At 45.0% G+C, this 72,089-nt stretch overlaps 3 protein-coding genes across 5 annotated transcripts in view; 1 reads left to right on the top strand and 2 right to left on the bottom strand.

The window, feature by feature from the left end:
* Positions 1 to 9,621: 9,621 nt before the first annotated feature.
* Positions 9,622 to 26,844, bottom strand: POLR2G (RNA polymerase II subunit G). Its single transcript, XM_040328989.1, has 8 exons — positions 26,714 to 26,844; positions 25,006 to 25,115; positions 23,431 to 23,590; positions 21,536 to 21,586; positions 15,579 to 15,644; positions 12,159 to 12,230; positions 11,306 to 11,339; positions 9,622 to 9,945 (listed from the first exon to the last, which is right to left on the bottom strand). Exons 1-8 carry the CDS (start codon positions 26,723 to 26,725, stop codon positions 9,932 to 9,934), a joined length of 519 nt encoding a protein of 172 aa, XP_040184923.1. The 5' UTR covers positions 26,726 to 26,844; the 3' UTR covers positions 9,622 to 9,931.
* Positions 26,845 to 26,892: 48 nt separating this feature from the next.
* On the top strand, positions 26,893 to 43,042 carry ZBTB3 (zinc finger and BTB domain containing 3). Of its 3 annotated transcripts, none has more exons than XM_040328986.1 (3): positions 26,893 to 27,128; positions 27,493 to 27,636; positions 40,494 to 43,042. In XM_040328986.1, the coding sequence occupies exon 3, from the start codon at positions 40,496 to 40,498 to the stop codon at positions 42,578 to 42,580; it is 2,085 nt and encodes a 694-aa protein (XP_040184920.1). In that variant the 5' UTR covers positions 26,893 to 27,128; positions 27,493 to 27,636; positions 40,494 to 40,495; the 3' UTR covers positions 42,581 to 43,042. The 3 variants fall into 3 exon arrangements, with proteins under 3 accessions (XP_040184920.1, XP_040184921.1, XP_040184922.1); XM_040328987.1 differs by lacking the exon at positions 26,893 to 27,128 and adding an exon at positions 27,135 to 27,302; XM_040328988.1 differs by lacking the exon at positions 26,893 to 27,128 and adding an exon at positions 27,135 to 27,298.
* Positions 43,043 to 69,301: 26,259 nt separating this feature from the next.
* Positions 69,302 to 72,089, bottom strand: part of LOC120917582 (microtubule-associated proteins 1A/1B light chain 3C-like) — a 13,118-nt gene continuing 10,330 nt past the window's right edge. The window contains exon 4 of the mRNA XM_040328990.1: positions 69,302 to 70,183. Within this exon, the coding sequence (XP_040184924.1) occupies positions 70,024 to 70,183 (160 nt within the window). The 3' untranslated portion in view covers positions 69,302 to 70,023. The remainder of the gene's footprint in view (positions 70,184 to 72,089) is intronic.

Genomic DNA, 72,089 nt, shown 5'->3' on the forward strand with positions numbered 1-72,089 from the left:
TCTAGTGCTATAATTATTGCTCTCGCTCTAACGATCGCGGCGATACCTCACTTGTGTCGTTTGAACACCGTTTTCATATGCGGGCGCTACTCGCGTATGCGTTCGCTTCTGCGCACAAGCTCGTCGGGACGGGGCGCTTTAAAAAAAAATTATCACTTTTATTCCTATTACAAGGAATGTAAACATCCCTTGTAATAGAAAAAAGGATGACAGGTCCTCTTAAATATTAGATCTGGGGTCAAAAAGACCTCAGATCTCATATTTAGACTAAAATTGAAACTGTCATTTTTTCAAATGACAAAAAAAAAAAGTTTTTCTTTAAGAGGCTGGGTGGGACTGACGTTTTGACGTCACTTCCGCCCAGCAGAGCTATGGGGAACGGGCGAAGGAGATTTTTCCTTCAGTCTCGTCCCCAGACAGCAGCCGAACGTTCCCGATCGCCTCTGGTAAGCGGCGGAGGGTGCGGGAGAGCGGCGGGAGGGGGGGCCCCTCTCCCGCCGCCGATAACGGCGAATCCGCCGCGGAGACCGCCGTTATCGTTAACAGAACCGCTGACACTAAAGATTGATACCTTGGTTGTGGCAGCAGCTGCTGCCGTTACCGAGATATACATCTTTAAAGTTATGCCGTATAAAGACGTACGGCGGTTTGGAAGTGGTTAAAAAAAGACAGAATTAACCACTTCATTACTGGGCACTTAGGCTCCATTCACATCTAGGCGGACGAAATCGCAGCGTTTTGTCCCGCGAATTGCGGCGGCAAATAGCGGCGTTTTGTACCGCGTTTTGCGGCGACAAAACGCCGCTATTGTCTGCCTAGATGTGCCCCTCTATGTAGATGGTCCCCGAACGCCGAAAGCCACCTGAAAAAAAGGTCCGGGACGAGATGCATGGTCCCGGACCATCATGTGAACCATCTCCATAGAGGGCAATGTGTTTCCAGCCCTCTGGCGGCAGCGGCGTCACATTACAGGCGACAAAACGCCTAGGTGTGAATGGGGACTAAAACCCCCTTCCTGCCCAAACCAATTTTCAGCTTTCAGCCCTGACGCATTTTGAATGACAATTGCGCGGTCATACAATGCTGTACCCAAATTATATATTTATAATTTTTTTCCCACAAATAGAGCTTTCTTTTGGTGGTGATTGATCACCTCTGCGGTTTTTATTTTTTGCGCTATATACAAAAAAAGACAGAACGTTTTGAAAAAAACACACAATTTTTTACTTTTTGTTATAATAATATCACAATTTATTTTTTTAACTATTTTTTTCCTCAGTTTAGGCCGATACGTATCCTTCTACATATTTTTTGTAAAAAAAAACGCAATAAGCGTATATTGATTGGTTTGCGCAAAACTTATAGCGCCTACAAAATAGGGGATAGATTTATGATTTATTTTTTACTAGTAATGGCGGCGATCTGCGTATTTTTTTTGTCAGTAATTGCGGCGGACATATCGGACACTTTTTAAAATATTTTGGGACCATTCACATTTACACAGCGAACAGTGATAAAAAGTGCATTGAATACTGTATAAATGTGACTGTCAGTGAAGGGGTTAACTCTAGGGGGCGAGGAAGGGGTTAAATGTGTAAACTGGGAGTGATTCTAACTGTATGGAGGGGACTGACTGGGGGAGGTGACCGATGCTGTGTCCCTATGTACAAGGGACACAGCATCGGTCTCCTCTCTCCCTGACAGGACGTGGAGCTCTGTGTTTACACACAGAGCTCCACGTCCCTGCTGTCACCGCCGATCGCGGGAACCTGGCGGACATCGCGGCCGCCATGCACGCGCATCGGCTTCTCAGCGATGCGCCGGGCACAGTGTTTCCCTGCTGCGCGCCCCCAGCGGCGCACGCAGGGAATGTAAATAGCAGGACGTCCACCCGGCACTTGAGAGCCACGCTGTGGACGTATTTCGTCTAAAGCGTGGGTCTCAAGTGGTTAAAAAAATAAATAAAAATGTTTTATATTTTGTTATAACATTTTCAAAACGGGTAATGTTTCTCCTTCATTGATGTACGCTGATGAGGCTGCACAGATGGGCACCGATAAGGCGGCACTGGTGGGCCCTGAGAGGCAGCATTGGTGGGCACTAAGAGGCAGCATTGGTGGGCACTGAGAGGCAGCATTGGTGGGCACTGAGAGGTGGCACTGAAGGGCATTGATAGGTGGCACTGGTGGGCACTGAGAATTGGCCCTAATAGGTGGCAGTGATGGGCACTGATAGGTGGCAGTAATGGACACTGATGGGTGGCAGTGATGGGCACTGATCAGCACTGGTAGGTGAGACTGATAGGCACCACTGCTAGGTGGCACTGATTGGCACCACTGGTGGACATTGATAGGTGGCAGTGATGGGCACTGATCGGTGGTACGGATTGGCACTGACAGGTGGCACTGGTGGGCGGTACTGGTGTGCACTAATGAGGCTAATGTGCCTCCTCCACTGGGAATCGATGTCCCTTGCACAGAAGCAATTGAGGTCCGCGCTGTAGCCGTCATTCGACTATAGCGCGGGCCCCTAGTGGTTAAAATCCATACTAGACCGAAGGGCCTGGTATGCTCTTGGAGGGGGAACCCATGCCGCTTTTTTAAAACGTTTGACGTGGAGTTCCCCCTAAAGAGTCATACCAGACATAGTGCCTGGTATTGTCGGGGATCAAAGTCGGATCCCTGTTCATAGATGTCGGAGTTTAAGTGGGATCCAAAGTAGTACGACTGTCGTGTCATACCAGTGTGAACCTGGCCCTAGTGTCATTTCTGTTCGCTGCTTCATTCCTCTGCTATCAGCATAAATCACTTGTGACAAGTGTTCCTGACACCAAGAGAAAAATGGTGACAGGGCAGGGACCTCCAGCTGATTGACAGCTTCAGCTCTGTTTGCTGTTTATGAGGGGGGGGGGGGTGAGTCTCTTCATTGTAAACACCTCTGTCAGTGTTAAATGGTTTGTCTCAATACTCTAAGGACCAATTCACACTATGTGCAGTGGCAGACGTTTAACCGCTTTGTAAAATGTCTGTCACCGCAGGGACTCACAGGAAACAATTGTTTCCTGTGTCCCATTTACACTGCGTTGTGTGCTGCATTTTATCTCAGCGCACTGGCCTGACATTGCAGTGAGTGAAGTGTACGTTTTGTACACTTCGAAAATAAAAAAGCTGGTACAAAACAAAAAAAATACAGAATCGTGCACCACACTGCCCCCTAGCCAGCCGATTGTAGTGTTGACTCGCTCTGGCTGCTTTACGATTTAGCATTGTACCTAAAATTAACACTTTTAATGGACAGCTTGGTCAGTTGATAGAAATTAAACAGATTTTCTGGCAGCCAGATCACCAGGTAAAGAATAAAAAAATAAATCATGCAGCCATCACATTTCAGGCCCCTTTCACACGATCCGATCTGCCTGTCTGTTTTTTAGGCGGGTCCGACCGGGCCACCCATTGACTTGTATGGGCAGGCGGATGTCAGCGGAGATGTGTCTTCTGACACCTGCCTGCCATCTAATCCAACAAGATCTGCTCAAAACAGATGGATGGCGATACGTTGGCCAGCCGTCCAGCGGACTGAATGAAAACAGGCGGGATGTCCGTTTTCATCTGATGTCCCCATAGAGAACAGCGGGGCTCTGACAGGTCCATCTCTGCACAGTGAGCAGACGGACCTGTCATCCGCCTGCTCAGCTGAGATAAGGGGTCTTAAAGCGGAGTTCCGGCCACAATTTCACTTTTTATATATAAATACCCCTGTAATACACAAGCTTAATGTATTCTAGTAAAGTTAGTCTGTAAACCAAGGTCCGTTTTGTTAGGTTGTTACAGCATTTAGACACTTTATAAAATAGAAATTGACTGGGGCCATCTTAAGTGTGGGCATCATGAAGCCAGACTGTATGACTTCCTGGATTTCAGCCTTGCAGACCTCGCACATGCTCAGTGCTGCACAAGCAGTGTCAGATCAGGTTTCAGCACCTGTGCTGTCCAAGTCACATGATTCTTTGAGACTGGGGAGTGCACAGACTCCTGAAAAGTTACACCCACTACATTCCCAGGAGTCTGTGCGGTGTAGGTTAGGTAGCATTAAGCACCTAGGTGCAGGAAGTGGGAAGATTAACTATTCTGCCTAGCAACAACACTTTGAAGGCATCTAAAAAAAATAAAAAATTTCGTAAAGGACTAATGAATTTTTTTTTAAACTACTGATGTAATGTTATATTTATGGGTGGAACTCCACTTTAAAGAGGAAATCCACCCACTTTTTCAACTAGATCTTAAAAGGAAAGACTACTCCTCCACCACGTGTTTTTTTGGCCATGGATTTTTTTTTTTTTTCCTTTCTCCTTCCTACCTTTATTGAAATACCTTGTGTACTTCCGCCCCAGCATCGCCGCGGCCCAGGGAGTCATTTCCTGCTGCTCCCCCGCTGCCTTCTGAGACCTGTGTGTGTGTCCCAGAAGATGACCGAGCCATTTAGGAAGCGCCGCGTGACTCGTGCATGTAAGAAACAGACAGTGAAGCCTGAAGGTTCCCTTAGTTAGAATGGCGGCTGCGATGGATGGATCGGCCTCGGGGAGGGCAGAGGTCAAGGGCTCCCTGGACAGATAACTGTCCTTATTAAAAGTCAGCAGCTACAGTGTTTGTAGCTGCTGACTTCTTTAAAAAAAAATTGCGGCTGGAACACCGCTTTATGGATTGGTAAAATGCAATATAATAAATTTGGGAGTTTGGGTTTTGATACAATTTAATACAACAGGAGACTATAACTGACTTCCGGCCAAAGAGATGGCTAACCAAGAGAAGGGCAGCAAGGTGCCCGATAACATTGAACCTTCTGTAACCACTGTGATCTTGTCTCAGCTATGGCCAACTGGCAGATTACAAAAAGCACTGTTTTCTGTATAGGAAAGGAAATGAGCCGTGCCTGGGGGAATATCATGACAACCTTGTCAACTATTCATGCCACAGCTCAACAGCAAATCTGAGACTGGCTCCATCACTTGCTAATATTGATCAAGCTGACACTAACTTTTAACACTGAAGTGACAGATCTCCTCCTTGATGGCCCCACATGGTTCCCAAGGTTGTAATGTTGCACAATGAAAACCTATGGCTTTATGTAACAGAAAGGCAGGCTTGATCTACCTGCCGCTGGCTTGTACACAATTTTTGGGCAGTTTTTAGACATTTTGTCAAGGCACCCCTGAAGAACCCAGAAGGCACCTTGGGGGATCTAGCCCATGCCATAGCCGTATTTAATAATGAATGCATTCATAGTCTTATTGCAAAATTTTCACCTGTTGGTCCTGCCAGTGATGTGCACTTCATGCAGCTTCCAATGATGGTGTGGCAACGATGCTGAACTGCTCCTGCATTCAAAGCACAGTTGCCACTCTCTTGTAGGATGTGCCTACTTTCACTACAGTGGGATTAATAAAATGTGGCAGAGGGTGTAACTCAGGGGTGCCCAACCAGTGGCCCGCGGAGCCTTTTGATGTGGCCGGCGACCTCCTGCTCTGGGATGGAATAAAATACTGTTATTAAAGGTAAGTTTATTACTAAAATCACACTGTATATTTGGGCATATCTGTTCTGCAGTGGTTACTGGGCTGCTTACAAACTGATCCACAAGTGCATAGAAGTGCACTTGTGGGTTACCTGCACTGAGCCATAGACTTCTATTACCTGCGAGTTTGGTGTGCTGAGAGTAGAGTGGGCTCTATAGAGCAAAGTGGGCTGCCATCCACCCGCTCTGCTCATTGTGGCCCGCGACCGGTTACCAAGACGCTTAAGTGGCCCTTGCTCTTCAAATGGTTGGGCACCTCTGGTGTAACTAATAGTATTGTCACTGCAGCTTGTTAATCAGTACCTGGCTACACCTAGTCTTAACTACTGCTTTCTGGTTGGCAGCACGGCATCTGGGGCTGGAACCCTCCCCACTGTGAGCTGCATTGTCTAAGAGGGTACGGGTTTGAGACACAAATGATGAAGGATTTGGCTCAGTAAGGAAAGGTAAAGAAAGCTTCTTTCTGAGGCATCATATAGTAACTGGATTTGGTACCTGTTAACCTAAAAAAAAAAAAAAAACCTTCTGCTTTTAGAATCACTTTATCATAATACATTCTATGCATTAAAAGGGATACTAAAAGGTTCCGTTTTTTTTTTTTACCTCCACTGTGCAGCTCGTTTTGCACAGAGTGGCCCCGTTCCTGGTCTACCCTTCATGGGAAGCTCTCTCCCAAGGGGGTTAGCTTGCGGGCGCGCTCCTTGATATAGCCGCCGACTGTATCACTCAGTCCCGCCCCACGTCATTGATTTAATTGACAGCAGTGGAAGCCAATGGCTGCGCGGCTATCAATCAACCAATGAATGAGCCGAGAAGTCAGCGCATTCATTACGCAGGACTTTTGAGGGGTCAGGTAAACTGGGAGACCCCTAATCCGCGGATGTTTTTTCACCTTAATGCATTAAATTGAAAAAACATGTACCTTTACAACCCCTTTAAGATGAAAAAAAAAAAATTTGGTGTGCAGCAGCCCCCCTAATACTTACCTGTGTCCTATCTCGATCCAAAAGTGCCTCAGCCTTCCGAGACTCTGCCTCCTGATTGGCTGAGACACAGCAGTGGTGCCATTGGCTCCCGCTGCTATCAAAGTCAGTTAGCCAATCAGGAGAGGGTGGGGGCAGGGCCAAACCACAGCTCTGTGTCTGAATGGACACTGGGAGCTGCGGCTCGACTCAGGTGTCCCCATAGCAAGCTGATTGTAGTTGGGGCATTTGACAGGAGGGAGGGGCCAAGAGAGCCAACGACAAGCCCAAGAAGAGGAGGATCTGGGCTGGTCTGTGCAAAACCACTCCACAGAGCAGGCAAGTATGACATTTATTTTCTGTTTAAAAAAAAACAACAAACACCACAAGACTTTAGTATCACTTTAAGCTGTCGTACAGGAGCCTTTAGATGTACAACAGGTGCTGTAAGCTGTTCAGAGCATATGGAATCCTGCTACAATACCTCCATTGTGATCTTTGAGGATAAATTACTTCACAGTGCCTGTAACCACCAAGGTCAGTGAGGGCTTGTTGAACAGCTCATTTTCTGGATAAAAGCATTCATTACTCAAAGGTCTCCCCACAGGTTCACTTTCAACTTCAGCTTGGGGAGCCCCCGATCCTCTCCCTCATTTTTGTTAATTTGTATTGATTTTCAACATTGTTACTCTGACCTGTCTGCATGACAAATTGGTCCCTTCATTTTGCCTTCCAACACACACATCATAGGCATACTTGAAATTACACCCCAAACACATTCTGCTACGCCTCTTGAGAATGTTGAGGTGCCCAAAATCCAAGGACCACCTTCAGGCATTCTATTAAGGTTAAATTACATATCTAATTTGGATGGTTACCTATTTGGAGGCCCTGGGCAGTAGAAACACCCACAAATGTAAATCACATTTCAGAGAGTAGACACCCTAAGAGGCAAAGTGAGACTTCTTGCTACTGCATTTTCCCCAAAAATTTAAGAAAATTAGATTTTTTTTTTTTTTCGTGTCAACACAAGGTTGTCAATATAATAAGATATTTCTCACATACAGCATGGGCATACTTAGAATTACAACCCATTACACATTGGGCCAGATTCATGAAGCACTTACACCGTTTTTTTGGTAGATGCACGGCGTAAGTGCAGATTTGCTCCGGCAGATCGCTGCGCCTTACCCAGAGAACCAGATTACGCCTCCAAATAGACTTCATCGCCTTGGTGTAACCTTTCCACGTTGGCGCAGATTTACGCTGGTCGGATCTGGCGCGGCCATGGTTTTTGTGTTTTAAATATGCAAATTAGGTTTTTTGGCCGATTCATCAACTTAAGCTTGACCGGCGCAGGCTACTCCCGGTGAGCGGAGCTGAAATTTCCGGTGCAAAGTTACACCTCATAAAAGCAGGGGTAACTTTGCACCAGACTTGCAGAGGTCAGCTGGAGAGCAGCAGCGTTACAAACGAACTGAGCAACAACACTTGCTGGACAACACATAGAGGCGGTCCCCATGTTGGGAGAGGCCCTCAATAATGACAGCCCTCTCCTCTGGGCTGAAATTGGTCATCCGCCCACGTGAGGATTCCTCATCAGCCATAACTGCCCCACCACAATGCAAACGACCTAGCTTAGAAAAAAAAAAAAAGCTTCAGTACATTTGCACCTGCAGGGCAGAAGTCTGGGCTGATTCATGGACTGGGCTTTGGTAGTGGGTCGGCGTAGCTCAGGGATCACGCCGGGGCGCAGTTCTGAGCACGTGCAGATTGGGGCATTTACCCCTGGATGTCACTGAGCATGTGCGGTCTAAGATGCGCCCCGGCGTGACCCCTGCGCCACGGTCGGCACTTCATTAGCATAGGGTGACTCCCAGTTGGCCTTACCCCGCCTTACGCCGTCTAAAATCCGCCCCGCTGGGGCATCGTAGACAAAAAAAAGTTTCTTGAATCACCTAACTGCCTCTCCGCGCTGGACCGGTGTAGTCTAAAAATGATGCACCACGCCTGTGCAAATCTGCACCATTGTTCATGAATCTGGCCCATTGTCTCCAGAGTATGGCCACACCACATGCACAAGACTCCTCTTTTGGACTGATTATATACTAGACATTGTATCTTGTGCGTAAAAAAGAATTTATATATATATATATATCAACCAGTTATGACAAAACCAATGTATTGTGAAGGTCACCTCTCAATTTATATATATATATATATATATATATATATATATATATATTTATTACACACACACACAATATATATATTTTAGTGTCAGGGAACAAAGCTTAGTGTCCCAGTTTCTAAAAGCCAAGCAAGCCTACAGGAACATGGCTTCCCCAAGGAATGCCATGTTCACTGGCCTGGTGCCTTGCAGGAACATAGTGTGATGTGAAGATGGGTGAGGCAAAAGATTGGGCCAGGTAGCAGGTAGAAAGTGATCAGTAAACAGGCCAGTGTTAGTACCAGGCAATAACAACACTGCACTGGCGTGGTGGTGATCAGGGACATCAAGTGGGTTGAAGGGATACCGGGTGGATGGCGGTCATTAGAGATGTTGACTGCCAGCACTGGTCTGGTGACATCATACTGCCGTTGCAGTGATCAGAGATAATGGCTGGCAGCACCAATATCAGAGCAACCATCCATTGTACATGATCACCGCCACTGCAGTACAATGTTACCATAGTGACACTGCAATTGCTCACTGGTGAAGTGGTGTCTAATTTTAGTAGTACTGCTACTTACATGGGGAGGGCAATATTTGCCACCTCTAAGACCACCAATGCCATAAATACATTAGGGGAAAAAAATAAATAATAATAATGGGATGTTGAGGTGTGCTACAAACCTATAAAATTTGAATGCTCTGCCTAACACAATGCAATGCATGAAAACATGCTGCAATTTTTCAACCATCTGGAAGTTGCACTTGAGGCTCTATAATTTTCAAGCTGACCATCTAAAAATGCACCAGTTTAAGCAAAGGGCAAAAGTAGGAGCCCAAATCGATTGGATTAAATCTACAGTGGAGATAATAAGCATCAGGAAATAAAAGCACACAGAAAGTATGAACTCTTTAGACTTCATGAAGTTTTTTTTAATAAAATAACTCTTTGAAAACAGAGCTCACGGTTTCAATTATTATCATCATCATGTCAGTTCACCAAGTTATATTGTACGAGTTTGAAATAACTATTCTTACTTTCAAATCTTATTGCTAAAATTAAAGAATCATGGCAAATAAATATCATTACAGGTTTGTGAATTGAGCCTTACGTGACGTAATACACCAAACTTTGCTACAGAGTGGCGACTGTCATATAGGGCAAAACATAATAAACACACATTTTACAAAAAACTGAGCTTCGTCTGACAGCAAGTGGACCACATCAGCTCACCAGACCTGCAGGAGGCACAAGAGAAAAATGGTTAATAGCATTTTTTAAGGTGCCCCAAGCTTTAAAGGAAACGTTTAGGGTACTTTCACACTGCCTAGCGCACGGCATTAGCAGTAAAGGCCAGTAGTTTTAGCGGCACTTTACCGCTTTTATAGCAGTGCTTTTTGGCCACTAGCGGCCAAAGAAAGGGTTAAAAGAGACATGTTGCGGCATTGCCGAAGTGCTTTGCAGGCACTCCCACACCACCCCAAAAAGGTGCTGCTTGCAGGACTACCCCTCCCCCCCCTCGTCTTGCAAGCACGCCACCTCACTATGAAAGCACTCTGGCTTTCACACTTGGGGGCATGAGAGGCGCTTTATAGGTGCTATTTTTAGGGCTAAAATGCCTGAAAAGTGCTACAGTGTGAAAGTAGCCCTACTGTGAGCCCCCTACATAAGAACCTTTGATATGCGAACATATGTTTGCATTTTTTTTTTTTAGCATTCAACGCAGTGGGCTGAGCGAAAATCAATTAGTTCAACTTAACACAGGCTTTTAAATTAATAGTCTGCAAAGTATGGATAGGTGGTGGTGAAGCGCTGTGGGACTACCAACTATAACGAGGGAACGCGGACAAGACCTAAAAATGGGTAAACAGACCCTTGTGTATTGTCCACATTTGTACCTTTTCTGTTTAAAGTGGAGGTTCACCCAAAAACTCAATTTTTAACATTAGATTGAGGCTCGTTTTGTGAAGGGGAATCGGGTGGTTTTTTTTTTTAATCGAAGCAGTACTTACCGTTTTAGAGATAGATCTTCTCCGCCGCTTCCGGGTATGGGCTGCGCGACTGGGCATTCCTATTTGATTGACAGCCTTCCGACGGTCGCATACAGCGCGTCGCGATTTTCCGAAAGTAGCCGAACGTCGGTGTGCAGGCGCCGTATAGAACCGCACCGACGTTCGGCTTCTCGTGACGCGATGTATGCGACCGTCGGAAGCCTGTCAAATAGGAACGCCCAGTCCCGAAGACCATACCCGGAAGCGGCGAAGAAGATCTCTCTCTAAAACGGCAAGTACTGCTTTGATTTAAAAAAAAAAAAAAAACACCCGATTCCCCTTCACAAAACGAGCCTCAATCTAATGTTAAAAATTGTTTTTCGGGTGAACTCCCGCTTTAAGGCAGACTAACAGGTGATTGCAGAAGTGCCCCCTAGTGTCTAGCACAGATAGCGCAAGAGTCTCACCATTTCCAGTCTGCAAAGTATGTTCACAGCTAATAAAAAGGCAACTACTCTGTAGCCAACATCCGCTTTAAATACAGATAATGAACATAAAGCTAAAATAAAAACGTAAATAATAACTTGACACATAGGACGACACTCACCTAAGTAATCGTCCATCAGAGAACCAATTGCAAACTGAAAAAAATAAATGTAGCATTAAATTCCCAGCTCATTAATGTTATGTATGACATTCTAGTGCAAATGAAATAACTGCAAGTAGAAGTAGGGGTTTATGTCAAATCTCTTCTTACATAGAAAACCGAACTGTTCAGTAGGAAAATATAAGCTGCCCTTGGCAAATGCTTGTTGCCTGGTTTGGTTATTATTCTCAGAGTCACTCACCAACAACCAACGGAGCAGTAAGGACTCACTTTGCTGCATTTTGATTCCATGCCTGGGATTCAGAAATACCAAATCTTGAAAATGCCAGTTCCCTGTCTGATTCTAAAGGATGCCAGAAATGTTCACCTACTTATTTCTCTTTTATAAAAAGGTACAATTTTAATCCTGGCATCTTGTGGAGCAGACTTACCTGCTAGTTAAACCCTTATAGATCAAAGCATCCTTTATTTTGTTAAAGTCCCTGGATCTAACCCTTTTAAAGATTGCACAGATCAGAATTGTGAAAAGGTGCTGCAGTTTTACCCAAAAATTCTGTAGCCCACTAAACCAGGATGTGCTGGATTTTTATAAAAAAATAAATAAAACAAAGTGCTCCTGACTTGCAATGTTGCCTAGAGAGATTAAGCAGTTTGCCGATTGATTTTTACTTGCTGCTTGTGATTTCTCTGTAAAGCCCAACTCCTGGATAATTAAACAATCCAGCCGTGCAATGTGGGGGTGCCACTGCTCAATACATTACATTTTTTTTTTCTAAAGCAAAACTAGACAATATTTTCCAAGTACATATGTGAAATGGGTTTCAAAGCTTGCTAAAAACCATCTATTACTTACAATATCATTCTTATCCACTCTGGTTCCCACAATCTTTAGGCGAATTTCATCATCTTGTTGTATGACGACATCCTGCCGGAGATATTAGTATGTTGGTTAATCATTAGGATGACAGCAAAATGAGTGAACAATGGGGGTTATTTACGAAAAGCAAATCTACTTTGCACTACAAAAGTGCAATTAAAAGTGCAGTCGCTGTAGATCCGAGGGGGACATGCAAGATAAATAAAAAACAGCATTTTTGCTTGCACATGATTGAATGATAAAAGCAGCAGAGCTTCCGCTATTTTTCGAGTTTGCATTCAGATCTACAGCGACTGGACTTACAAGTGCACTTGTAGTGCAAAGTGGATTTGCCTTTTGCAAATAACCCCCAATGTGGCATAGCAAAGGGAAAATGATTCTGGGGTGCAGCACTAGATGGATCACCAGCAAGGAGGAAGGGGGTCCCGATTCTTTTATATAGATCTTTAGTTAGACCTCATTTAAGATACTGAGTCTAGTTTAAAAAAGGCCTGGAGGGATAAAACTAGTCAGGAGGGACTGCAGAACCATAATATATACGGGAGGGCATGGAAGAAGAAAAAAAAAACACCACACACACACACACACACACCTTTAAATTCCTTTAATGCCCTGTACACACAAATGGAATTTCCGATGGGATAAAATCCGATAGAACTTTCCATCGGAATTCCGTTCAAGCTGTCAGACCAAATACCGTTGACCGTCCAAAACGCAGTGACGTAAAACACTACGATGAGCCGAGAAAAATGAAGTTCAATGCTTCCTAGCATGCGTTGACTTGATTCTGAGCATGCGTTTTTTTTTTTCCTCAGTCAGAGTTCCACACAGATGGTCGGAATTTCCAATAGGATTCCCCCCCCCCCCCCCCCAATTGAAAAAAAATAAAACATGTTCTATTTCTAAACTCCGACGGGAAAAAGTCTAATGGGGCCCACACACAGTTGGAATATCCGATGAAAAAAATTCCGTCTGACTTTTTTCATCAGAAATTCCGATTGCGTGTACAAGGCATAAGAGTGTTAACCAAGATGGCTGTACACTGTTGGAATTTTGCCGCATGTTTTTAATTTTCCAAGTGGATGGCCCTGTTGGCCCCCTTAAACCAGACATTAGAATCCCAGTTGCTCTATCAGAACAGTGGCTTTTTTTAGTACTCCTGCCTTGCAGCACCTCAGTTTGAATTCAAACAAGGATACATGATAGCATGAGTTTTCATGTCCTCCCTGTGCTTGCGTGGGTTTACCCCTCACACTCCAAAGGCATGCTGGTATATGTGAATATTTAAATAAACTCAAAAATGACATTAACATTCCAAAAATTGTATAAGCTCAAACTTTAAAGTCCAATCAATAAACAACGGGATCACCACTGTGCCACGGTTATCCAAATACAAGTGCTCTGTAGCTCCACCACTATATAAGTTAGCTGCTCACCTGATGGCCGACCCCTGAAAAGGTCAAAGAAAGAACCATTATCCCTGAGAGGAACAAGGCCGACAGACACTTGAGAAGTCATCATAATGTGATACACAAGTCCTCAGACACTCAGGAACATCAGATGTATATGGGAAGTAAAGGGAAGCACACATCTAATGCTTTCCATTTAAAAGTTTTAATAAATAAAAAAATAAGTATTACACTTACAGAGAGAAGCACTGCCCACCAGAGCTAACCTAAATGCTTGTCAAACGCATATGCTGGCATTCAGCTTTGCAGCAAGATGGCAATTGGATGATGTCACAAACAAAACTCTGCCTCTCTATACAAGTTACATCCAAAGCAGAGACTTTTTCAGTAGGACTCCCCACTTTGGACAGAACACGTATAGGGAGGCAGAGTTTTGGGCATGACATCAACCCGCGGCAATCTTGCTACAAAGCCAAATGCTGGCATACGTGTTTGCCATGTGCATTTAAGTTAGCACTGGCTGCTGTGCTTCACTCTGTAAAACGTATCTTTAATTATTACAACTTTTAAACGGTGAGCATTAGATGTTGTGTGCATTAGATGTTGTGTGCTTACCTTTCCTTCCCATATACATCTGGTGTTCCTGAGTGTCTGAGGACCTGTGTATCTCATTGTGAGAAGAAAGGAGTGAGGACTTGCCAAGAGTCTGTCAGAACCATTATCCCTGAGGGGACCACAGCTTGCTGCAACCTTTCTGGTAATGCAGAAATTATGGCCATGAGGCGAGCGGCCAACTTATATGGTGGTGGAGATACGGAACACTTTTTATTTGGATAACTGTGGCGATCACACTATTGATTGGACTGGATTGCAAGGCACAACAAATGTTTCCTGCAGCATTTTATCTTATAATTAACATTGACGTGTTATATGTACTTTCTCCTAGAAGTAATTGGTCATCTGACCCCAATCAACAGCAGCTGAATGTAGGAGGAGAAAAAAAAAAAAAAAAAAAAGGGGTCACCGCTCCAGATGGGTCGCTATGTAGAGTAGACTGACTCAGGATACTTTGGGTGCTGGCAATGCACTGACCATGCATGAGATACGAAGAGAGGAGATGGATAGCCGCACTCAAATAACCAAAAAGGTTGTCTTTTTATTCAAACGAACAGCAAATGCATCACTTCACAAGGTCAAAGGAACAGGGGAACAGCCGACGCGTTTCACACTGAGCTAGTGCTTAATCATGGCTAGTAAGCTAGCCATGATTAAGCACTAGCTCAGTGCGAAACGCATCGGCTGTTCCCCTGTTCCTTTGCTGTGACCTTGTGAAGTGATGCATTTGCTGTTCGTTTGAATAAAAAGACAACCTTTTTGGTTATTGGAGTGCGGCTATCCATCTCCTCTCTTCGTATCTCAAGCAGCTGAATGTACATCGTCCTTAATGATGGCAGGAGCTTAACTGAATTTTGGAGGGCATGTATAGCGATTGTACTTAGAAACAATGTAACCATTGGAATATTGGTTTTTTTTTTTATCTGAAATGAGGGGAAGCTCTGCTGATTTTATCATCCAATGATGTGCAAGCTAAAATGCTGTTTATTTTCCTTACATGTTCCCCTCGGATCTACAGCGACTGCACTTTCAGTGCAATGTCAAGTGCACTTTGCACTTGTAGCATGCTCTTGTAGTGCAAAGTGGATTTGCCTTTTGTAAATAACCCCCAAAGTTTTGATATTGAAGATCACGAAGGCCTCATGTACACCCGTTTCACAGGCATTTGATGTTTTTTTTTCTACGACACTAAACACTCCTCCATGTTAGCCTAGGTGTCCACTGCACACATGAGCATTTATACACACACACACACACACACACACACACACACACACACACACAGTTGGACATTTTTTTATCCTAATGCAGGTCATGTGCAATTTGAAGAGGTTGTTGCTTATTAGCCAACAGAGATAGGCATGTCACTTACCTCATCTACAGTCTTATAACAAGGTGGATTAGAATTGGGATCGAACTCCATTTCAGATGGAATTGACTGAAAGAACAAGAAGATCGGTTAGATACCTTCATAAGTAAATACTGCACAGAGATTAAGAAAAAAAAAAGGGGGGGGGGGGGGATGTTTGACCCTCCCTGGTCAGATTGATTAAAAAAAAAAAAAAAACCTTAGTTAGACTTACCGGTAACGGTATTTCTATGAGTCTTTCAGGACAGCACCTGGAGAGAGAGCGCAGCTCCACCCACTTCCCAGGAAACACTGCAGTCAATGCTATAACTTCCGCCCCCTTCCACCATGGCCTCAGTTGTTCACGAGTACCTCCGGCCACGCTGAAATTAGATAAGCAGAACATAGAAACTACACGCATTAGCATATATATATATTATCTTTAATAATAAAATGGCGGGTTATCGGTGCTGTCCTGAAAGACTCATAGAAATACCGTTACCGGTAAGTCTAACTAAGGTTTTCTCACCTCGTCTTTCAGGACAGCACCTGGAGATGATAACCGAGTACTTACTCTAGGGTGGGACCACCGCTTGCAGGACCTTCCTGCCAAAAGACTGCTCTGACACAGAGAGCAAATCCATCCTATAATGACGAGCGAAGGTGGAAAAGCTCGTCCACGTTGCCGCTTTACAGATGTGTTCTGGCGAAGCTCCAGCCCGTTCTTCCCAGGAAGTTGCCACTGCCCTAGTAGAATGGGCCATTACTCCGGGAGGAGGATCCAAACCTTTAGCTTTGTATGCCTCATGGATAGCCATGCGTAACCATCTAGCCAGAGTACTCTTGGAAGCCCCATGCCCCTTGCGGGATCCCGAAAACAGAACGAAAAGCGAATCCGCCTTTCTGAACTCACTAGAGACCTCTAGATAGATGTCAGGAGATGCATTAGACGCTAAGGAATGGAATTCTCTCTCCCTCGGACAAGAAGGAGTTGGACAAAAGGTAGGTAACACTATTTCCTGCGTCCTATGAAATACTGACACTACCTTCGGAAGAAAACTCGGATCAGTTCTTAATACTACCCTATCAGGGAAGATTGACAAAAAAGGCTCCAAAATGGAAAGCGCCTGAAGCTCGCTAACCCTCCTCGCTGAGGTGACCGCTACCAAAAGCACCAATTTTAAAGTCAGAAACTTTATAGAGGCGTCTACCAGTGGTTCGAAGGGCTTTTTAGTCAAACCCCCCAGGACCACTGATAAATCCCACTTGGGGAAAAATTTAAACGGGGAAGGCCTAGCCCTGGCTAAGGCCTTAAAAAATCTGATGACGTAGGGCTCTAGAGATAAACGTCTCTCTAGAAACACTGACAAAGCCGCCACCTGCGCCTTCAAGGTGCTGGCTGCCAGACCCTTATCCATACCGTCTTGTAAAAACTCCAAGACGGAACAAGTATTCAAAGGAGAATAATTTTTACCTTCACACCAAGAATTGAAAACCTTCCAAGTCTTGAAATAGATGGCCCTTGTGACCTATTTCCTGCTACTAAGTAGCGTATCTACCAAACGTTTGGACAAACCCTTCCTGCTAAGAATTAGCTCTTCAGTAACCAGGCCGTGAGTCTTAACCGACTCACGTCTGGATGAAGTAGAGGGCCCTGAAAAAGTAAATCTTTTCTGACTGGCAGTACCCAGGGATCTTCTACTGCCAGTTCCAACAGACTCGAAAACCAAGGCCTCTTGGGCCAGTACGGAGCTATCAGGATCAGAGTAGTCTTCTCCTCCTGAAGCTTCCGTAATACTAAAGGGATGATCTGAACTGGGGGGAAGGCATAGCACAGGCGGAAGGGCCAGCGTTGGACTAACGCATCTAGACCCTCTGCCTGGTCCATTCTGTTGAGAGAAAAATAAGCCGGAACCTTGGCATTGGACTGGGACGCGAACAGGTCTATCTGAGGGGTTCCCCACCTGTTTACTAGCTCTTGGAAGACCTCCGGGCATAAACACCATTCCGATTCCAGAACCCTCGTTCGACTTAAAAAGTCTGCCAGAAGGTTTAGGCTGCCTTTTAGGTGTACTGCCGATAGGGAAGCCAAGTTCACCTCTGCCCAGGACAGAGTCTGTAAGGCCAGATTGAGGAGTACCTTGCTTCTCGTGCCCCCCTGTCTGGAAACATACGCCACCGCTGTGGCGTTGTCTGACAGAATCTGGACATGTTGGTCCAGAACCAGATCCTGGAAGGCCCTTAGCCCTAACCAAATGGCCCCGAGTTCCCTCCAATTGGAGGACCTTCTGGACTCTTCCCTCGTCCAGGATCCCTGTGCCATCTGCCTGTTTAGGTGAGCACCCCATCCCCACGAACTCGCGTCCGTAGTTAGGACCCTTGTAGTGGGGAAGGACCAAGACAGGCCTAGGCGCAGATTTGCCTGGCCTCTCCACCACCAAAGTTTCCTCTTCACTGAAGACGGAACTCTGAATCTTTTCTCTAGGGATTCCCCATGGGTCCAATTCTGAAGGATCGCCTGTTGTAGGTCCCTTGAATGGAGACGAGCCCACTGCACTGCCGGAATGGCGGCCGTGAGTAAGCCCATTGTGGACATGGCTGAGCGAACAGAAATCGGCACATTCGTCTGAATTGTCTTCACCGCAGCCTGAACTTTCTCTATCTTTTCTTCTGGTAGAAAAATCTTCCCCTGAACAGAGTCTATAGCGTATCCTAGAAAGACTATCCTCTGGGAGGGCACTAGATTTGACTTCTCTTTGTTCAGAATCCAACCGAGCCCTTCCAAATGAGCCTGGGTCCTCCTCAGGTCCAGGAGAAGGATGGAATTATAGAAATCCCCCTGAGCCTTAGGGGTGCCAAGGCCTCTGCCACCACTTTTGAAAAGACTCTGGGAGAGGAGGAAAGGCCGAATGGGAGGGCTCTGAATTGGAAATGTCTCACTCCGCTCTCTGTTCTGATGGCTAGGCGCAGATAGCGCTGTGAAGAAGTCCTGATCGGGACGTGCAAATATGCATCCCTTAAATCTATTGATGCTAGAAAGCACCCCAGGGGAAGAAGCTTTCTCACCGAGTATATAGAATCCATGCGGAATCTCTTGTACCGGATAGCTAGATTCAGGACTTTTAGGTTTAAAATTAACCTGAATTTGCCCGACGGCTTCCTTACTAGAAATATATGGGAATAACAGCCCTCCCCCTGTTCTCTCTGGGGCACTGGCGTAATCACCCTCTGTTGGAGAAAATCTTCCACTAATGCCAGCATAGCCCGAGATTTCTCTTGCTCCCTGGGCAATTGGGTCACATAAAACCGCGACGGTGGTTTTCCCGAGAACTCCAGTGCGTAGCCCTCTGCAATCAGTTTGAGGACATACGGACTGGACGTCGCCTCTGCCCACTGTGGAAGGAAGGCTTGGAGCCGACCTCCCACAGCTGGGAGACCGTCACTGGGGTTTAGCAGGCTGGCTGGGGGAACGAAATAACACCCCAGGCTTCCCGCGGCCCCTCTGGGACCGCCAGGGTCTACCACCTTGGCCTCTTTGCGCATCCTTAGGACCCTTGGCTTGGAAAAAAGGACGAAAATTTTTCTTGGGCCCTGAATCTACCTTTTTCAAAGGAAGAGCCTTCTTTCTATCCGCCGTCCTATCCAGAACGGCGTCTAGTCCTGCGCCAAACACCAAGTCTCCTTCAAAAGGTAATCCACACAGTTTCAGCTTAGAGGCTGTGTCCCCCTGCCAGGTCTTAACCCATAAGGCCCTTCTGGTTGAATTTATCAATGCCGAGGATCTGGCGGAGAGCTTCACGGATTCAGCAGAAGCATCTGCTATATAGCCTACCGCTTTCATAAGGACTGGAGAGGACTCCAAAAGCTCTCTACGAGAGGTACCAGCCTCGATATGACCTTTAAGCTGATCCAGCCAATGTTCAAGGTTTCTAGCCACCACAGTGGATGCCATAGCTGGCTTGAGATTAATCAAGGAGGTATCCCAGGCTTTTTTGAGCAGGCTGTCTGCTCTTTTATCCAGGGGATCCTTAAGGGTACCTGTATCCTCAAAAGCTAGGTCCGTATTGCGAGAAACTTTTGAGAATGCTGCATCCAGCTTAGGCCTTTTATTCCATGCCTGCGTTGGATCTTCATCGAAAGGAAATCTCCTTTTCAGAGATTTAGAAAAGAAGGGAGCCCTCTCTGGGTCCTTCCATTCTCTTTTAATTGTTTCGGACAATACTTTATGTACCGGGAATGTACGATGTTTTACCTCATCCAAGCCCTGGTACATCCTGTCATGCAAGGACAGCTGAGTCGCATCTTCCTTAATGTTTAGGGTAGAATGAATTGTCCTTAATAGGTCATCAACCTCCTCTAAGGACAGTTTATAGCGCGAGGAAGAAGTATCCCTTTCTTCTTCTTCCTCCGCCTCTGATCCTGAAACAACATTTTCAGGTTCCTCCTCCTCGGACTCACTGTCTAACCTTCTAGATGTGGAGGGGGTACTGGCCCTGGCCTTAGATCCCTTAGTCGGACCCTTGTCCAGGAAGGAGCGAAAAGACTGGAAAGTCTGGTGCAACTCCTCCCTAAATGAAGAGAGCAACTCCCCCGTTCCCTTGACGGTGGGCTGCTCAGAGGCCGAACTAGTAGAGGCTTCCCCCCTGACAATCTCCGCAATACAAGTTTTGCATAAAGGTTTGGTCCAGTTCCCTTTAAGGGAAGCTTTACAAGTAGCACACCGCTTCTTGGAAGGAGGAGGTTCTACCACTTTAAGTTTTTCTTTAACTTTCTGAAACGACACAAAGGACAACAACGCTATGTTTAACCTTTGTGTGCCAGACCAGCAAACCACCAAGTGCACACAGCAAGTGAACAAATAAAACCAAAACCCATCACCGCTGTACCAGAAAACTACACACACCCACAGAAGTGACTAGGGTGAGTGAGGCAGGCTCCCCTCCCCCGAAGGGGCAGAAAAGAGGGACATAACAATACCCTGGTACATTGACCACCGCTGGGTCTCCTACCTGGGCCGGGCTGGTGCTTGTGGCTCCTGCTCCCGCCACCTCTGCTGCGTCTTCTGGCTCCATGGTCCCAGAACGCTGCGGGCGTGCGACAGCTTTTTAAATGTCCCGGGTTCCTCTCGCCGCTGCGAGACCCGGAAATAGCACCGCCGAGGCCACTCCTCCTCCTGCGTTCCAGGCGGCCGGAACCGGAAGCCGCCACGCGCCGCCGGAAGTCCCGCCTCCACCCGGAAAGGACGTCACTACGCCCTCCGCTCCGGAGCCTCGTATGCCGGAAGAACGGCACCTGACCGCCCCCCCGCAAGCTACGATGCCCGGACTAAGGGAGCGAGACCTCCAGCAGCCTCTGTCCTCGCCGGACCGAAGAGGAGAAGTACCCGACTTCACCCGCGCGTCAGGGGAGAAGTCGAGTCCGCCTCCTGGAGGATCACCTCCTAACACCTAAAACACCGGTATGCTCAAACAAAATCACCTTCCCCGCCTGGGGAGAGAACAGCACACCCCTGGTTCCCTGCAGCGCTTCCACCATGGCCGGAGGAAACACTACAACTGAGGCCATGGTGGAAGGGGGCGGAAGTTATAGCATTGACTGCAGTGTTTCCTGGGAAGTGGGTGGAGCTGCGCTCTCTCCAGGTGCTGTCCTGAAAGACGAGGTGAGAAAAATCTGACCAGGAAGGTTCAAACGTCATTTTTTTTTCCTTTCTAGCTCAGATTTGCAGATTTGCACTACAGTCCATTTAACATGGTTTCCTATGGAACACGTTCTGTAGTGCAAATCTGCAAAATGCAAAAAGCACCAAAAATGCATAGGTGTGAATCCAGCCTTAAGACCGGTTTTATTCAACAAAGCAGAGCAACCAGCAACAGTGTGCAGTAATGTAACCCATACATCCAGAACTCCTCTTCTATCACAGCATGATAATTGCTGCTAGGCTGCCACAGTTCCAGTGTTCAAAAAAACTGGTATACACTTACATGTCTTGAAATGAAGCAGGACATGGGTCCAATTTCTGTAAATAAGCCGACCTGTAAAAAAGACAAGAAATCAGTGGGTTATAAACACTGCAATCCTAAATGCATTACTACAAAATACCATAAAAAAAAAAGGCAGAAGCTTCACATCTCCCACAGACTACCTGCAGAAATTCATGTTTTTCAGTGCCAATTGTACAACATAGTGGTTTTATAATTATTAGAAATGCTTTAACCCAGCAAAACAGAATATACATTACAATAGGAGCTGTTTTGAAAACGGTCAGCTTTAGGATCCTTCATTCATATAGAAATTAGCTAAAAGAAGAGAACCATTCATGGATAGTAGCACAAACATAGGTCAAACCTAGTCTTCAATCACACCAATAAAACAAAAGAAACAACATGGAGTGAATAGTGTTACCATGCTGCAGAAAATGGTCAACATACTGAATTCAGCAGGTGCTATATTCAAAGGAATTACTCAGCACTATGTGCAATTATATTACTGTGTAGCTTTTTTTGTGTGCGTTACAGCAAGTTAGAAAAATAAAATAAAGTAAATAAAATCAAAAACTGTCATACACTAATGTTACAGAAACAAAAAAAAATAAAAAATAAGGGGAAGGACGACGACGACTAACAAACGCTTAAGATTTATTTCAAATTTTGACCACAGCTCTTAATGCGATCTTTTTCTTTTGCTCATGCAGGGCCATCAGGAGTGAAGGAAAAATACCCAGCACTTCTAGGCATGGGTAAGCACGCAACTCCCTCCCATTCTTCAAGAGATAGCATGGGTGGCTTGTGATTGCCCAGATCTGTCACCTGAAGAGGGGAAGTCTATAGCCTTGTGCAAGTTTGGCGTTTACGATGGGCTCTCTTTACCTCGGTTCTGGCATGGAAATGAGAAAAGGCAAGTACATGCTGCTGGGAGGGGAGAAGGATATGAGGCTCTTTCAGCTTCCTGGCTTCATTCTGAATAAAGCAGGGTAGTACCATTTCAGGGCTCTGACCCAAAATGTAAAAATAAAAATATATATTCTTCAAACATTACGTGTTTAATTATGGCTAGTATAAGTACATGATAAAGACAAGTCTCCTGCCCTCCGGAATTTTCGAGAGGTGCTATGGGGTGGTGTAGTTCAATTTAAAAGCTATCTTCTAGAATCTTGCAGCCCTCCTCAGAATCAGGGGAATTCATAAAACTAGGAAAAAAGAAAAGAGCGGAGGGCGCACCGACCTAGTGTGATACTGCTAAAATGAATTTATTCAAATATAAAAATCAATCATTGTACTCACAATGTGAAAATTAAAATCAGGCTTTCAAAGACAGCAGCAATCCAGCAACATCAGTGGAACCTGGAGCACTGCAGACCACCTAGCTCTGAAGAAAGGGGTTCGCCCCCGAAACGCGTCAGCTTCAACATCGATCGTTGGTTCAAGAGACTGTCGTGTTCCACTGATGTTGCTGGATTGCTGCTGTCTTTGAAAGCCTGATTTTAATTTTCACATTGTGAGTACAATGATTGATAAGTATAAGTACATAACATCCAAGTTTATTTCACTTGCCCATGATCCCCTGCACAGCAAAAATATGGTTGCGCTTGGAAATATTAGTATCACGAGCCAATCAGGTTGGATTGCATTGCATGGTGCTATAATCCCTGTGTTCCAGAGACTGGCATCTAGAAAACGAGGCGTTTGGGCAGTTTACAGGACAGAGAGAACCTCACTTAGTAGGCCTGAATAGTAATGTCACTCTCCTTGCTATGCAATACAACAAAGTTGTATGAAAAGTGAATGAACAATATTTTGGCAAGTAGTATAAATATATTTTTCTCTTTTCCGTATGTGGGGAATTTAGAGTTTTACATTTATGTTAAATTAAATCTCACCTTGTTGACTTGAGTAACTACAGCATCCACTACCTCTCCCTTGAAAGGCCGGAAAACAATGGCCTTGTACTTGACAGGATAAAGAACGAACCCTCTGCCAGGTTGGATCACTCCTGCGCCAATGTTGTCAATTGTAGTGACAGCAATTACAAAACCATACCTGAAGAGAAAGGGGAAAATATACTTAAATAAGTGTGTGTTGAATTGGATATGATGTAAACATCCCTTGTAATAGGAATCTATTGTGACAGGTCCTCTTTATGGAGAGATGCGGGGTCAATAAGACCTCACATCTCTCCTACAGGCTGGAAAGCATGAAATCGGGAAAAAAAATAAAAAAATCACGATCTCATGCCGACAGCCGCGATCATGGCTTTGTTTACTTCCGGGTTATGACGTCACACCCAGGCCTCCGACAGTCATAGAGATGACTGGTGACCATCTGGTCTCCAGAAATCTCTATCCTTGTCATCTGGCACCGGCCGATTCTTTCTCCGGGCCCCCGATGGCACAGGAGAGCCTGAAGAAGCACCGGATGGCGGCGGGGGATGTTCACTCCCGTCGTCTATAAGAACGATCAAGCGGCAGAACTGCCGCTACGATTGTTCTTATGGTGTGCAGAATCGCCGGCTGAAAAAGAAGGATATACTGTAGCTACAGGCATCATTTAGATATCCCCCCCCCCCCCCCTAAAGTCCAGGACGTCATATGACATCCAGCGGTATTGAGGTGGTTAAATAAAGTGGATGTAAACCCGATTCATGAAATTTGACCTACGCACACATATCTGTAGTGTTTACTTATACAAAGCCCTGAGTCCTGTGTCTTTCTGCCGTTTCGCTCCTCTGTTATCAGCATAACTTCTGACAAGTTCTTCCGAGATGGGAGATAAAAGCAGCTGAAAATTTGTGTCGTGGGAGGTTGCCATAGATTAGCAGAGAGCTTGTCTTGCATCAGCACAGCTCTGAAAGTATCTTCTTTCTTTCGCCTATGTGGGGGGTGCCTTACCTCCAATCAGCCGTCTCCCAGTGCAAGCCAAGACTACATTCCCAGTGGTGAATGAGGAAGTGAAAATTCTAACATTTAAAAATTCTAAAGAATATAGAAAGCGGATATACAAGTAAAAAACGTACGTAGGGAGATTTGTTTCATCTCTATGTATCATCTGAGGCTGTTCACTTCACTGGGTATATGTGAGGGTTTACATCCACTTTAAGCTTTGACAATAAAACCTGGAAGCTGATTGGTTTCAATGAAGAGCTGCACCAGATTTTGCACTTGCCGGTTTTAGTAAATCAACTCCACTGTGTGCATGCAGGTGCCAGCATAAATCATTGGATTCTTGTCGGCTGGTACTCATGTGAGTGGAGCCTTACCAGATACGTTTTTTTGCTATAGTGGTCCAGAGATTAATTATATATATATATATATATTACATATTACACCATCCTGGCACTGGATGCTCAAAACTACACTTGAGTTCCATACTTAGATAGTCAATACTGAAAGGTGTATTTTACATAATCAGATGTAAAGAAATTTGGCCACATCCACCTTTCGGCTGCATATACTTACTTGCCAGTGCACGTCCCCTCTACCTCAGTGAACAACTTCTGCTTGACCGTGTTGAGAAGGTTTGGCCCAAAATACCTGGGGTGCAGAAGAATCTCATGTTCCAGGGAGATCTGCAACAAGAAAAAGGAGTGTTATATTAACTGGAAACCATTTCCACCACAAGGTATCTGCAAAACAATCAATTCCAGTGAAGAATGACTAGAACATGCACACTTCTATAACATATACCCAAGAAAATAAGGCGTGTGGGGAGACAATGTAATCCATGTGTCTACCAATAATAATAAGTTATTGGTTTAAATGTAACCCTCTCACTACCAGAGCCTATTTTGGGTCACATGGTAAAGGGTCACTGTGATTGGCCCTTTACCCCCATCCGTGATCAGCTGTGTCCCAAGGACTCAGTGATCACAGATTGCGCCACGGGAGGAGCTCGGGCAACGTGCTCACGGGAGGACGCCCATGTATGCCCGCCTGGTAAGTTAAAGCGGAGTTCCACCCGTGTTTTCATTTATTAAAAGTCAGCAGCTATGCTTTTTATAGCTGCCGACTTTTAATAAACTGACACTTACCTGCCCCACGGTCCAGCGATGCGGTCGCCCGGAGGCTCGCTCCTCTCCCCCGTCATCATAACTGGGGGCACCCAGCCGTAAAAGCTTACGGCTTCACGGCCAGGCGCACACTGCTCATGAGCGAGTTGCGCTGCGTGCTCCTATTGGCCAGCCGATATTCTGGGACCGGAGTTGTGTCCCAGAAGATCGGTGGCAGGGAGGGGCCGCCTAGGGCGAGAGGAGGAGCTGCCTAGGCAGCCAAAAAAAGGAAGGGAGACAGGAAGTCCCACTAAAAAGAGGGTACCCCCCCCAAAAAAAATGACATGCCAAATGTGGCATGTCAGGGGGACGAGGAGTGCTTAAAGCGGAGTTCCAGCTTTCTACTGTTTATTAAAAGTCAGCAGCTACAAAAAGTGTAGCTGCTGACTTTTAATAAACAGACACTCACCTGTCCCACGGTCCAGCGATGCGGCCGCCTGGAGCATTGCTCCTCCCCCTCTCCGCCGGCACCTCCATTCATAGTGTGTGACAGCTTTCGGCTTCACGGCCAGGCACTCATTGCGCATGCGCGAGTCGGGCTGCGCTGTATGAGTGGACAGGCAATCTCCTGGGACATGTCACGTGTCCCGGGAGATCGCCTAAAGGGAGGGGCTGCCTAAGGCGCGAGGAGTCGGCTGGGCGGTCCCTGAGTGGAAGCAGGAAGAGGGACAGGAAGTCCCCCCCAAAAAATAAAAGACATGCCAAACGTGGCACGTAAGGGGGCGAGGAGTGCTTAAAGCGGAAGATCCACAAACTGCGTTTTAAGTCCACCTTGTAGCCGTGTTTTATCTATAGTGTTGGGAGGGCGTTAGATAAGAGCCGACAATGAAATTGTAGAAGTTTCTATGTACATGATAGCCAATCAGCTTCTACGTTCAGCTTGTTTAATCTAGCTTTGGAAATCAAACCTGGAAGCTGATTGGTTTCTAGGCAGAGTTGCACTTTCCCATGTTAGTAAATCATCCTCCAGTGATCGGAATTTGGGCACAAGGAGACACTCTGTTTCCTCCAATGACTCCGAATACACCCGCCAACCCAGGGCACAGCAACAAGTGACTACTACTCCTACAGGTGAAGCCCCTCCACTCCTTTATACAGATAACGAGATTTATACTCACATGGTAAAACATTGCTGGAATCGCCTCCTCACGCCACCCCGCTCAGCACAAGCTTTTGTTTACACCGTGCGCCGAATAATAAAGTTTGTTAAAACCGGGGCGGGGTCTCCGTTCCTGACGTCATGTCGCGCGGAAGTGACGTCGCCCGGCGGTGTTTGGCTGCTGTGGAAGCTCGGGGGGGTTTTCAGCTGTCCGAAACTTTGTACGGCGGAAGACAGGGAGGGGAAGCAGATACCGAACACCCTGAAAACAGCAAGCGCCGTCTTCTAAAACAGGAATAAAGTGGGCGTTTTTGATTGGCTGGGGTTGGTGCCCATCACCTTTACTACCGACCAACCAGCGTTGAGGGTATAGGTCATGCAGCCTCCAATCAGGGTGTAGCAGAGGCGGCTTCAACACGGCTCGCTTTGTGCAGGTGAGCGACAGAGGGGAGGGTCACGTGACTCCCATTGCTTATACCCGTATTATTACTAATAATGTCACCTGGATTGTATGCCTAGGCAATGGGGCGGGCTTGGTGAAGATGTTGGCTGCCTAGTATGTACCTGTAGTATGGAGAGCTGAAGGGAGTGCAGCTAGTGCTGGGTGGGTAGGTCACTGAGCATTTCCTACTGTCCTATATATCTTCTAGTTCCTCATCAGAGCTCACCTCAGGCCTGATTGGTTTCTGCAACACACTGATACATAAGGGAGGATATACTTCTGTCATAGATACATGTAACTGTACTGTGTGTGTATCTCCTGGGCATTATATTTATGTAATGTATGTCTATTCCTAGTGATACAGAAGATGTGTCTGGTCCCTGACACCTAGCGGGCCATGGTGAGCCAAATAAAGTGACAACGCGGAGTGTGGACCTCATCTAAAGTGACCTCCTTACCAATCTAAGCCTGCCGACACACGGATACACCACACGGTGAAGGTAAGCGCCGAGGATATAACCCTCCCGAAAAGTTGGGAGATATGATCGTGTTTTGGCTGATCGGTGTGCGTGTTTACACACATTAGTAAGTGTAATAGTGTGTATGTGTGTATGTATATATATGTGTGTGTATGTATATGTGTGTGTGTGTGTGTACATACATACACATACACACACACACACACACACACACACACACATACATACACATACACATACACATACACACACACACACACACACACACACACACACACACACATACACATACACATACACATACACACACACACAACACCATCATACCTCCCAACTTTTTGAGATGGGAATGAAGGAAACCTATTCGTCAATGTATGTAAGCATAGGACACACCCCTTGCCACGCCCCCTTAACCACTTAAAGTGGAGGTTCACCGAAAAAATACATTTTTAACATTACAATCAGCCGAGTTGTCCTAATGACAATCGGCTGTTTTTTTTCGTACATACCGACTTTCACCGCCGCTTCCGGGTATGTCGTCTTCGGGACTGGGCGTTCCTATCTGATTGACAGGCTTCCGACCATCGCATACAGCGCGTCACGGGTTGCCGAAAGAAGCCGAACGTCGGTGCGGCTCTATACGGCGCCTGTGCACCGACGTTCGGCTTCTTTCGGCAACTCGTGACGCGCAGTATGCGGCGGTCGGAAGCCTGTCAATCAGATAGGAACGCCCAGTCCCGCACAAGACATACCCGGAAGCGGCGGTGAAAGTCGGTATGTACGGGAAAACAAAAAAACAGCCGATTGTCATTAGGACAACTCGGCTGAATGTAATGTTAAAAATGTATTTTTGGGTGAACCCCGGGCCAAAATGCAGCTAAAAGACCCGGCCAGGTTTTGCGATTCGGCACTGCGTCGCTTTAACAGACAATTGCGCGGTCGTGCGACGTGGCTCCCAAACAAAATTGACGTCCTTTTTTTTTACCCACAAATAGAGCTTTCTTTTGGTGGTATTTAATCATCTCTGCGGTTTTTATTTTTTGCGCTATAAACAAAAATAGAGCGACAGTTTAAAAAAAAAAATTCAATATTTTTTATTTTTTTCTATAATAAATATCCCCCAAGAATATATAAAAAAAACATATTTTTTCCTCCGTTTAGGCCGATACGTATTCTTCTACATATTTTTGGTAAAAAAAATCGCAATGAGTGTTTATCGGTTGGTTTGCGCAAAATTTATAGCGTTTACAAAATAGGGGATAGTTTTATTGCATTTTTATAAAAAAAAACGTTTTTGACTACTAATGGCAGCGATCAGCGATTTTTTTTTTTTTTTTTTTTTTTTTCGTGACTGCGACATTATGGCGGACACTTCAGACAATTTTGACACATTTTTGGGACCATTGTAATTTTCACAGCAAAAAAATGCATTTAAATTGCATTGTTTATTGTGAAAATGACAATTGCAGTTTGGGAGTTAACCACAGGGGGCGCTGAAGGAGTTATGTTTCACGTAGTGTGTGTGTTTACAACTGTAGGGGGGTGTGGCTGTAGGTCTGACGGCATCGATTGTGTCTCCCTATTAAAGGGATGACACATTCGATGCAGCCGCCACAGTGAAGCACGGGGAAGCCGTGTTTACATACGGCTCTCCCCGTTCTTCAGCTCCGGGGAACGATCGCGAGGGGGTGGTTAGAAACGAATAGCCACCCCCCTCATCCTGGATCGTTCCCAGACTATTTCCGACAGCCGCATGTACCGGGGGGGTGGGGGGGTCCCGATCGGACCCCCGACCTACGTCTAGGCAGGGACGTACGGGTACGCCCATCTGCCTGTACGTGCCATTCTGTGGACGTATATGTACATGCGGCGGTCGTTAAGTGGTTAAAGGAGAATTGTATAAAAAGATTGGTTAAACTCACAAGTACTTTTTACCACTACTATTCCTTTATACTGGCTTTTGAAATGTACAAATGCAGCAATTTAGAAATTGGATGAAAGGTTTAGCATTAGGAAACCCTTTTTTGAAAGATAAAAGGTGCAACAACTACAGTGGAACCTTGGATTACGAGCATAATCCTTTCCAGGAGAATGCTTGTAATCCAAAGCACTCGCCTATCGAAGCGAGTTTCCCCATAGAAGTCAATGGAAACAAAGATAATTGGTTCCACATTTACTTTTTTTTTTTTTATGGCATGCAATACCAAATGTGGCCAGAGGTGTGGGGGGGGTGCCCTGGAGAGACTCGGAAATACTCAGTTTGTTTGGCTGCACTCAGAAACCCTTGGAAAGGCTCGGAAATTGGGTATTTCCGAACCGCTCTGAACGGCTCAGAGTGTCACTGTGCTGGCTCCGTACATCTGGCCAAATATTTATTTGTAAAGAGAAATTAAAACCATTTATAATTTTCCTTCCACTTCACAACTATGTGCTACTTTGTATTGGTCTATCACATAAAATCCCAATAAAATTAAAAGTTTTTGGTTGTAACCTGACAAAATGTGGAAAATGTCATACTTTTTCAAGGCAGTGTAAGTGACATTTCTACAGTCAGTCTTGGAGGATTGAAGCTTGGAATGCATGGCAGGTAATATCAGGAGTGGTGGGGCAAATACATCCATACAAGCTGTATATACTGGTGCCGGTCTTATGTTTTCATACACGTGAGTGAAAACTCTTTTACTTGCTGATTGACTGTTTTTATTAGATACTGCACAATGATTTTTTTTTTTTTAAATGGTGTTTATTGCTTTGTTGTATGAGTGAAGTGCCATTAAACTGGAGGAAGACCTTGGAGATTATCCCAAAGTAAAAGTATCTTTAACCACTTAAAGCGGAGTTCCGGCCACAAATTGAAAAAAAAAAACTTTTTAAATATAAATACCCCTGTAATACACAAGCTGAATGTATTCTACTACAGTTAGTCTGTAAAATAAGGTCCGTTTTGTTAGGTTGTTACAGCATTTAGACACTTTATAAAACAGAAATTGACTGGGGCCATCTTAAGTGTGGGCATCATGAAGCCAGACTGTATGACTTCCTGGATTTCAGCCTCGCACATGCTCAGTGCTGTACAAGCAGTGTAATGGTTTCAGATCAGTTTTCAATAGCAACGGGAGTGTCAGAGGAAGTTACCGCCCCTTATCTATGCAAAGCAAACCTCTCCTCCCCTCCTCTCCTCCTCCCCTCCTCCTTCCAGGAACCAGTAAATATAATAAATAATTTGTTCCTGTGCAGATATATCTACATAACAAGATGATATAAATATATATATCTTGTTATATATGTGGTGTGTATACATATACCAGACATGTGCACTGTCAATAAATTCATTTTGTTAGTGCGGTGATGTTAGTGCGGTGATGTTAGTGCGGTGATGTTAGTGCGGTGATGTTAGTGCGGTGATGTTAGTGCGGTGATGTTGGTGCTGCGATGTTGGTGCTGCGATGTTGGTGCTGTGATGTTAGTGCGGTGATGTTAGTGCGGTGACAGTGCGGTGATGTTAGTGCGGTGACAGTGCGGTGATGTTAGTGCGGTGACATTAGTGCGGTGATGTTAGTGCGGTGACAGTGCGGTGATGTTAGTGTGGTGATGTTAGTGCGGTGACGTTAGTGCGGTGACGTTAGTGCGGTGACAGTGCGGTGACGTTAGTGCGGTGACAGTGCGGTGATGTTAGTGCGGTGATGTTAGTGCGGTGATGTTAGTGCGGTGATGTTAGTGCGGTGACAGTGCGGTGATGTTAGTGCGGTGATGTTAGTGCGGTGACAGTGCGGTGATGTTAGTGCGGTGACAGTGCGGTGATGTTAGTGCGGTGACAGTGCGGTGATGTTAGTGCGGTGACAGTGCGGTGACAGTGCGGTGATGTTAGTGCGGTGATGTTAGTGCGGTGACAGTGCGGTGATGTTAGTGCGGTGACAGTGCAGTGACAGTGCGATGATGTTAGTGCGGTGACAGTGCGGTGATGTTAGTGCGGTGACAGTGCGGTGATGTTAGTGCGGTGATGTTAGTGCGGTGACATTATGTGCAGAGTGGGGAGAGGTACAGATGATCAGGCATACAGAGCACATCTCGGTCTGTGTAGATCTGTATGTGAGAACAGTGATCATAGTACAGCCCCGCCTCCCTGCACTAGACTTGTAACACACAGTGCAGAGCGATGTTTCTATGTACAGGGAGGCGGGGCTGTACAGGGAGGCGGGGCTGTACTATGCTCGGTGCTCTCACATACAGATCTATCAGACAGAGTGAGACTCGCTCTCTCTGCCTGATGATCTGTATCTCCGTGCACCGGAGACAGATGGCAGGTGGGCGGGTGGTGGAGGGAGGAGGACGGGGGCGGCGGTGACGGACGGGTGGAGAAGCTAGGACGGGGGCGGTGCTAGGATGGGGGCGGTGCTAGGACGGGTGGAGGAGCTAGGACGGGGGAGGAGTTGGAGAGGGAGAAGAGGAAGGACACCACCTCTATGGGCGGCACTGCCCTCCCTCCCTCCCGCCCCCCGAGATGTTCATCCACGGCTGCGATGTTCAGCCCAGCCTCCTGGGATTGAAGACACACATATCCCAGGAGGCATAGCAGCGCTGGATGCGGCGGGGGGGCCATTCCGCCGCGGCGGGGAAATAAGAGACTCACAGATAAAAACGTGAGTTTTTAAAAGACAAAAATAAAACATCCCAAATGTATTTAAGGGGGCAGTGTAAAAACGAATGCAAAGAAGTTGTAAAATAGGGTGGAACTCCGCTTTAAGCCCCGGACCTTTAGGCAGCTAAATGCCCAGGCCAGGTTTTGCGATTCGGCACTGCGTCGCTTTAACAGACAATTGTGCGGTCGTGCGACGTGGCTCCCAAACAAAATTGGCGTCCTTTTTTCCCCACAAATAGAGCTTTCTTTTGGTGCTATTTGATCACCTCTGCGGTTTTTTATTTTTTGCGCTATAAACAAAAATAGAGCGACAATTTTGAAAACAATGCAATATTTTTTTACTTTTTGCTATAATAAATATCCCCCAAAAACATATATAAAAAAAATTGTTTTCCTCAGTTTAGGGCGATACGTATTCTTGTACGTATTTTTGGTAAAAAAAATCGCAATAAGTGTTTATCGGTTGGTTTGCGCAAAATTTATAGCGTTTACAAAATAGGGGATAGTTTTATAGCATTTTTATAAAAAAAAAATTTTTTACTACTATTGGCGGCGATCAGCGATTTTTTTTCGTGACTGCGACATTATGGCGGACACTTCGGACAATTTTGACACATTTTTGGGACCATTGTCATTTTCACAGCAAAAAATGCATTTAAATTGCATTGTTTATTGTGAAAATGACAGTTGCAGTTTGGGTGTTAACCACAGGGGGCGCTGTAGGAGTTAGGGTTCACCTAGTGTGTGTTTACAACTGTAGGGTGGTGTGGCTGTAGGTCTGATGTCATCGATCGAGTCTCCCTATAAAAGGGATCACTCGATCGATACGCCGCCACAGTGAAGCACGGGGAAGCCGTGTTTACATACGGCTCTCCCCGTTCTTCAGCTCCAGGGACGTAAATAGTCGTGCGGCGGGCGTTAAGCGGTTAAGGGCGGGGCAGCCGAGAACCTCGCGATTGCTCGGCTTCGGCTGCCGACATCGCAGGCACCCTGGACAGGTAAGTGTCCTTATTAAAAGTCAGCAGCTACAGTGTTTGTAGCTGCTGACTTTTAAAAAATGTTATATATATATATATATATATATATATATATATATATATATATATATATATATATATATATATATATATATATATATATATATTATTCTATACACATGGCATAAACATAATGGATACATATATGTCAGCTTGGCCAGCACATGAGAGGTGATGAATATTGATGAAATGTAAAGTGCAAGGAACCCCGCCCCAGCCAAGAAAACATTGGCTGGTTACTTGCCTCAGCTTCGGGAACAGACAACCAATTTTGGGTCCCATCTCACTCGATGCTAGCCAAGCACAGTGCCTCAGCTGACCTGCGAGTAGCGATTTCTCTCTCCCCATGGGGTCTTTTCTCCCCTTAGGGGTAGAACATATTAAATAATACTACATATTCATTTGTATTTACAGTTCTGTATTTCTGTACCCGTCTCCTGATGAATGGCATATAGCCATGAAACGTGTCGCGTTTCCATGGGGGCTCAGTCAAGTCTGGCTCATTACCTATGTATTGGCCCAAGTTTATTTTTTATACAATCAAAATTCATTGAGTTCTATGTAACTAATGTGTATGTGTATCTATCTTTTTTCTGTTTTTACAGCAGCTCTGTTGCATATGGTGTACCAATGCCTGCTAATAGGAAATACTTTGTATTACATTTCATCAAAATTAATTACCTCTCATGTGCTGCCAAGCTGACATATATGAATCCATTGGGGGTTATTTCCTAAAGGCAAATCCACTTTACACTTGGAGGTGCAGTCGCTGTAGATCTGAGGGGGACATGCAAGGAAAATAAAAAACAGCATTTTAGCTTGCACATGATTGGATGATAAAATCAGCAGAGCTTCCCCTAATTTCAGATCTACCCCTCAGATTTACAGCGACTGTCCTTCACTTGTAGTGCAAAGTGGATTTTCCTATCGTAATTAACTCCCGTTATGTTCATGCCGTATGTATGTATGTATGTGTGTGTGTGTGTGTGTAGATAGATGGATACTTTTTTTACTTCTTTATGTTTACTTACCACTCTACCTCCACACGTCAATTGCCTCATTTAAAGTCCCGCATTCCTTTCTTCCCTGAGGATATCAACATAAGCTGTTTGTATGTGTATTTCATAATGTTCAAACAGCTTTCCTCCATTGTCTGTGCATTTCATAATGTTCTATGGGGGAAAGCCGTTTGAACATTATGTAATACACAGACGATGGAGGAAAAAATGTTCTTGATAATGCGCACTGCTGTATTAACCACTTAAGACCCGGACCAAAATGCAGGTAAAGGACCCGGCCAGTTTTTGCGATTCGGCACTGCGTTGCTTTAACTGACAATTGCGCAGTTGTGCAACGTGGCTCCCAAAAAAAAATGGCGTCCTTTTATTTTCCCCACAAATAGAGCTTTCTTTTGGTGATATTTGATCACATCTGCGGTTTTTAGTTTTTGCGCTATAAACAAAAATAGAGCGACAATTTTGAAAAAAATGCAATATTTTTTTCCTTTTTGCTATAATAAATATCCCCCAAAAATATATAAAAATCTAGTTTCTTTTTTTCCCTCAGTTTAGGCCGATACGTATTCTTCTACCTATTTTTGGTAAAAAAAAATCGCAATAAGCGTTTATCGATTTGGTTTGCACAAAATGTATAGTTTTTACAAAATAGGGGATAGTTTTATTGCATTTTTATTAATATTTTTTTTTTCTACTACTAATGGCGGCGATCAGTGATTTTTTTCGTGACCGCGACATTATGGCGGACACATCGGACAATTTTGACACATTTTTGGGACAATTGTCATTTTCACAGCAAAAAATGCTATAAAAATGCATTGTTTACTGTGAAAATGACTATTGCAGTTTGGGAGTTAACCACAAGGGGGCGCTGAAGGGGTTAAGTGTGACCTCATATGTGTTTCTAACTGTAGGGGGGCGGGGCTGGACATGTGACATCATTGATCGTGTTTCCGTATATCAGGGAACAGACAATCAATGACAGCGCCACAGTGAAGAACGGGGAAGCGGGACTCCAGCGGCGATTGGGTCACGGAGCTTCGGACCGGGGGGAGCGCGCCCGCGCCCCATGGCTGGGCACTTAAAGTGGACGTACAGGTACGTGCTTGTGCCCAGCCGTGCCATTCTGCCGACGTATATGTGCAGGAGGCGGTCCTTAAGTGGTTAAATAACCTCCTCTCTTTTTTTTTTTTCTTTTTCTTTTACTGACCAGCGTTTATCATCCACACCATAATGAACAATATATGTCATTGTAAAACTGTATTGTATTGCTTCCTTTTGTGTGAAATCCCTGGTGTTCCTGTCAGTCCCTTTTAGCTTTCTTAATAAAACCTGACCACACATAGCAGGGGAACACACTGTGGTCAGCTCTCTAGCTGTGCTGTGAACTCTGCTTGATCTCCTCCAATGATTAGACTTTTCCTCAGGGTATGTGCTCCCTTATTAAAAAGGAAACAAGTTATTTTTATGTTTTTACTTTTTTTTTTTTTTAACCGAGTAGGTTGTTTTACAAGGTGATTGTTTGTTTACACTCACTTAAAGAAAAAAAACCTAGTACATGGCAAACGTGAAATGTAACCACTTCGTATGATCTTCAGAATATCCCTGTTTCATCTTCTATGTCATTTAGACCATAGTTTGTGTCTTTTTAAGGGCCGCTTTTTGGTGCCAGTGCTCATGAATTTCCTATTCATCAAGCATTCATGCATCAAAAAAAAAAAAAAATACCAGCCCCAGTGCACAACAATACAGTACATCTGTTTTATAAAGTGTGTGTTGGAGGCTCGATAGGAATGAATAATAAAAAAAAAAACAAGCCACCCTCAATGTACATATACAATATGTGTGTCTGATGCCCATTGCAATGTGCTTGGTAATGCACATAATTTTAACTCAATGTTTCAGCATGGTCAGGAAAAATGACCAGCAATATATCATTTAATTGATATTTGCTGACCCCTGATGATCTGTAAACCTTGGTAAACACATAGGGCCAGATTCACGTAGATCGCCGCATCTCTGCGGTGGCGTAACGTATCTCATTTACGTTACGCCGCCACAAGTTTTACGGGCAAGTGCTTGATTCACAAAGCACTTGCCTGTAAAAGTTGCGGCAGCGTAGCGTAAATCCTTCGGCGCAAGCCCGCCTAATTCAAATGATCCGGGTAGCGGGCATGGATCATTTAAATTAGGCGCGTTCCCGCGCCGATCGTACTGCGCATGCGCCGTCCCTAAAATTTCCCTACGTGCATTGCGCTAAATGACGTCGCAAGGACGTCATTGGTTTCGACGTTAACGTAAATGGCGTCCAGCGCCATTCACGGACGACTTACGCAAACGACGTTAAATTTTCAAATTTCGACGCGGGAACGACGGCCATACTTAACATTGGCTACGCCACCTAGGGGGCAGCTTTATCTTTACGCTGCATATCTCTTACGGAAACTGCGTAAATTTACTGTGACGGGCAAGCGTACGTTCGTGAATCGGCGTAATGACTCATTTGCATATTCTACGCCGACCGCAATGGAATCGCCACCTAGCGGCCGGCCTAGAATTGCAACCTAAGATCCGACGGTGTAAGTCACTTACACCTGTCGGATCTTAGGGAGATCTATGCGTAACCTGATTCTATGAATCAGGCGCATAGATACGACCGTCGGAACTCGGAGATACGATGGCGTATCAGGAGATACGCCATCGTATCTCTTTCTGAATCCGGCCCATAATCTGTAAATATCAGAATCATTTTTGTTGAAGGGAAAAAAACGATGTACAAGCCAATAAATACAGAATACATTTCCAAACTTTATTTTTTTAAATCCGATAATTATACAATATTGCATATGACTATTTTATATTACAGGAGCTCTAGACCCCTCTTCCCTTATTTTTTTTTTTTTTTTTTTTTTAATTATTTAATAGTTTCACTAGGCTAATTTTATTGCTTTGATAAGAAAAGCATTGTTTACAGAGTTAATTGGACCATGGCAAAGTGCTAAATGAGGCAGAGAAGTGACACAACGATATCCCCCCTTTTACTCCTATGACCCTATATGGTGTTTCAGCTGGGCAGAGACATTGAAAATGAGAATAGATAGTGTCAGGTATCATGGCTGCATCTTGAATTGTAAAATAAAGTTAAGAAATATTTCACAATGTTAAAACTTTACTATAACTTGCCTACTTTTAAAACTGAAGCGTTAACATTGACCCAAACCATTATAATTTCCCTTTTTGAACTACAGTGTCTAACGTTTTTGTAAATATTTTTATATATGTTTTCATGTGACAACACTTAGACCCGGTTCACACAGGGGCAGCATGACTTTGGGGCGACTTGGCAAGGCGATCTTAAGACGACTTTAGAGGCGACTTGCAAAATGACTTCTGTATTGAAGTCAATACAAGTCGCCCCCAAAGTCGTACAAGAACCTTTTTCTAAGTCGGAGCGACTTGAGTCACTCCTATTAGAACGGATCCATTGGACAGAGCGAAGCGCGACTTGTCAGGTGGCTGAGTCGCCGGCTCTGAAGAAATGACACTTTGCTACAATGTAAAGTAGTGAGTGTACAGCTTGTATAACAGTGTAAATTTGCTGTCCCCTGAAAATAACTCAACACACAGCCATTAATGACTAAACTGCTGGCAACAAAAGTGAGTACACCCCTAAGTGAAAATTGGGCCCAATGTGTCAATATTTTGTGTGGCCACCATTATTTTCCAGCACTGCTTTTTGGTATGGAGATCACCAGAGCTTCACAGGTTGCCACTGGAGTCCTCTTCCACTCCTCCATGACAACATCATGAAGCTGGTAGATGTTGGAGACCTTGCGCTCCTCCACCTTCTGTTTGAGGATGCCTTACAGATGCTCGATAGAGTTTAGGTCTGGAGACATGCTTGGCCAGTCCATCGCTCAGCTTCTTTAGCAAGACAGTGGACATCTTGGAGGTGTCTGGGGTTGTTATGTTGGAAAACTGCCCTGCAGCCCAGTCTCCAAAGGGAAGGGATCTTGCCCTGCTTCAGTATGTCACAGTACATGTTGGCATTCATGGTTCCCTCAATGAATTGTAGATCCCCAGTGTCGGCAGCACTCATGCAGCCCCAGACCATGACTTTCCCACCACCATGCTTGACTGTGGGCAAGACACACTTGTCTTTGTACTCCTCACCTGGTTGCCACCACACACGCTTGACGCCATCTGAACCAAATAAGTTTATCTTGGTCTCGTGAGACCAAGGGACAAGGTTCCCGTAATCCATGTGCTTAGTCTGTTTGTCTTCATCAAACTGTGTGCAGGCTTTCTTTTGCATCATCTTTAGAAGAGGCTTCCTTCTGGGACGACAGCCATACAGGCCAATTTGATGCAGTGTGCGGCGTATGGTCTGAGCACTGACATGCTGACCCCCCTTTAACCTCTGCAGTAATGCTGGCAGCCCTCATATGTCTATTTCCCAAAGACAACCTCTCAATATGCATGTGCAATTTGCTTTGGTCGACCATGACAAGGCCTGTTCTGGGTGAAACCTGTCCTGTTAAACTGCTGTATGGTCTTGGCCACCATGCTGTAGCTCAATTTCAAGGTCTTGGCAATCTTTTTATAGCCTAGGCCATCTTTATGTAGAGCAAAACATTTTTTCTTTTTTTCAGATCCTCTGAGTTCTTTGCCATGAGGTGCCTTGTTGAACTTTCACTGACCAGTATGAGAGACTTGGAGCGATAATACCAAATGTAATACCCCTACTCCCCATTCACACCTAAGGCCTTGTAACACTGAGTCACATGTCATTGGGGAGAGAAAATGGCTAATTGGGCCCAATTTGAAAATTTTTACTTAGGGGTGTACTCACTTTTGTTGCGAGCGGTTTAGACATTAATGAATGCGTATTGAGTTTTTTTTAAGGTGACAGCAAATTTACACTGTTATACAAGCTGTACACTCACAACTTTATAGTGTAGCAAAGTGTCATTTCTTCAGTGTTGTCACATGAAAAGATATAATAAAATATTTACAAAAATGTGAGGGGTGTACTCACTTTTGTGAGATGCTGTACCTTACTTGCCCTCCCTTTCTCATCCAACTCGGCAACCCTGGCAGGAAGGGGGGGGGTGACATCACTCCCCCAGACTTGCTTCAGTGCTTGGGCCTAGTGAGCGGCTGCTAGGCTCCGACACATTACATGGGAGCAGGTCCCCCATACTAAGAAGACCTGGGTATTCTCACCAGCTGCAGTGGAGCGCAGGTAAGGTGAGTACAAGGAGGTTGTTTGATGATATCTCTGCAAACGTTATAAGTCTACACTTTGCCCTGCATGAGCAAGATGACAGTTTATTTTTAAGTAAAGCTTAAAAAAGAACTGGATATGACTTGAAGCAAAAGTTTGGGGGGAAAAAAGGTAATCCCACAAGCAGATAACATTTCTTGTGCCGTTTTGTACACAAGCTGTGAACAGAATACCTCTAGAAGTCTGTTGCCATAGTTGCAAGTAAGTGAAATTAGAATTTTAGAAAATCATTGCTATTTACAGAAACCAAAATAAAAACGCCATGGCAACTGCAGATCAAACAGACGCTAAGATGGCAGCTTTCTTGGCTATGAAGTATAAAAGGCTTTTAGTTCCGCTTTAAGTTCCAGTATTGAAATTCACCAGTAGGTGCTGGAGCACAGTGCTCACAGGGGGGCACTCACTGTGCACCTCCTCTACTCGAAAAAAACATATTTGCGTCTCTCCTCCCACCCAAGCTCCCCGCAACCAGATAAACCCCATTAAAGTTTTAGCATCCACACTTGGCCTTAATTGTCAAGTTTTCTTTAAATATCACATATATTAAATGCTAAATCTAGTTTTAATCTCTTCATGGCAGATGGAAAGCTGAAGCTGTGCACACTATTATCTACTCTAACTGGATGGTCATCTGTTTGCAGTGAAGTCCAAGATATCATACACACTATGAACGCTGGCAATTAGAAGCGTCTGAAAGCAAAGTGTCTGTGCCCATACAAACTGATCAGTTTCCATTTGTCTTTTTTTTATTTTTTATGTTTATATAAATAAAGCAAAGAATTTGAATAGCTTATATGACTACACTGACATAGTTAGTTATTACTGAAGGCCCAGTGTCTTTGCTCATGTGTTGCTCCTTTTTCTCCTTCGCATGCTTACATGTGTTTTCTTTGTTACAGCCATGGATTTCCCAGACCACAGTCGCCGTATACTTCACAGTCTTAGAGAGCAGCAATCGCAGGGTTTCCTTTGTGACTGTCAAATATCTGTGGGCACTGCACGCTTCCTGGCACATCGTTCCATTCTTGCCTCATGTAGTCCCTTTTTCCATATGTCATGCCGAGAGAGACCAGACACACGGGAGCTTACCCTAAACAGCCAGATTGTCACAGCTCCAGCCTTTTCCTTGCTCCTCAGCTTTATGTACTGTGGTAGACTCAGTTTTCAGGAGGCTCCCACTGAAGATGTTCTGGCAGCAGCTAGCTATTTGCACATGGATGAGGTTGTGAGGGTGTGCAAAAAACGTCTGCAAGGTCGAGCTCCTGCTGAGGCAGATAGCACTCGCCGAGAAGAAGAAGGAGGAAATGGCTGCATGGGGGTACAGAATGATGGCAGAGATGGAAGCTATGATGGTCAAGATATCAAAATTATGCAATATGAAGGACCAGATATAGCAGGGGATGGCCAGAGAATGCCTGGGAGTATAACGTATCACTTGCAGGAAGTAGCAGGAAGCAGCAGGTATCAGAAGCAGGAAACGGAAAGAAATGGACAAAAATTACCAGGAAGTATAAAGTATCAGGAACCTGAAGCGTCGGGCATTATGCAGAGAAAAGTAGGGGTTTCTAGGTTTGAAGTACAAAACATGAATGAAAGTGGTCAAGGTTTAGAAGCCAGTTCTAAATTTGAATTGCAGGAAGGGACAGTGAGTATTGAACCTGTTACTGGCAGTGTGAAATGTCAGGGGCAACAGCTCTCAACTAGTAATCAGGAGGCTGCTGGAAGCACGAGATATGAGGTACAGGAGAGGACCGGAAGTGAACATATTTCAGAAGCCATAAGATGTCCCCAGCAAGAGGCTGTAGAAAGTACACTTGCATCGCCTGCTCAGAGATTCACTTCACAGAGTCAAGATGCAGGTTCTAATGGACAGGTAGTACTTTCAAGAAACTCGCCAAAGAGACAGGAGCCTGCAGGTAGCACACAAAATACTCCTAGATATTCCCATCAAGGGCAGGATAATGCTGGCACTAGCAGTCAAATGTTACCTACTTCTAGGTATTTGCAACCCCAGGAAGAAGCTGGAACTACATTAGCTGTGACGGGAAGTTCCAGATTCCCTTTACAGGAGCCCACTGGTAGTGTTGTGGCAGTGCAAGGCATTCAAAGATATTCCCTACAGAGTCCAGAAGTAGCAGTGAACACTGCATCACAGCCTGCCACTTCCAGGTACCCTCTGCAGGAGCCAACGGGCAGTAATCAAGGAGCTCATGCACGTGGCAGATACAGTTTGCAAATTCAAGAGCCAACAGGCAGCACAGCTGCTTCTGGTCCATCAAGATACTTTCTGCAAAGTTCAGAATTGGTCAACAATGTTTTGGCACTCCCAGGTACATCAAGGTATACTTTACATAGCCCAGGGTCTCCTGTGGGGAAAAGAGAAGAAAGAGAATGTACGAAATCTGAATTGACAGTGACAACTACTACTCAGCCTGGAATGGAGACGGCAGCTGCTTCTAGTCCATGTAGTTCTACTGTAAGTGAAGGTCAACCAGCTCCAGGTGTATCGGTAAAGATAGAAGCCATTGTAATATCTGATGAGGAATGTGAGAGAGCGGTAGGGGCATTTAAACGACATGGGTATGAAGAGGAGGAAGAAGGAGAGGAGGAATCTGGATACTTGCCTTATCATATGATTGCAGTGCCAGGTGGCCACCACCCAAACTATGGAGGTCTTCTGCCTCCCTCAATGCACCCAGAGGCCATGTACTTACAGGAATTTGAAGGACATCCTGGCTTTCCTCTTTTTCCTGAAGATGTGCCCACTTGTAAGACATGCGGTAAAACATTTTCTTGTTCCTATACACTCCGCCGGCATGCCACAGTGCACACACGGGAGCGACCCTATGAATGTCGTTACTGTTTGCGCAGCTACACACAAAGTGGGGACTTGTACAGACATATTCGCAAAGCGCACAGTCAACTGGAACCAGGCGTCAAGAAACCGAAGACGGACATGGAGCCCACGCCCCCAAACCTGCCTTAAAACATGAGTGGTTGACATTTTCTAGGCACAGCGCAGTCACTAAAGCCGTCAATGACAATGGTTTTCTGAGACCGAATTTCCAGGGAGTTTCCAGATTGGATCTGATGAGAGTGCAGTCCTCCCTTGAGTTACATGGATTTATTATCTGTTTTAATTTATTCAACCTTTTAATGTATGTGTGTGTGCGTGTCTATTTTTCTTTTCTTTTTTATTTAGAATCATTTCAGCTCTTCAGTACTTGTTATGAAATTTATGATTGAAAAACATTATCAGTTAAAAGAATAAGTACTAATACAACAAGTACAATTATTGACTTTTTTATTACTTTTAATTGTGGGGAAAAAAACAAGAGAATATTGCTACAAGCTGCTCTATAGGTTCATTTTGTGCTGGTGGATCAGTGGTTCCTCCACAAGATCCCCTGACCAACGCGTCATTAAACGGTGTCTTTTGATGAGCAAATGTGTTTTTATGTGACTGCTGTAAATGTTTATTCCATTTCAGGGCATTGAATAATCTTCAGTTGGATTATGTAGGCCAACATTTGGATTTTACCAATGACTGAAGGCCTGAAAACAATTGTGCATTAGGAAAATATGGAGGCTGCCATTGCTAACCATCTGTTTTAAAAAAAATATTAGTTGCTTGGCCACCACTGACCTCTGTACTGACCTGGAACAAGCATGCAACAGGTTATACCAAAAATAGTCAGATCTGCATGCATATTCCAAGTCATTGATTTTCCATAATGAACCCCCACCAATGCAAATCGAATGATACATTTCCCTTAAAGCAGTATTAAACCCAAAAGCAAACTTTTATCATATTGCAGCTTACCATCTTAGTTGTGATGGCCGAGTTTTCTTTTTTAGGCTTTCAGTCCCATACACACTATCAGTTTTCCTGCAGGTTTTTGTCTTCAGGTTTACCAAAACCATCTAATATGAGGTAAACCTCAAGAGTTTTAATTTGTATGCAATCAGGCAGGCCCTTGCACTACATGGTTTTGGTATACCCGAAGAGAAAAACCTGCAGGAAAACTGATAGTGTGTATGGGGCTTTACTCTATTTTCATCTGGTGATCCAGCCAGCAAGTCTATTTTTCAAAAGAACAAGCTCTCTTCCAGATGTATCAGTTTACAGGGATGAGACAAACCATTAAACACTGGCAGGAGTCCTTACAATGATCAGCTCTTATTTATTCATAAAAAAAACTTTATCCCAAAAGGATTTTTTTTAGCTGTAACTGATAATAAAGTGTGAGCTGGAGTACGGCTTAAGTTTGTTAGTGTACCTAAATCTTCTAGCACATTTAGTACTAACCCCCCCCCCCCCCAGTGTGACAATGCTGCTGTCTGCTGTGCCCTCTGAGCACATTCATCCAGAGTGAGGGCACTCTAATACAGGAGGTGTGTTACTGGCCAGATCACCAGGTAAAAGCAGAGGGGGGGGAGGGGAGCCTAAAAAAACTCAGAATGCAGCCACCACAATGATTGGTAAGCTGTAAAATATTACACATTGTAGTTTTGGGTTTAATACTGACCAAAAAAAAGTCTGTAGAGAAGGTTTAAAAATCCTTACTTTACACCCTAGCTTTGGCTAGGAGAGGCTGAAGCCGCATTCTTCTGACGAGATTCTGGGAATCTCATGCAAGGATGCTCCTCTGCTTTGCTTGAGCGTCTTCTCACAAGGTTTAAGATACTCTGCATTCCTGGAATCTCGCCAGAAGATCATGGCCTCGCCTTCTTCAGAAAAGTTTGGGTAAGTATGTTTTTTTTTTTTCAATAATTCTCTGCAGGCTTTTTTTCTAGTGAGGCCCCGTACACACGACAGAGGAACTCGACGTGCTTGGCACGTCGAGTTCCTCGTCGAGTTTTGGGATGAAGCCGCCGAGGAGCTCGGCGGGCCGGCTTCTCCCATAGAAGAACGAGGACAACGAGAAAATAGAGAACATGTTCTCTATTTTCTCGTCGAGTTCCTCGGCGGCTCCATCGAGCCAAAACTGTACAGACGACAGAGATTCTCGGCAGAATCCGGGTTTTGACCGAGTTTCTCGGTGAATTCTGCCGAGAATCTCTGTCGTGTGTACGAGGCCTGAGAGTTATGGTGATTTGACGTGGGGTTAGTGACAGAGATTCAACATTGCAGACCTTGTTTTTCATTGCATGGTCCACTTTAAAACAGAAGCCTCTCACTTTCAACACAAATCCAAAAAATAAGAATTTCTTCTGTTCCTTTAACAATATTCTGTATGATATGCAAAATCATGAACTATGTCAGAAGAGTGTTGACAATTTGGTTAGCTTAAAATTGGTTTATTGAAAGAAATTTTCAGAAAAAGTGTAAAAGGTAGAGTAGTGGGCTGCGGGAATGATTCAGGATTGGGAAGAGGTGGGGAAATGGTGTTTTTTTCTAAAATAGCGGGCCAAGCTGCGCCAATGTTTCGCTCAGATTTTTCATGGATCTGTGAAATCTCTTTCTGAATTGTACAAGACACAGGCATATTCTTAGAAGGCAGTAGGTAGATTCACAAAGAGTTAGGCCGGCTTATCAGTAGATAAGTCAACCTATCTTAGATTGCAATATTTTGGATGTCCGCTAGGTGGCGCTTCCATTGCAGTCGGTGTAGAATATGTAAATGAGGGGATACGCCGATTCACGAACGTACGCCAGGCCGACGCAGTACTTTTACGCAAGAGATAGGCCGCGTAAAGTTAGAGCTAGGCTCTAGTGGAATAGTAGTGTCAAGTATGGCCGCCGTTCCCGCCGCGAAATTCGAAATGTTTACGTCGTTTGCGTAAGTCGTCCGCGAATCGGGATTTATGTCGTTTACGTCCACGTCGAAATCAATAGGCCCGTACGGCGTACTGAGCCGCAATGCGCACTGGGAAATGTAGTCGCCCGGCGCATGCGCAGTGACAAAAAATGTCAAAAACGTGAGGTCAAGCCTCATTGCCATTAAACACGCCCCCCTCCAACCCATTTGAATTAGGCACCCCTTCGCCCGCCGCGTTTACACTACGCCGCCCTAAGTAAGGAGGTAAGTGCCTTGAGAATCATGTACTTGCCTCTCTTACTTAAGGCGGCGTAGTGTAAACACGCTAGGCTACGCCGCCGCAAATTAGCGCGCCCCTACCTGAATCTACCCACAGGTGTTTATGTTGATTAGACAATGGTAAAGAGAATTGTAAGGACTCAATTATATCCCCTCCCACTGACAGTTATTCACAATTCTTTTGCTAGTGTCCCTAGGTGATGGATGCTTTTCCCTCTACTCTCTCTCTCTCTCTCGCTGCTTTCTAGATGAGTCCCCTATTCACTCCAGGGTACTTGGATCCTATCAAATTCAAGAAAGACATGGGACTGGTCTGTGAAGTCACTTTGGATCTTGCGTTAGGCACTCCTTGGCATGCTGTGCAGTGCGTAGAGTTTAGCTCGCAGGGTGCTATGCAGTTCCAGTGTGAAAGCACTCAGGCTTTCACACTGGTATGGCAGATGATTATTTTTTTTCAGGCGCTTTATAGATGCTATTTTTAGCGCTAAAGTGCCTGAAAAACGCCTCCAGTGTGAAAGGGGTCTTAAGGATGCAGCATGAATCCCAGTTTAAGGCTTCTTTTGCTCTAGTGGGACCTGCCATGCAGCCTGTCATTGTCTCTATGGAGATCCGGTAGCAACATTTATGTCATCTAAGAAAATACAGTTTTGTCCTGTACACCAAGAAATTGATTTTACAGATAAGTAAAAAATAATTGTATTATGTTATACTCAAATTTCTCGATTTAATCACTTGGGTGCCATGTGAGACTTCTATCCACGACTGTGCACTGAAACATGGACCTGTCTTAGGAACTGGATAATGACAGTCTCCATTGCTGGATATGGACTATGGCTGATAGATGTGAGAGCCATTTAAAATGATGTAAAATTTTGCACCAGAGCTTTGTGACCTTCCATTAACCACTTCCCTACCGGCCCATAGTAAAATGACGTCCACAAAGAACCTCTGCCGTTCAGAGTGGACGTCATATGACGTCCTGGGCTTTGTGTGGGGATATCTGAATGATGCCTGCAGCTAGAGGCATCATTCAGATATCCTTCTCTTGTGCCGGCGATTCTGCACAACGTAAGAACAATCATAGCGGCGGTTCTGCCGCTAGATCGTTCTTACAGGCGGCAGGAGGGGACACCCCCCCCCCTCCCGCCGCCATCCGGTGCTTCTCTGGGCTTTCCCGTGCCATCGGGGGCCCGGAGAACGAATCGTCCGGCGCTCGCAGGAAGCATAGAGATGACTGGTGACCAGATGGTCACCAGTCATCTCTATGACCGTCGGAGGACCCGGGCGCGATGTGATGACGTCACGCCCGGGTCCCCGTAAGTAAACAAAGCCGCGATTGCGGCTGCTAAGCAACGGTAAACATGAGACCTGTGAATTTTTTTTCACAGATTTCATGCTTTCAGGCCTGGAGGAGAGATGCGGGGTCTTATTGACCCCGCATCTCTCCATAAAGAGTACCTGTCACACACATTCCTATTACAAGGGATGTTTACATTCCTTGTAATAGGAATAAAAGTGATAATAAAAAAAAAAGTGTAAAAAAAGAAATAAATATGTAAAAAAAAAAAAAAGAAATAAAATTTTTTTTTTAACGCCCCTGTCCCCAGTAGCTTGTGTGCAGAAGCGAACGCACACGCAAGTCCCGCCGACATATGTAAACGCCGTTTAAACCACATATGTGAGGTATCGCCGCGTGCGCTAGAGTGCCAGCAACAATTCTTGCACTAGATCTCCTCTGTTAATCTAAACTGGTAACCTGTAAAAATTTTCAAAGCGTTGCCTATGGAGATTTTTAAGTACCGAAGTTTGGCGCCATTCCATGAGTGTGCGCAATTTTAAAGCGTGACATGTTAGGTATCTATTTACTCGGTGTAACATAATCTTTCATATTTTACAAAAAAATTGGGCTAACTTTACAGTTTTGTTATTTTTTTAATTCATGAAACAATTTTTTTCCCAAAAAAAGGCGTTTGAAAAATTATTGCGCAAATACCGTGCAGAATAAAAGGTTTCAATGACCGTCGTTTTATTCGCTAGGGTGTCTGCTAAAAAAACATATATAATGTTTGGGGGTTCTGCGTAATTTTCTAGCAAAAAAAATATGATTTGTACATGTAGGAGAGAAGTGCCAGAATAGGCCCGGTATGGATGTGTGTATAACTGCCCGGTATGGAAGAGGTTAAGTTTTCATTTGAAGGAGTGAAACCTCACCCAAAAGGTGAAGCTTGTTTGTAGCCCCCTCTTTTTTTTGGTGGGGGGCGCAAATATTGGGTTTTGATAGGTACCTGCTCCCACTTCAAGTCGGCTCACCACAACGATCCGAGAGAAAGTCCGCACCCCTAGCCTTCTGGGACACATTACAGGTCATCCCAAAAAATTACGGGACCATTCACATAGCACACTGGCTGTGCCCTTATTTAGGAAGCCAGGGCCTGGACCCAAAGCCGATTGAAAAATCAGCTCCGGTGAGGACAGCAGTGGATACCTGAACAGTGTCTGTAGTTAGTAAGTGTCTGTATATTAAAAGTCAGCAATGACAGTATTTTTACCTGCTGACTTTTTTTTGGGGGGGGGGGAGACTGGAGCTCTTTTTAACTATTACATGGGTAATTTAATGAAAAAAAGTAAAGAGGGGAAAAAAAATACTTTTTCATTAGTGTGAAAAAAGGTAAGGCTAAGCTTCATCAGCTCTGTCCATGTTTAGCAATGTTGCGCTGTCATGCCACACATTGTGAATTGCACCCCAGTGCACCTCCAAAGCATGTATTGTGCTGCAATAAAATGCAGATTAATGTATTTTCATACGTGTTGCTGTGCATTTCAGTCTGTTCATTTTAAAAGGGCAGTTTGGCGCAACATACGGGTTGCAATGCACAACATTGTCGTGTGGCTGGCCCTTGCATGGGACACAGACAGCCGTAGAATTATGACAGAGGTTCTAACACTTTGCCCTTTCTCTGGGTACCTGGCTACTAATCATTACTGCAAATAATGTATTGTTTTCAAGCAGCAATAAGGTAAGAGGATCGAAAAAGCTGACCCACATACATGGATAATTACAAACTATACACAGAAACAAGATTTTTAATACATTTATACCCATTGATAAGATTATACTATGTTAATCTGTTTCAAATGCATAGATAAGGCCTGGTTCACACTAGTGCTTGGGTGGCACCAAGTCGCATGAAAAGGGAAATCGCATTGTCCGTTCACATTAATGCGACTCAGCACAGAATGATTTTGGAAACGTTTATCTACCACTTATGATTTCAATGCAATTTTGGCCCCATAGAATATACAGGCCCTATCAAAGTTGCACTAATGTACATAATTGCACTGAAAGTCAGATCAAAATCGTATGGCAGCTGTGTGAACCTAAACCCCCAAAAATATTGTTTTCCATTAAAAGTAAAAATGCATTTTCATTAGCAGTCTCTGAAATAATGCCATTGGTTGTTACCTGTACTGATGATAATTCTTGTTTCCAGGAGCACTGCCTGCTGGTTTCTTATTCATCCTGCAGTGCAGGAGTTGGTGTCAGGTGACCCCTAGGGGCCAGGAACCGCTTGTGCACTGCCAAAATGCATACAGTTCATAGAGCCAGGCCATCCTGCTGGAGATAGGGGGCCATATTCTCAAATAATTTACGCCGGCGTATCAGCAGATACGCCGACGTAAGTCCGATCCTATGTTTAAGTGTATTCTGAAACTGAGATACACTTAAACATGCCTAAGATACGACGGCCTGCGCCGTTGTATCTTAGGCTGCAATATTTACGCTGACCGCTAGGTGGCGGTCAGCGTAGAATATGCAAATGACTAGTCACGCCGATTCTCTAACGTACGCTTGCCCGCCGTAGTGTTTTAACGTCGTTTCCGTAAGCGATACGCGGCGTAAAGATAAACATGCCCCCTAGGTGGCGTACTCAATGTTAAGTATGGCCGTCGATCCCGCGTCGAAATTTGAAAATTTAACGTCGTTTGCGTAAGTCGTCCGTGAATGCCGCTGGACGCCATTTACGTTACAGTCAAAACAAATGATGTCCGTGAGACGTCATTTAGCGCAATGCACATCGGGTAATTTACCCGACGGAGCATGCGCATTACGATCAGCGCGGGAGCGCGCCTAATTTAAATGATCCACGCCCCCTACCAGGATCATTTGAATTAGGAGGGCTTGCGCGGGTGGACTTTACGTGCCGCCGCCGCAAGTTTACAGGTAAGTGGTTTGGGAATCAGGCACTTGCCACTTAAACTTGCGGCGGAGTAACGTAAAGGACATACGTTCCGCCGCCTCAGATCTTTAAGAATATGCCCCAGGATTTCTCTTTAGTAAAGATAACTTATTTTCAGAGGCTACAAGTACAAAATGTATTTTGTGCAGTTATTCATTGAGCTATCTACACATGCAATAAATTGTTGGTGTGATTGTAATTTCTGATGTTAAAGCACTTTTGGAAGTATTTTGTTATGTTATGTTATGTCTTTTCTGTTTTGTTTTTTTCTTTAAATTACAAAATTTCTTCTATTTGTCATTTTTTTTCCCTGTATTTTCCGAAAGAATCAAATCAAAAAAGATCCTTTAACAATACTACACATTATAAAAAACAAAAACAATCCAACATTTTCAATCCTGTCCAATCACTTTTTCATTTTAGTTCAACTTGGAGAAAATGTATTGAAAGGGAATTGTGGATTTGACTAATTTGGTACATAAAGTTACAAAAATTGCTGAATTGAAATAGAGCAGCAACTTTACACTTAGGCCTCATTGAAACGCGCAGCAGAGGGACGGTGAAACCAGACAGGTAACCACTTGAGCGCCAGGCGTTTTCTGGCACTTTTTGTTTACATGTAGTAATCAATATTTTTCGCTAGAAAACAGAAAATTTTATGGCAGTAGTTTTCTTTTCCTGATGAGCTCCATGGCAGCACAGCTGGGTATAGCCCATGATACACTTGGATGAAACAAATCTCCCTACATAAGTTTTACATGTACAGTATCTCACAAAAGTGAGTACACCCCTCACATTTTTGTAAATATTTTATTATATCTTTTCATGTGACAACGCTGAAGAAATTACACTTTGCTACAATATAAATTCGTGAGTGTACAGCTTGTATAACGGGGTAAATTTGCTGTCCCCTTAAACTAACTCAACACACAGCCATTAATGTCTAAACCGCTGGCAACAAAAGTGAATACACCCCTAAGGCCCCATACACACGAGAGAATTTATCCGCGGATACGGTCCAGCGGACCGTTTTCCACGGATAAATCCTCTCAAAGATTTCCGCAGATTTCTATGCGATGGAGTGTACTCACCATCGCATTGAAATCCGCGCGGAAATCCTCTGGCGATGACGTGTCGCGCCGTCACCGCGCTTATGACGCGGCGACGGGCGCGACGCTGTCATATAAGGAATTCCACGCATGCGTCAAATCATTACGACGCGTGCGGGGAATCCCTTTGGACGGATGGATCCGGTGAGTCTGTACAGACGAGCGGATCCATCCGTTGGGATGGATTCCAGCAGATGGATTTGTTCAGCATGTCAGCGAATATCCGATCTGCTGGAATCCATCCCAGGGGAGATATATCCGCGGATAAAGATCCGCTGGCGTGTACACACCATAGGATCTATCCGCTCAAACCCATTTGATGGGATTTATCTGCGGATAGATTCTATGGTGTGTATGGGGCCTAAGTGAAAATTTACAAATTGGGCCCAATTAGCCATTTTCCCTCCCCGGTGACACGTTAGCGTTACAAGGTTAAATTTGGTGTTATCGCTCTCACTCTCATACTGATCACTAGAAGTTCAACATGTTAAAGAACTGAAGAAAATAATTGTTGCTCTACATAAAGATGGCCTAGGCTATAAGAAGATTGCCAAGACCCTGAAACTGAGCTGCAGCACGATGGCCAAGATCATACAGCAGTTTACCTGGACAGGTTCCACTCAGAACAGGCCTCGCTATGGTCGACCAAAGAAGTTTAGTGCACATGCTGAGCATCATATCCAGAGGTTGTCTTTGGGAAATAGCCGTATGAGTGGAGCCAGCGTTGCTGCAGAGGTTGAAGGGGTGGGGGGTCAGCTTGTCGGTGCTTAGACCATAAGCCGCCCATTGCATCAAATTGGTCTGCAATGCTGTCACCCAAGAAGGAAGCCTCTTCTAAAGATGATGCCCAAGAAAGCTTGCAAACCGTTTGCTGAAGATAAGCATGGATTACCAGAACCATGTCCTGTGGTTGCTCCGAAACGCGTTACCGCCCCGTTTCTCCCCACTGACGTCATCAGCCTTGTGTGTCCCGCAGTAAACCTGGAACACAGGCTTCCCTGCTGCCTCCTCTCTCCAGCACATCCGAGAAAGCTTTACAGCTGCTGGACATCTCTACACTGCTTTCTACCACCGTTCCGAGGGTGAACACATGCCACAGAGGAGGACTCCTGATTTTATCATGTTATTTTAACACTCAACGACACAGGAGGAGGGAGTCTGAGGAGGGACACACTGCTGTGCCTATCCTGCGCTGTTTTTAGGTCTGAACCGTGTATTGTATTTGTAGATGGACATGTGCTGGGGGTGCTATGGGAGGGGAGAGGGGGGACTACTAGCACACATGGGGAGGGGTCTGCACTGGGGGAGTGTCTATGCTGATGGGGGGGTCTGCACTGAGGGGTGTCTATGCTGATGGAGGGGGGTCTGTACTGAGAGGGTTCTATGCTGATGGAGGTGGTCTGCACTGAGGGGGGTCTATACTAATGTGGGAGGGGGTCTATTCTGAGGAAGAGGGGGGTCTAAACTGATGGAGGGAGGTTTGTATTGAGGGAAAAGGTTCTATGTTGATAGTGGGGGTCTATACTGAGGGCGGCGGTCTATACTGAGAAAGAGGGGAGTCTGTATTGAGGGAGAGGGGTCTATGTTGATAGTGGGGGTCTGCACTGAGGGCGGCGGTCTATACTGAGGAAGAGGGGGGTCTGTATTGAGGGAGAGGGGTCTATACTGCGGGAAGGGGGGCTGTACTGAGTAAGGGGGGGGTCTATAGTTAGTGGAGGGGGGTCTGTACTGAAGGTGGACTGTGACACATTTTTTCCTCACCACAAAAATCTGACATGTCTGATGCTCTGGTTCATAGACATTAATGTGGTGTGCCAAATTTCATACAGTATGTTACGTTTGGCAGGTGGTGCTGCCTGCTAAGTGCGTCCATTGAAGTCCATGCCATGCCACAGCTGCATGCTAAACTGTCCATACCAGCTTGGGCACTATGCTGGGAGCACTCTGTCAGCACAGAAGCCTCAGCTGCCTGTATATGTTATGTGGTTGGCATAATGTTAATTTATTAGTGCAAAACAAACCAGGTTATAGCCCTGTTAGAAGAAGCAGCAAATCAACGTTATCTACTGGCAGGATTACCATCAAATAAAACAATGTGGTAATGCTGTTGACAGACTAAAGCATATATGTCACATTTGTGTTTGCCCATAGATTTACTTAGCTAAAGTAAAGATAACAGATAGAAGATTTGCCTCTGTTTGAGCTGGGGGTGAGGACAAAGTGTACACTGTCTTATGCCTAGTACACATGATGAGAAAATCAGAGCAAGCATACAGTAATTCGTGTTAATTTAGTCGACAAACGTTTTCCTCCAAATTTTCATCAGCAGCCTTTTTACAGTGACGAAAATGGAGACTACACCACAATTTCGTCCACTGACCAAAACTATGACGAAAATCAACTCAGTTTTCGTTAACAAAATGAAAATGTGAGGCAGGGACGTTTACTCTTGTGAACTTCTGGTTTCCACAGTGCGCCGCCTGCTTCCGCTCCTAGCAGGCAAGCGAGTTGAGTCCGTAGCGTATTTCGCTTAGCAGCAGTTGCAGCACTGTGCATCCAGCATTACAGGCCTCTAAATTCTCAGACTACCTCCCAGAACAGCACTGTGCATCCAGCATTACAGGCCTCTGAGTCCTCAGACTACCTCCCAGAACAGCACTGTGCATTACAGGCCTCCTGACGAGAGTCCCACTCCTGAGTGACGACGATGGCCGTCCAGAGCAGAGAGCACTATAAGTGTGTACATTACAATTACAGGCCTGAGGCCTCCCCTCAGATGACCGTCCGTCCAGATCACTGTGTGTGCATTGCAGCCCTCCTCTGACCACCGGCATCCAGAGCACTGTGCATTAGGCCTCCCCTCAGACCACCGTCCATCCAGGGCACTGTGTGTGCATTACAGGCTTCCTCCCCACCACCGGCACCCAGAGCACTATGCATTACAGGCCTCCCCTCAGACCATCATCAGTTTAGAGCACTGTGTGTGCATTACAGGCCTCTGCTGACCACCGACATCCAGAGCACTGTGCATTATGGGCCTCCTCTCAGACCCGAAACCACCATCCAGCACCGTGGAGAATTACAGGCCTCCTCAGAGCACTGTGCAGCATTACAGTACTCAGAGCACTGTGCAGCTTTACAGTACTCTTCAGACCACTGTCCAGAGCACTGTAAAGCATTACAGCCACCGTCCAGAGCACTGTGCAGCATTACAGACCTCCTCAGACCACTGTCCAGAGCACTGTAGAGCATTACAAGCCTACTCAGACCACTGTGCAGCATTACAGGCCTCCTCAGACCACCATCCAGATCACTGTGCAGCATTACAGTGAATGGCAAAAGCTTGCATCATTGCATGACCTACTGCTGCCTTTTGCGGAACATACTAAAACCCTCTAGAGTGACACCATGTCCTTGGCTGTCCCTGCCCACTTTCATCATTTCAGCCACCTTGAGGACTTTAAACAGAATACTAGCTACCAAGACCTTGCCACAATTGCACAGAAAACGAAATGGAATGTAAACCAGTGTTTTGCTTCATTCTTCGATGCAACTGACGTGTTTTCTCCACTTGCAGCAGCTGCTTGTTTTGTCAACCATATCGTCTGTGAAACCCTTGTTGATGCGGCAGATGAGAATATTTAGGAACTGTTAAAAAAGACAGAGGAGTATGCCATAAAAAAAATCCACATTGCCCCACACACAGAGAGGGCATTCAGTGTCACAGGTGACCTCTCTAGAGGCCGGCGGAATAGAGCAAGGGTCATGTTGGCATGAAGTTCTTTCCTTAAAATGAATTAAAAGATTTATTTATTAGAAGTGTTTTATTCTCCAGGTGTTTCTAACATAAGAAGCATACCTAATACTTCTGGGTTGTGCTTATTGTGATAGGCAGAAGTAATGTTTTCAACAACAGTTTTAATTGTAAATTTAAATTCATAGGAAAAATTCACAGGTTACAAATGCCATTAGTATGTGGAACTAAAACAACCACTATTTTTTATCAACTCCGCGCTCTCTTATCATTGACAAATTTGACAACAGAGGTAAATATTACACTCATGAAAAAGAAAAATAGATAAGTGACTGTCAAAAAGGGTAGCCTTTTATCGGGGTCCAATTATGGCGCCCCTGCTAGTCTTTTTTCACCTTTAAAGTTTTATTTTATTGATGAAGAAGTAAAAGCATACAAAGTATAGCATGAAGCACTCAGTACATATCATTTAAAAAGAAAAAAAAAAAAAGAAACAGCGATCAATAAATAATGAGGATACATTCCAAATTTCAGTGTACATCTTAAGTTAATCTAGCCTCATGAAGAGAGAGTAATAAAAATATAAATTAATGTCCCCGTAGGAGATCTCCTACCCATCTATGTGTAGCCAGAGTTAAAGAGGGACGAGGATCCAAAACAACGCTTTTCGTACAGAGTCTCAACCGACACCCCGTAAAGGGAGCATACTGTGTCGGATAAAAGGATAGCAAAACTTAATAACGATGAGAGACTTTTGTGACCCTAGATAACCTCGGTCCCCGCCCAAAATGTGGAGAGGAACTCTAGACCTCCTGACGCATCCTAAGGGACGTGTGAGTAGTAGGACCTCCCACTTCCCAACCAAACTCTCCCCCTCCCCCAGGGTATTCCCCCGAAAGTGTCGTCTATTAAACGACTAGTATAATTACTAAAACAAACATCTCGAAGCGTATATTGTACCAAAAGTATCATGACCGTAGGAGAAGGAAAGGAAGAAAAGAAGAAAGAGAAGAAATAAAAGTAAGGAAAGAGCCAATAAGAAAAGAGTTGATTGCCAGTAGTCCAATTAAGTACCTGAGGGGGTCAGAACCTGACCCGGTGATAGGGAAACACCCACATGTCTGGCCCAAGGTTCCCATATGGCCTCAAAACTATCCCTGGTATTAGAGATAGAGCTGACCATTTTTTCCTGCGTCATGATCCATGAAATCTTACCCTTAGCTGCTGAGAACGAGACCCTAGGTTGCTTCCAGGCTGCCGCTAGAGTGGTTTTAGCTCCTATGAGCATGAAAGCTATCAGTTTTTGTATGGGTTTGGAGACTCGTGGAATTTCGGAACCTAGCAGAGCGATATGCGGGGATTTCTCCACCTGTACTCCCGTAACTTTTCTAATAAGGCAAAAGATTCTGTTCCAGAATCCCCTGATTCTGGGGCACTCCCACCAAACGTGAAGCATCGTGCCATGCGTTTGACAGTTGCGAAAGCATAATGGGGAAGACGTAGGAAACATCGCAGCCAATCTACTGGGTACCAGGTACCACCGCAGCAGAACCTTTATGTTAGCTTCAGCTAAGGAAGTATTCACTAGACCCTTGAAAGATTTCAAACCTACCTTGTGCCATCTATTCAGGTCCCAGGTCATCTGCAGATCCCTCTCCCATGCCTCCATGTATGAGAATTTTGTGGAAACCTCGGATAGAGCTCTATATAATATAGATATTCCCCCCTTGTGTTCCGTCATTTGTTTACACCAACTTTCGTAACTAGTAAGAGTTGCGTGCCTGAAATTGTCTGACCAGTGGGATGAAACAAAGTTAAGAATTTGGGTGTGCCGGGCTCTTTCCGATAGCGGTAAATCAAGTGTCCTCACACAATGCTCCAGTGAAAGTGGGCCCGTGGCTGTCAAAAAGTCGCCTATTCTATAGATCCCCTTGTCCAGCCACCATTGGAAAGCTGAAATGTCCATCCCTATAGGAAACTGTGGATTGAGAAAGATCCGTGTCAAAGGCTTAGTCTCCGAGACCAAAGAAGGAAGGTGTCTCAGGCCATCCCAGAGTCTAAAAGATTGCGACAATGTAGGGGATAGTATCGAAGGTCTAGATTTTTGTGATGACCAAAAAAGGCTCTCTATTGAGGGGCTAGGGATCGCCAAACTTTCCATATCTATCCACTCTGGTTTTTCACATTCCGCAAAAATAGCAGAAAATTGTGCTAGTCTGGCTGCTTGGTAGTATTTAAACAGATTTGGTAGTCCAAGACCTCCTTGTGTTCTGAGCCCATAAAGGACATTTTGTGCCACTCTATAGCCTTTGCCCTCCCAAATGAATTTCAGAATTTTACTCTGTAGTGAACGGAGTTGGTCTTTTTTAACCGCTATTGGTAGAGATCTGAACAAGTAGAGTAACCTTGGTAGGAGGGTCATTTTGACTGCATTAACCCTACCTGTCCACGAAAGTTTGTGTCGAGCCCACGTCTGTAAGTCTAGCTCTAGTTTCCGAAATATAGGTGGATAATTAGCCTGGTAGAGATGTTCAATTTTGGTTGTGAGGTTTATGCCTAAGTAACGAATGGATGATTCGGCCCACTGGAACTCATAATAGGGTTTCAAATGATTGATCACCGAGGGGTGGTTGGAGATGTTTAAGGCTTGAGATTTATTCCAATTCACCCGCAAACCCGAAATTTTCCCGAAGGACTCCAATAAGTTGCAAAGAATTGGAAGAGAGGTTGTCGGGGAGGAGATATACAGAAGAAGGTCGTCTGCAAAGAGAGCGCATTTATGGATTTGGGAGCCGCAAAATACTCCCCTGATATCCGGATCCGACCTGATCGCAATAGCAAGTGTCTCAATCGCTATAGCGAAAATCAAGGGGGACAATGGACAGCCCTGTCTAGTACCTCTAGCAATACTAATGGAGCCCGAAAAAAAACCCTGTAATTTGACCCGTGCACTGGGTTTAGAGTATAAAGATTTCAACAACCCCCGGAATTGTTCTCCAAAACCCCAGCGTCGCAGAGTCTCAAAGAGGTAATCCCACGTTACAGAGTCGAACGCCTTCCGGAGGTCTAAAGAAAGGAGGAGTCCTTCTTGCCGCGGGTTCCCATCCCAGCCCGACTGAAGCAGAGAAATAATATCGATTGCTCGCCTCACCTGGTCAGGGCCCTGTCTACCAGGGACAAATCCAACCTGGTCCCTATGAATATATTTTTTTATAAATGAATTTAACCTGTTGGCTAGTATCTTGGTCAATATTTTTAAGTCGTTATTGATTAGTGATATAGGTCTGTAATTTTCAACGAGCTCCGAGTCCTTATCTGGTTTGGGGATGACTGAGATAAACGCCTCATTTAAATTTGGGTGCATGGAACCGCCCTCCCTCCCCCGTTTTGAATTAAAAAATTTAGTGAGGTGAGGGGCCAAGGTTTCGCAGAAAGTCTTGTAATATGGGACTGAGAAGCCATCTGGTCCAGGGGCCGAACCATCCTTAAGTCCCTTAATAACCTCTATAGTTTCTTCTATGGAGATCGGTGCCTCCATCAAGTCCACATGACTCTCCTGTAGGTTTGGGATCACTAACCGGTCCAAAAAGGAATTAATCTCGGAATGTCCGGCCATCCCTGACCCCCGATAAAGGGAGGTATAGAAGGTTTCAAATTCTTGCAGTATGCGTTTAGGGTTAAGAGTTGTTGTCCCGTCCCTGGTTTTAATCTTGGGCAGAGCGAACGAGCGAAACCTCGGCGAGAGCTTGGTGGCTAGCATCGTGTTCATTTTGTTCCTGTATAAATAAAATCTAGCACTGGACCAATTTAGTGATCGTTCCGCCCTAACTGTCAAAGCTAAATTTAAAGCTAGTCGAGCGGCATCGAGCTGCGAGGCCTGAACCGTCGTCTGATCCTTCTTATGTTGTCTGCGCAGGGTTAAAAAATCTTTCTCAAGCTTCATCACCTCCGCAGCCTTTTCCTTCTTTTTTTTAGAGGATATCTGTATGATCCTGCCACGAATGGTAGCTTTGTGAGCTGCCCACAATATCTCGGCCGAGGTCCCCTCAACGCTGTTAAGCACAAAATATTCCCTGATGGCCCCATCAATCTCTGAAACCACAATAGGGTCGTGTAGTAAAGTTTCGTTTAATTTCCAGTGTGATTTGTGAGTATCTGAGTTTTGAGTTTGTAACGAACAAATCACCATGGAGTGGTCCGAAAGAGCTGTGTCCGTTATGTTAGCTTTCGTAACCAAGGGAATATGTCTAGCAGATATGAATATATGGTCAATCCTAGAGTACGATCGATGCGGGTGAGAATAGTGGGAATAGTCCTTTTTGTTTGGATTGAGTTCCCTCCAAATGTCTACCAGGTTATGCTGATATATCAGTTTTGCTATGTGTGAGCTAGCTCTAGTTGGGCGTGTCAATGCTGTAGCTATAGGTCTGGATTTGTCCAAGCTTAGGTCGAATGCAATGTTGGAGTCTCCTCCACACACTATCATTCCCTCCAAGAGAGGAACTAAGGTATCAAACATATTTTTAAAAAATTCGGTCTGTCCTCTGTTGGGGGCATAGTATGAAATAAATGACACTAGAAGTCCATCCAATTCCCCCTTAACCAATATAAATCTACCATTAGGATCTCTGTGAATCAGGAGCGGGTTAAATTTGCAAGACTTCGCAAAAAGGATAGCCACCCCTCTCGTTTTATCCTCGGCATTAGCCAGAAAAAATTGTGGATATTGCGCATGGAGAAAGGAGGGTGTGTAAGTGGTCGGAAAATGTGTCTCTTGTAATAGGATAACTGACATCCTCCGGGAATGGTAAGACTGAAACAACTTCCTTCTCTTGACGGGCGAATTCAAGCCCTGAACATTGTGTGAGGCAACTCTAACCAGGTTCGGCAAAGTCAAGTTATGTGGTGAGGTCATTGGGGGAATAAAGTGGGTGCAGTTTGGAACTTACCCCATCGGCATGGAGGCATGGGAGACAGCAGAGCGAGACAAGACCGAAGCCGAGGCCTGGAACACTATAGGTAAGATGACACATGCACGAACTGGCAATCAAGGAAAAAAGGTTAGTAAGAAGAAAAATAAAAGAGTAAGCAAAAGTAGAAATAATACATTGTAAAATATGAAGTATGTCTCCACAACGAACATGGAGGGGAGATAGATCCCATCCACCTTCGTCAGACAAAACAGTAACGTAGCCCTTAACTCGGGCTACAAGACCAAACCCCGACAGCGACATAGTCCCCGTCAAGGTATGATCTGAGGCGCAAGGCAACTGCCTCAGCCCCTATCAACCCTTTAGAGTCAACAAGAAAACAATAGCTTATCATATAACACTCTAAATATAAACTATCACGGCTCAACAGTAAAATGTACGGATCACGGTCAGTGCAAAGAACATGTAACTAGAAAACAGAACAGTCTCCAAAACAGGGAAAAAAAGAGAAAATCTTTCCCCTTTCCCTTCTTTCCCCCTCCGGGTATTTCATGGGTCCCCAGCCACGGATAGAGAACCCAGATACACTATACCTAACAGGTATAATGTCCTCCGTTAAAAGCACCAAGCGGAGGAAAATTTCCAGAACAGCGGGCGAGACCGCTATGATGATTAGTTCAAGTCTTTGTGGTGTCTTTGGTGCGTCTGCTTTTGCTTGTGTGCCAGGTGGGGGATAAAGGACTTGCCGGGGTGGATCGTTTGGAAGTACCTGGTGGAAGGTTTGACGTGTCCATTGCTGAGTCCAGTGAGATCAGTTTTAAGGCTAGCAAAATTTTTTCTCCTTCAGATAGCGTGGTAAAGGCGTGAGTTTTACCCTTGAAGGCAAATTTTAAGGCAAACGGAAATCCCCACCAATATTTGATGTCCTTTTGGGACAAAATCAGCAATAAAGGTTTCAGCGATCTGCGTTTTTGTATAGTAGCTGCAGAAATGTCAGCAAAGATTTGAATATCCTGACCCAGAAAGGATATGCGGGGTTGCTGACGGGATGCCCTCATGACCTCCTCCTTTACTGAGAAGTAATGGGGTTTTACTATAATATCTCTGGGAGAACCATCCTTTCTCAGGGGGCCCAGAGACCTATGGGCCCTGTCCAGCTCCAGCTTGTGGGGTGCAATAGCGGGGATCATGCTTTTGATGAGGTCCTGGATAGCTTTGGGGATGTCTGTAACTGATTCAGGGAGACCCCTCACCCTAAAATTGTCCCTTCTGGAACGATTTTCGAGGTCGTCGATTCTAGTGAGGGCCACGTCTAGTTGTTCCTGAAGTGAATGTATTTGGTCGGTGTTCTGGTTGGTTCTGGATATAGTGATGTCCAATTTATTTTCTATGATCTCCATCCTGGAGCCCAGATTCTGGAAGTCAGCATGTATTTCCTTAGTAATGTTAACTGCTGTTTGGGCTAACCCACGTTCAAGTAGTTCAGAGAACTTCAAAAAGAGCTCCCCTGCATTCTGAGGTATTTCTAATTCTGAGTGACCAGCAGCCATGGAGGCTGGTGAGGCCTGTATTACACCTTGTGCCTGGCCCTTGTAATGTAGCAGTGTGGAGTCTGACTGGGGGCCCAAGGGAGCTGCTGAGGGAGCTAGGAAACCTGGAGAGCCTTGGGCCAGCGAGGGAGGGAAATTTAAAGTGGCTGGAGCGATCACTTGCCTCAGGTCAGCGTTTCCCCCTGCATGAGGTAGTTGTTGCTGAGGCGCGGCCGCCATCTTGGAATCGGCCTGTATCTCTAGCGCCGTGTAACTCGCCTCCAGGCCCCTCCGGACCGCTCCGCTGTACATGGGGGGCTCGACCGAGCGTTCCCCAATCTAATCCGACCCTCCGGGGTCTTGGCACCGCCGTGAAACCGGTGCTAGGGCTGGCGTGGGGCTGAGGCAGAGCGGAGCTCCTAGCTTACGCGGCCATCTTTGACGCCTCCGCCCCCTGGTAGTCTTTTTAGTGTGATATTTACCTCTTTTGTCATTGTGAATGCTGAGAGAGAGAGGAGTTGATAAAGAGTGGTCACTGTTATAATTGTAGCACTACCCCCGGAGGAGCTGCTGGATTGTTGGGCGGCACATTACCTCATGGCTCCTCCGAATTCCTAGAGGTGAATGATGCGTATTGCATAGAGTAAAAGTAAAGGAATGTCCGCGACATGTGCTCTTTGCTGTGCTCTTTATTACCCAACCGGGTAAAAACAGTAAACTTATGGTGAGGAAAGTAAAGTTGAAGAAGAAAGGAGGATAGCAGATTCAGGCGTGAGGATAGGAAACAGTCCTGCTCCCAAACGTAACACTTCTATACACCACTCCTGCCGGAGTGGGTTTAGCATACCCAGACAGGCCTCTCTCACTGACCTGGCAGGCGGAGTATCACTCGGACAATTGTAGGATAAAGTCTCTGCCACAGACCCTCCTTGGTAAACTTGAATTCGAGGAAAAGTCTCTGCCACAGACCCTCCTCGGTGAGCCTCAGAAAAATACCTCTGCCACAGGCCCTCTCTGGATTGAATTCTTGGAGTTATCCCTCCTTAGATGAGTTACGCCTGGGTCTCCTTCAACTTGTCGCCCAGGTACCGACTGATAAGTGATCAATCGCTCAGTGTCCGGCTACTTCGATCCCCGGTGGTTTGTCCAGGCCCTTTTGGACCGCCAGCCTCTCAATGGCGCACATCAGACTGACTCCCCACCGAACAGCAGTACAGCTTGGGATCCTCAAAGGTGGGAACCCAGTCACTCACTGGGTCCCCGTCGCTGTTCAGATGCTCCGGGCTAGCATGGCCCCCGGAACCAGGAGCACCGCGTGGCAAACACGCCCCGGCCAGGTAGGCCATAACGCCCGGGCGCCGTGATGTGTCCACCCTAAAGGTGGGCGCCACACTGGACGAAGAAGACCCAGAACCAATGGCGTCTGCCCCATAAATACCCCTCCCCAGCATGCACAGCGAGGTCAAACCCTCCTGATTGGCTGCTGGGAAAGACCACCCAAACCTTGACTCCTCTGCTGCCACCTGCAGCACACGGGCTGGAAGAACACCCCAGTACAACAGAATGAGCCCGCAGCACAGCCAAGCTGAGGCAGAGACCCTGTTTTGCACTTAACAATATGGATCAGAGTCTACACATTATTGTAGACTGTGCACTTTTTCTTTGAATGTATCTGAGAATTAGTACTGTTAAAATTATAAAATGACAGTACACTGATCCCTTTTGTAGAAATAAGCATTACTCTCAAGTTTTGGTTTATTATGCTGTGCCAGACTACCAGTGACAGTGCCTGTGTGCTGTGTGTGCTTGTAGCTGCTAAAATGTTTTTCTGTGTTCTGTTCAGTTTTTTGAACTGTAAAGGATAATGTAAATGTGCACTGCATGGTGGCATCATCACGCAAAGGGTTTTGATTTTTATTTTAACGTTACACTTCTGTCAAAAAAAGCTATATTCTTGTTACGAAACTTGGTAGCGATTACATCTGCCGGAACTTAAAGTGACGTCATTATGTCACTTTTGGCCTCCAAGGGTCATAGAGTTGGCCGGGGACCCTATGGTCCATGGCCAGCTCTATGGTAAACTGCCGCCGCTGCTGGTGGATTTATTCTCTGGTTTACCGATCGCACGGGAGAAACTAGAGAAGCTAAACAGCCGTTAAGATGGCTTTTACACTATAGTGAATCACCGGCTGAAAAAAAAAAAATCTGGATGATGCCTGTAGTTTCAGACATCATCCAGATATCTCCACTCAAAGTAAATGACGTCATATGCCATCTACCCAGGGGAAGTGGCTAAGGAATCGTTTCAGCCCTGTTAATAATACTCATTAATATTTTGCTGACCAATGGACTTCTACCATAGCAGTGTAAGTGAGAACTAAATCCTACATCCAATCCTGAAATACAGACAGGATACCCAGAGGAAATGAACACGGGAGTGCTCAGACAATAGCGGCACCACTCCTATTGACCACCAACCAGTGCCGATCCTGACCTCCCTGGGGCCCTAAGCGAAATTACATGTCACATTAAAGTTGAGAAGGGGGTGGGCGCTGCCGACAATGACATGTCACATTAAATATTTAAGTTGAGAAGTGAGGGTTCTGCTGTCAGAGATGCCATCTTACATTAAAGTGAGAAGCGACTTCTTACCTATTCTCCCATGCAGCCAGCAAGTTGAGAAGCGGGGTGAGGGTCCGAAAATTACTTCTCACCAGGCGGGGCCTCTAGTAATTTGGGGGGCCCTCCACAGCTTTGCGGGGCCCTAAGCGGCTTGCATAGTGAGCCTATAGGGCGGATCAGCCCTGTCACCAACCCTGAGGCTATATTTTCCTGTGTGCTAACATCATTTATCACCCCCTTCTGCTGATTCTGCAGCTATGAATCTCTAATGCCGCGTACACACGATCGGAAATTCCGACATCAAAACCGCAGATTTTTTTTCCGACGGGTTGTTCGTTCAAACTTGTCTTGCACACAAATGGTCACACAAATGTTGTCAGAAATTCCGAATGTCAAGAACGTGGTCAACACAACGACGATCCGAGAAAAATGAAGTTCAATGATTCCAAGCATGTGTCAAATTGATTCCACGCATGCGTAGGTTTTTTCTGCGTCGGAATTGGCTACAGACTTTTGTTGTCAGAAAAATTGAGAACAAGCTCTCAAACATTTGTTGTCGGAAATTCCGACAACAAATGTCCGATGGAGCATACACACGGTTGGAATTTCCGACAACAAACTCGCATCAAACATTTGTTGTCGGAAATACCGACCGTGTGTACGCGGCATTGGACTCGGTTCACACTATGAACAGCGTGTGAATTGCACAGGAACTGCACCACATTCCCGTTGAATTCACATACGATTCAGTGCGGTGCAATTTGAGGCCATTCATTTTAAATGGGTTCAAATTGCACTACATCACACCAAAGATGTGCATGCAGCAGTTTTGGAACTGCACTGCAACTGGATTGTATGGTTGTTTTGTACCATGCGACCTGGTACCGGCAAACGCACTGCGTTTGCGACTTGAGTTTTAAGTGTCGCTAAGATTGCGCTGACACCCGCTGTGGATCGCAAGGGCAGGGCCATATAAATGTGGTATGGGAAAGGTGCATGGATTTCGTGCGAACCTAGTCTTATAAATAGTTTCCATGCATTATTGTGCTAGACGTAGTGGGGTTATTTACTAAAACTGGAGAGTGCAAAATCTGGCGCAGCTCTGCATAGAAACTTCCAGGTTTTATTGTCAAAGCTTAAGGCCCCTTTCAGACGTCCGCTCCGTCTGTCCGTTCATTACAAGTCCGTTAACGGACTTGTAATGAATCCCTATGGGGACGCGTCCGTTAGCGGATGGAGCATCCGCTAGCGTCCGCGTCAGTCGGGATCCGCTTTTCCGAACGGAAGAAACCCTATTTTTCTTCCGTTCGGCGGAGCGGAACTGATGCAGACGGACAGACGGTCCGTCTGCATCAGGTTCCCCATAGGGGACAGCGGAGCAGAGACAGGGCGGTCCCTGCACTGTGTGCGGGGACCTCCCTATCCGCCGACAGCTGAGCGGGGATCCCCGCTGAGCCGACGGAGACACACGGAGCGGACCCGGAAACGGTCCGCTCCGTGTGAAAGAGCCCTTATTGAAGGAGCTGAAGCTAGAAGCCAATTGGCTACTATGCACAGCTGCACCAGACTCTATGTGCTTCAGTTTTAGTAAATCTACTCCAATGTTCTGTCGTATGTAAAATCTGGAACATAAACTGAGGTAGCAAATAGTCACAGTGAAAGCATTTGTGCCAAATGAAAAAACCTGCTTTAGCCAAAGGCGACCATATATTAAAAATCTTTTATATTAAAGGAGTTGTAAAGGTAAAAAAATCCTAAACAGCTTCCTTTACCTTAGTGCAGTCCTCCTTCACTTACCTCGTCCTTCAATTTTGCTTTTAAATGTCCTTATTTCTTCTGAGAAATCCTCACTTCCTGTTCTTCTGTCTGTAACTCCACACAGTAATGCAAGGCTTTCTTCCTGGTGTGGAGTGTCATGCTCGCACCCTCCCTTGGACTACAGGAGAGTCAGGACGCCCACTAACACACAGCTCCTTTCTCTATCTGCAACATAGAGAGCGTCCTGACTCTCCTGTATTCCAGGGGATGGTTCGAGCACGACACTCCACACCAGGGAGAAAGCCTTGCATTACTGTGTGGAGTTACAGACCGAAGAACAGGAAGTGATGATTTTTCAGAAAAAAAAATAAGGTCATTTAAAAGCAAAATGGAAGGATGAGGTAAGTAAAGGAGGACTGCACTAAGGTAAAGGAAGCTATTTAGGAAAAACATTGTTTTACCTTTAGAACCCCTTTAAAGGGGTTGTAAAGGAAAACATTTTTTTCCCTAAATAGCTTCCTTTACCTTGGGATGAGGTAAGTGAAGGAGGACTGCACTAAGGTAAAGGAAGCTATTTAGGGAAAAAAATGTTTTCCTTTACAACCCCTTTAAAGGGGTTCTAAAGGTAATATTTTTTTTTTCCTAAATAGCTTCCTTTACCTTAGTGCAGTCCTCCTTCACTTACCTCATTCTTCGATATTGCTTTTAAATGTCCTTATTTCTTCTGAGAAATACTCACTTCCTGTTCTTCTGTATGTAACTCCACACAGTAATGCAAAGCTTTCTCCCTGGTGTGGAGAAAGCCTCTTGAGGGGGAGGGAGCGAGCAGGAGTGTCAGGACGCCCACTAACACACAGCTCCTTTCTCTATCTGCAAAGTAGAGAGTGTCCTGACTTGCCTGCTTGCCCCCTCTCCCCTCAAGAGGCTTTCTCCACACCAGGGAGAAAGCCTTGCATTACGGTGTGGAGTTACAGACAGAAGAACAGGAAGTGAGGATTTCTCAGAAGAAATAAGGACATTTAAAAGCAAAATGGAAGGATGAGGTAAGTGAAGGAGGACTGCACTAAGGTAAAGGAAGCTATTTAGGGGATTTTTTTTTACCTTTACAACCCCTTTATGTGTAAATCAAGCAAATGACTTTGTTATAGGTATTGATTGTTTCCATATAATGTTTATACTGTTCAAATATTCACTGTGTTAGTTTTCAATAGGAGTTCTGTAACTTCTCAGGTTGTCACTAAAAAATGTGCTCCGCCAGTAAATTTTCCATGTTTTGTCAGTAAAAAATGCCACGGGAGGTTGGCAACCCTGGCTTGTAGCCCATTATGGTGGAAACATTATCAACCTAGGAAAGCAAGAACCTTGCTAATTGAATTACCAAGCTTAAAGCGGGGGTTCCGCGGTCCGGACGTTTTTATTTTTTTTCTTAATTTAACCCTTGCTATGTTATTAAAATTGTACTCACATCTTTCATGTTTCTACTGCCCCGCATTCACCCTCGGCATGAAATCTGTCTTTATAAAAAGTTCTTCTTGCCGTTTTTCCATTTTGCTTGTGGGCAGCGTGAAGCCCACAAGCAAATGCTTCCGGGAATTCGATCCGCCATCATCACGTGACCTGCTTCATGGGTCACGTGATGAGTAAAATCCCATGATATTTTGTGAATCTGCCTTATGACTTGTCTCCTGGGAAGCGTGACACTGTGCTCCCAGGAGACACTGGGGCGCTTGAAAATTAAATGACACGCTCACTCCCGTGGGAGGGATACCCCGAAGTGCCTATATTGTCTTCTGAATGAAGGTATTTTAATCATTTAAAAAATTTACGATAGTGGACTTTACATTTACTTATTATGCCTGTCTTAATAAGCTGCAGTTTCTATTGAGGGTGAACCTCCACTTTAACATAGGTTGGACTTGATGGACTTTATTCAACCTCACTTGCTATGTAAGTTTAAGTTCAATTAACTGCTTGCCGACCAGCCGCCGCAGTTTTACGTAGCTATACGTCACCTCGCCCAGCAGCCAACAGGGGCGTGCGCGTCCCTGACTCCCGTGCGCGTGCCAGGCGGTCGCGATTGCCGCCGGGCACCCGCGATTGCTCGTTACAGAGCGGGGACCGGGAGCTGTGTGTTTACACACAGCTCCCAGTCCTGTCAGGGGAGAAATGCCTGACCGTCTGTTCATACAATGTATGAACAGCGATCAGTAATTTCCTCTAGTGAGGCCACCCCCCCTACAGTTAGAACACACCCAGGGAACATACTTAACCCCTTCCCCGCCCCCTAGTGTTAACCCCTTCCCTGCCAGTGGCATTTTTATAGTAATCAATGCATTTTTATAGCACTGATCGCCAATGATCCCAAAAATGTGTCAAATGTGTCCGAAGTGTCCGCCATAATGTCGCAGTATCAAAAAAAAAATCGCTTATCGCCGCTATTACTAGTAAAAAAAAAAAAATTAGTAAAAATGCCATAAAACTACCCCCTACTTTGTAAACGCTATAACTGTTGCGCAAACCAATCAATAAACACTTATTGCGATTTTTTTTTTACGAAAAATATGTAGAATAATACGTATCGGCCTAAACTGAGGAAAAAAATGTTTTTTTTTAAATATTTTTGGAGGATATTTATTATGGTAAAAAGTAAAAAATATTAATTATTTTTTTCAAAATTGTCGCTCTTTTTGTTTATAGCGCAAAAACTAAAAACCGCAGAGGTGATTAAATGCCACCAAAAGAAAGCTCTATTTGTGGGAAAAAAAGGACGCCAATTTTGTTTGGGAGCCACGTCGCACGACCGCGCAATTGTCAGTTAAAGCAACGCAGTGCCGAATCGCAAAAACTGGCCAGGTCCTTTACCTGCATAAAGGTCCGGGTCTTAAGTGGTTAACATAGGTTGGACTTCATGGACTTTATTCAACCTCACGTGCTATGTAAGTTTAAGTTCAATTAAAGCAGGCATAATGAAAAAAAAATCTAAAATTACAGGAATGCATAGACATTATGGGCCAGATCCACAGACAACGTACGCCGGCGTATCTACTGATACGCCGGCGTACTTTCAAATTACCCGCGTTGTATCTTTAGTTTGAATCCTCAAACCAAGATATGACAGCATCTGGGTTAGATCCGACAGGTGTACGTCCTCATTTGCCTTCGGATCTAAGATGCAATACTTCGGCGTCCACTGGGTGGCGTTCACGACATTTTCTGCGTCGGGTATGTAAATGAGCTATTTCCAACGATCCACGAACATACACGCAGCCATTGCATTCTCTTACGTAGTCTCTAGTCGGCTTTTTCCGGCGTATAGTTAAAGCTGCTATTTTGCGGCGTATAGTTAGACTTGCCATGTTAAGTATGGCCGTCGTTCCCGCGTTTAAATTAGAATTTTTTTTTTTTTTTGCGTAAGTCGTCCGTGAATCGGGATGGACGTAATTCACGTCTAAGTTAAAAAAAATGACGTCGTTGCGACGTCATTTAGCGCAATGCACAGGGTGAAATTTAGAAACGGAGCATGCGCAGTTCATTCGGGGCGGGGACGCACTTCATTTAAATGAAACACGCCCCCTAATCGCCGATTTGAATTCCGCCGCCAGAAATACACTACGCCGCCGTAACTTACGGCGCGAAATCTTTGAGGATTCGAAAGAACGCCAGGTAAGGTACGGCGGCGTAGCGTATCTCTGATACGCTGCGCCGATCTATTTCTATGTGGATCTGGCCCTTAATGTGCAATAACAGATTTGGTTTGGATTTAGATACACTTTAAGTACAGTTTTGTTTTTTTATTAATGGTCATGCTGATATATTAAGCAGCTAATGAGCTATATACATACAGCATAATACATTATACTTTTATAATGATGTCCTTTTAAAATAGATGAAACGCAATAAAAAGCTATCTATTGTTCTGTACAATGTACTGTATTGCTGAAGACATTCGTTTGGAGTAAACTGCTAGAAGACTTCTATTTTCAATACACTGCATTCTAGCCGATACATTGTGTGTTTTCCCAACAGGATCCAAAACGTTGCTTGGGTAAAACGTTGCTTGGGTTAGAGTTCTTCATTAAAAACTGACACAGGTTAAGAAAGTTCTTCTATATTTGGAAGACGCTATTTCAAGGGTTCATCTCTATCCCCATATACTGTATGATTTCCCTCCAGGCCTATGATATGTACGGTATATTTCAGCATTGAAGCTATTGATGAAACCCTCGAATATATGTTAAAGATTATATGAATATGCTATCAGACAGTTATCACTTCCATGTGAATTGTCCATCTTCTCTTCTAAATATCTCAGGTCCTTGTTATTTGTCTGTGCAGAGGATGAGCGGGGCGCGTCTAACGTCACGTAGCATGTTCTCTGCTCCTTCACAAGGCTGAAGATTTCCCAATCATGGAAAAAGTATTCTTGGGGGGGTTCAAGGAGGACACTTCAACCAAACACTTCATGAGACATGTAGGTCACGTAGAGAAAACCATCTTGGTCCCGGTGTGTAGTATATACCTCCAGCATGGTCATTGATATACTGACCATTTGACGTTCATTGACCATTACACAAAGAGCGCAGGAGGGAGGCAGGGAGAGTCTGCTCCTGTAAAAGAAAATTCCTTTAGTACATATCTTATTTTAGGGCCCAAAGTACCCAACATTCTCACACAAATGTGTTGAAGTACTAAAATATATAGGGCCAGATTCAGGTACATCTGCGGCGGCGTAACGTATCGCATTTACGTTACGCCGCCGCAAGTTTTACGGGCAAGTGCTTGATTCACAAAGCACTTGCCTGTAAAGTTGCGGCGGCGTAGCGTAAATCCCTCCGGCGCAAGCCCGCCTAATTAAAATGATCCGGGTAGGGGGCGTGGATCATTTAAATTAGGCGCGTTCCCGCGCCGAACGTACTGCGCATGCTCCGTTTTGAAATTTCCCACCGTGCTTTGCGCGAAATGACGTCGCACCGACGTCATTTTTTGAACGTAGTCGTGAGTTACGTCCTTTCCTATTCACGGACGACTTACGCAAAATTTGACGCGGGAACGACGGCCATACTTTAACATGGCAGGTCTATCTATACGCCACGAAATAGCAGCTTTAACTATACGCCGGGAAAAGCCGACTAGCGACGACGTAAGAGAATGCGACGGCCGCGCGTACCTTAGTGGATCGCTGGAAAAAGCTAATTAGCATACCCGACGCGGAAAACGACGCGAACTCCACCCAGCGGGCGCCGAAGTATTGCACCCATGATCCGAAGGCGTACAAAGCCGTACGCCTGTCGGATCGAAGCCAAAAGCCGTTGTATCTTGGTTTGAGGATTCAAACCAAAGATACGACGTGGGAAATTTAAAAGTACGCCGGCGTATCAGTAGATACGCCGGCGTACTCTCTTTGTGGATCTGCCCCATAGTTTTTAAATCTGAACTTCAACCTTACCTTCAGTATTCAAAACAAAACAGTGTTGCGCTTCCTAAATATAAAATAACTCCCCAACAATCCTTAACCACTTACACCCCGGACCATTATGCAGCTAAAGGACCTGGCCGCTTTTTGCGATTTGGCACTGCGTTGCCTAAACTGACAATTGCCCGGTCGTGCGACATGGCTCCCAAACAAAATTGACTTTTTTTTCCCCACAAATAGAGCTTTCTATTGGTGGTATTTGATCACCTCTGGAGTTTTTATTTTTTGCACTATAAACAAAAATAGAGTGACAAATTTGGAAATAAAATGCAATTATTTGTACTTTTTGCTATAATAAATATCCCCAAAAAATATATATAAAAAATATATTTTTCCTCCGTTTAGGCCAATACGTATTCTTCTACATATTTTTGGTAAAAAAAATCAAAAAAAATCGCAATAAGCGTTTATTGATTGGTTTGCGCAAACGTTATAGCGTCTACAAAATACGGGATAGTTTTCCTAATTTACTACTTTTGACACATTTTTGGGACCATTGTCATTGATACAGAGATCAGTGCTATACAAATGCACTGATTACTGTGAAAATGACAATGGCAGTGAAGGGGTTAACCTCTAGGGTCGCTGTAGGGGTTAAGTGTGCCCTAGTGTGTGATTCTTACTGTAGGGGGGGGGCGTGGCTGGGCGTGTGATGTCACTGATCATCGTTCCCTATGACAGGGAAAAGACGATCACTGACAAGCCACTAGGAAGAACGGGGAAAGGATTGTTTACACTTACCTCTCCCCGTTCTTCAGCTCTGTGACCCGATTGCGGGACACCAGCGGCGATCGGGTGCGGTCACGGAGCTTCGAACCAGGTCCCGAGCGCGCTGCTGTCGGCGTGCTCGTGACCCACAGCTGGGTTCTTAAAGGGGACATACCTGTACGCCCTTGTGCCCAGCCGTGCCATTCTGCCGACGTATATCGGTGTGCGGCGGTCCTCAAGTGGTTAAATGAGAATAAGTGATTAAAGGGGTTGTAAAGGTTTGTTTTTTATTTTCTAAATAGGTTCCTTTAAGCTAGTGCATTGTTGGTTCA

Source organism: Rana temporaria, chromosome 11 (genome assembly GCF_905171775.1).
Source record: "Rana temporaria chromosome 11, aRanTem1.1, whole genome shotgun sequence".
Classification (NCBI taxonomy): Eukaryota; Metazoa; Chordata; class Amphibia; order Anura; family Ranidae; genus Rana; species Rana temporaria.

What these genes read in the sequence shown, in the direction of transcription:
- ZBTB3 (XM_040328986.1), top strand. Translation starts at nt 40,496, where the DNA reads ATGGATTTCCCAGACCACAGTCGCCGTATACTTCACAGTCTTAGAGAG.
- POLR2G (XM_040328989.1), bottom strand. An exon ending in TAGTTACTCAAGTCAACAAG is followed by an intron (nt 21,587 to 23,430) that starts GTGAGATTTAAT and finishes TCTTTTTTACAG; the next exon opens with GTCGGCTTATTTACAGAAAT. An exon ending in GTTATAAGACTGTAGATGAG is followed by an intron (nt 12,231 to 15,578) that starts GTAAGTGACATG and finishes TATCTCCGGCAG; the next exon opens with GATGTCGTCATACAACAAGA.